Source organism: Castor canadensis, chromosome 17, assembly GCF_047511655.1.
Source record: "Castor canadensis chromosome 17, mCasCan1.hap1v2, whole genome shotgun sequence".
NCBI lineage: Eukaryota > Metazoa > Chordata > Mammalia > Rodentia > Castoridae > Castor > Castor canadensis.
The window spans coordinates 32,507,308-32,579,237 of NC_133402.1; positions in this window are offsets into that span (position 1 = coordinate 32,507,308).

The window sequence follows — 71,930 nt, forward strand, 5'->3', positions numbered from 1 at the left end:
AACTTGTCTCCCTATGAGAAATGAGTTACCTTTTGAAAGGAATACTGACTACCCCTGAGTTTTCTCATGGGTGAGGAACATCACCGTTGGGCCAAATAGCTGCATTCAACTGAAGGGAAGAAGAAGAGTTTAGGATGTATGAAAACCATTCATTCTAGGAGCAAGGGGGTCTGGAACGTTGTTCAAAAGTGAGAATTGAGTGAGCTTTACAAAGGAATACTACCTGTCTCTCAGGCTTTTACAGTGTGAAGAATAGTAGCTTTGTGCAAAATAGGCATGTTGCAATGTGAGGAAGAAGCACTGTTTCTCATGTAAGAGAACCATAAGTGTTACAAGCAAGAGGGTCAAGCAACTTGTGAAGCATGGTGAATTGAGTTACCTGTTTAAGGGAACACTGCGTAACTGTCAGTGTTTTCACGGGGAGAAACTTCAATGTTCTGCAAAATAGGCCTCTCAAGTGAAAGGAGGCATACTGTAGCTCTTGTAAGACAATGATTAATGTTAGAAGCAAGAGGGTCTAGCACCCTCTTAAGCATTGTGAATTGAGTTACCTGTTGAAGGGAATACTGCCTAACTCTCAGTGTTTTTATGGGTGAGGATCTTCAAGTTTGTGCAAAATTACCTCTTTCAAGTCAAGGGAACCAACCCTCCAACTCTTGGAAGAGAAGTAGGAATGTTAGAAACAGGAGGGTCAAGCACCTTGTTTCCCAAGGACAATTGATATACTTCTTTCAAGGAATAATGCCTACAACTCAGTGTGTTCATGGGTGAGGAATACCACCTTTGTGCAATATAACCCCCTAAAAGGGATTGGAAGAAGCACTGTCGAATTTGAGAGAGAATCATTAATGTTACAAAGAAAAGGGTCTACTACCTTGTTCAGCATTGTGAACAGAGTTAGCTGTGTAAAGGAATACTGAGTACCTCTCAGCGTTTTCATGGGTCAGGAACACAACTTTGCAAAATATCCCATACAAGCGAATGGAAAATTCCTGGTAGTCATGAATGTTAGAAGCAACAGGGCTTGGCAACTTGTTTAGCATTGTGAATTGACTTAGCTTTTTAAAGGAATACTGCCTGCTTGTCAGTTTTCATGTGCTAAGAAGATCACCTTTGTGCAAAATTGCCTCTGTGAAGTGAATGGAGAAACACTGTAGCTCTTGTAAGTAAACCATGAATGTTAGAAGGAAGAGGGTCAAACACTTTCTTCAGCATTGTGAATTGAGTTAGTTGTTTCATGGAATACTACCTACCTCTCAAGATTTTCAGGGATGAGGACTCCAGGTTTTTTCCAAATTGCCCCATTCCAGAGAATGGAAGATGCCCTGTAGGCCTTCTAAGAGAGACAGGACTGTTAACAGGAAGAGAGCCTAGCACTCTGAGGATTCTCAACTGAGTTAGCTGTCTAAGGACATACTGATTCCTCTCAGTGTTTTTATGTGTGAGTACCTTCAACTTTGTGCAAAATCACCTCTTTGAAGTGACTGGATCCAGCGGTGCTTATGTTGTAAGAAAAGGATGAATGTTACAAGCAGGAGGGTGAAGCAGATTGTCTTCGGATGAGACTTGAGTAACTTGTTTCAAGGAATACTGCCTACAACTTAGTGTTTCCAGGGATGAGGAGTATCGCCTTTGTGCAACATCACCCTTTGAAGAGAATGGAAGAATCTCTGAATCTCTTCTAAGAAAATGTTTGAGGGTAGAAGCAAGAGGGTCTAGCAACTTGTGTAACAGTGTGAGTAGAGTGAAGTTTTTAAAGGAAGACCACCTGCCACTCAGGGTTTGAAAGTGTGAGGAACTTCCTTTTGCTGCAAAATTGCCTGTTTCAATGAAGGGAAGGATTACTGGGTGTCTGGTAGGAGAACCACAAAGCTTACAGGAAAGGTGCTCTAGCACTTTGTTTAGCAGCTTCAATTGATTTAGCCTTCAAAAGGAACACTGCCTATCTGTCAGGGTTTGACAGTGTGAGCATTTCTGTCTTTGTGCCAATAGACCTTTCCACTGAATGGAACAGGCACTGTGTCTCTTGCAAGCAGATGTCAAGGTTTGCAGCAGGAGTTGCAAGCACATTGTTTCCCTGTGAGAGTTGAATTAGCATTTGAAAGGAATGCTTGCCAAATGAAAGCCTTTGAAAATGGAGAACCATTCACTCCTTGAAAAATACGCTCTTCAGGCCAAAGGGACACACACTAGTAGCTCAGGGCCTGATGCAGTGTGTGAGAGACAGGAATATTTTGCAACTTGTCTTCCTATGAGAAATAAGTTACCTGTTGAAAGGAATACTGACTACCTCTGAGTTTTTTCATGGGTGAGGAACATCACCGTTTGGCCAAATACCTGCATTCAACTGAATGGAAGAAGAACAGTTTAGGATGTATGAAAACCATTCATTCTAGGAGCAAGAGGGTCTGGAATGTTGTTCAAAAGTGAGAATTGAGTGAGCTTTACAAAGGAATACTACCTGTCTCTCAGGCTTTTACAGTGTGAAGAATAGTAGCTTTGTGCAAAATAGGCCTGTTGCAATGTAAGGAAGAAGCACTGTTTCTCCTGTAAGAGAACCATAAGTGTTACAAGCAAGAGGGTCAAGCACCTTGTGAAGCATGGTGAATTGAGTTACCTGTTTAAGGGAACACTGCGTAACTGTCAGTGTTTTCACGGGGAGAAACTTCAATGTTCTGTAAAATAGGCCATTCAAGTGAAAGGAGGCATACTGTAGCTCTTGTAAGACAATGATTAATGTTAGAAGCAAGAGGGTCTAGCACCCTCTTAAGCATTGTGAATTGAGTTACCTGTTGAAGGGAATACTGCCTAACTCTCAGTGTTTATATGGGTGAGGATCCTCAAGTTTGTGCAAAATTACCTCTTTCAAGTCAAGGGAACCAACCCTCCAACTCTTGGAAGAGAAGTAGGAATGTTAGAAACAGGAGGGTCAAGCACCGTGTTTCCCAAGGAGAATTGATATACTTCTTTCAAGGAATAATGCCTACAACTCAGTGTGTTCATGGGTGAGGAATACCACCTTTGTGCAATATAACCCGCTAAAAGGGATTGGAAGAAGCACTGTCGAACTTGAGAGAGAATCATTAATGTTAGAAAGAAAAGGGTCTACCACCTTGTTCAGCATTGTGAACTGAGTTCGCTGTGTAAAGGAATACTGAGTTCCTCTCAGCGTTTTCATGGGTCAGGAACACAACTTTGCAAAATATCCCATACAAGTGAATGGAAAATTCCTGGTAGCTCTTGTAAGAGAGTCATGAATGTTAGAAGCAACAGGGCTTGGCAACTTGTTTAGCATTGTGAATTGACTTAGCTTTTTAAATGAATACTGTCTGCTTGTCAGTTTTCATGTGCTAAGAAGATCACCTTTGTGCAAAATTAACTCTGTGAAGTGAAAGGAGAAACACTGTAGCTCTTGTAAGAAATCCATGAATGTTAGAAGGAAGAGGGTCAAACACTTCCTTCAGCATTGTGAATTGAGTTAGTTGTTTCATGGAATACTGCCTACCTCTCAAGATTTTCAGGGATGAGGACTCCAGGTTTTTTCCAAATTGCCCCATTCCAGAGAATGGAAGATGCCCTGTAGGCCTTCTAAGAGAGACAGGACTGTTAACAGGAAGAGAGCCTAGCACTCTGAGGATTCTCAACTGAGTTAGCTGTCTAAGGACATACTGATACCTCTCAGTGTTTTTATGTGTGAGTACCTTCAACTTTGTGCAAAATCACCTCTTTGAAGTGACTGGCTCCAGCGGTGCTTATGTTGTAAGAAAAGGCTGAATGTTACAAGCAGGAGGGTGAAGCAGATTGTCTTCGGATGAGACTTGAGTAACTTGTTTCAATTAATACTGCCTACCACTTAGTGTTTCCAGGGATGAGGAGTGTCACCTTTGTGCAACATCACCCTTTGAAGAGAATGGAAGAATCTCTGAATCTCTTCTAAGAAAATGTTTGAGGGTAGAAGCAAGAGGGTCTAGCAACTTGTGTAACAGTGTGAGTAGAGTGAAGTTTTTAAAGGAAGACCACCTGCCACTCAGGGTTTGAAAGTGTGAGGAACTTGCTTTTGGTGCAAAATTGCCTGTTTCAATGAAGGGAAGGATTACTGGGTGTCTGGTAGGAGAACCACAAAGCTTACAGGAAAGGTGCTCTAGCACTTTGTTTAGCAGCTTCAATTGATTTAGCATTCAAAAGGAACACTAAATATCTGTCAGGGTTTGACAGTGTGAGCATTTCCATCTTTGTGCCAATAGACCTTTCCACTGAATGGAACAGGCACTGTGTCTCTTGCAAGCAGATGTCAAGGTTTGCAGCAAGAGTTGCAAGCACATTGTTTCCCTGTGAGAGTTGAATTAGCATGTGAAAGGAATGCTGGCCAAATGAAAGCCTTTGACAATGGAGAATCATTCACTCCTTGAAAAATACCTGCTTCCAGCGAAATGGACATACACTTGTACCTCAGGGCCTGATGCAGTGTGTGAGAGGCAGGAATATTTTGCAACTTGTCTCCCTATGAGAAATGAGTTACCTTTTGAAAGGAATACTGACTACCCCTGACTTTTTTCATGGGTGAGGAACATCACCGTTGGGCCAAATAGCTGCATTCAACTGAATGGAAGAAGAACAGTTTAGGATGTATGAAAACCATTCATTCTAGGAGCAAGAGGGTCTGGAACGTTGTTCAAAAGTGAGAATTGAGTGAGCTTTACAAAGGAATACTACCTGTCTCTCAGGCTTTTACAGTGTGAAGAATAGTAGCTTTGTGCAAAATAGGCCTGTTGCAATGTAAGGAAGAAGCACTGTTTCTCCTGTAAGAGAACCATAACTGTTACAAGCAAGAGGGTCAAGCAACTTGTGAAGCATGGTGAATTGAGTTACCTGTTTAAGGGAACACTGCGTAACTGTCAGTGTTTTCACGGGGAGAAACTTCAATGTTCTGTAAAATAGGCCATTCAAGTGAAAGGAGGCATACTGTAGCTCTTGTAAGACAATGATTAATGTTAGAAGCAAGAGGGTCTAGCACCCTCTTAAGCATTGTGAATTGAGTTACCTGTTGAAGGGAATACTGCCTAACTCTCAGTGTTTTTATGGGTGAGGATCCTCAAGTTTGTGCAAAATTACCTCTTTCAAGTCAAGGGAACCAACCCTCCAACTCTTGGAAGAGAAGTAGGAATGTTAGAAACAGGAGGGTCAAGCACCGTGTTTCCCAAGGAGAATTGATATACTTCTTTCAAGGAATAATGCCTACAACTCAGTGTGTTCATGGGTGAGGAATACCACCTTTGTGCAATATAACCCGCTAAAAGGGATTGGAAGAAGCACTGTCGAACTTGAGAGAGAATCATTAATGTTAGAAAGAAAAGGGTCTACCACCTTGTTCAGCATTGTGAACTGAGTTAGCTGTGTAAAGGAATACTGAGTACCTCTCAGCGTTTTCATGGGTCAGGAACACAACTTTGGCAAAATATCCCATACAAGCGAATGGAAGAGTCCTGGTAGCTCTTGTAAGAGAGTCATGAATGTTAGAAGCAAGAGGGCTTGGCAACTTGTTTAGCATTGTGAATTGACTTAGCTTTTTAAAGGAATACTGCCTGCTTGTCCGAGTTTTCATGTGCTAAGAAGATCACCTTTGTGCAAAATTGCCTCTGTGAAGTGAATGGAGAAACACTGTGGCTCTTGTAAGAAAACCATGAATGTTAGAAGGAAGAGGGTCAAACACCTTCTTCAGCATTGTGAACTGAGTTAGTTGTTTCATGGAATACTACCTACCTCTCAAGATTTTCAGGGATGAGGACTCCAGGTTTTTTCCAAATTGCCCCATTCCAGAGAATGGAAGATGCCCTGTAGGCCTTCTAAGAGAGACAGGACTGTTAACAGGAAGAGAGCCTAGCACTCTGAGGATTCTCAACTGAGTTAGCTGTCTAAGGACATACTGATACCTCTCAGTGTTTTTATGTGTGAGTACCTTCAACTTTGTGCAAAATCACCTCTTTGAAGTGACTGGATCCAGCGGTGCTTATGTTGTAAGAAAAGGCTGAATGTTACAAGCAGGAGGGTGAAGCAGATTGTCTTCGGATGAGACTTGAGTAACTTGTTTCAAGGAATACTGCCTACCACTTAGTGTTTCCAGGGATGAGGAGTATCGCCTTTGTGCAACATCACCCTTTGAAGAGAATGGAAGAATCTCTGAATCTCTTCTAAGAAAATGTTTGAGGGTAGAAGCAAGAGGGTCTAGCAACTTTTGTAACAGTGTGAGTAGAGTGAAGTTTTTAAAGGAAGACCACCTGCCACTCAGGGTTTGAAAGTGTGAGGAACTTCCTTTTGCTGCAAAATTGCCTGTTTCAATGAAGGGAAGGATTCCTGGGTGTCTGGTAGGAGAACCACAAAGCTTACAGGAAAGGTGCTCTAGCACTTTGTTTAGCAGCTTCAATTGATTTAGCCTTCAAAAGGGACACTGCCTATCTGTCAGGGTTTGACAGTGTGAGCATTTCCGTCTTTGTGCCAATAGACCTTTCCACTGAATGGAACAGGCACTGTGTCTCTTGCAAGCAGATGTCAAGGTTTGCAGCAGGAGTTGCAAGCACATTGTTTCCCTGTGAGAGTTGAATTAGCATTTGAAAGGAATGCTTGCCAAATGAAAGCCTTTGAAAATGGAGAACCATTTACTCCTTGAAAAATACGCTCTTCAGGCGAAAGGGACACACACTAGTAGCTCAGGGCCTGATGCAGTGTGTGAGAGGCAGGAATATTTTGCAACTTGTCTTCCTATGAGAAATAAGTTACCTGTTGAAAGGAAAACTGACTACCTCTGAGTTTTTTCATGGGTGAGGAACATCACCGTTTGGCCAAATAGCTGCATTCAACTGAATGGAAGAAGAACAGTTTAGGATGTATGAAAACCATTCATTCTAGGAGCAAGAGGGTCTGGAATGTTGTTCAAAAGTGAGAATTGAGTGAGCTTTACAAAGGAATACTACCTGTCTCTCAGGCTTTTACAGTGTGAAGAATAGTAGCTTTGTGCAAAATAGGCCTGTTGCAATGTAAGGAAGAAGCACTGTTTCTCCTGTAAGAGAACCATAAGTGTTACAAGCAAGAGGGTCAAGCACCTTGTGAAGCATGGTGAATTGAGTTACCTGTTTAAGGGAACACTGCGTAACTGTCAGTGTTTTCACGGGGAGAAACTTCAATGTTCTGTAAAATAGGCCATTCAAGTGAAAGGAGGCATACTGTAGCTCTTGTAAGACAATGATTAATGTTAGAAGCAAGAGGGTCTAGCACCCTCTTAAGCATTGTGAACTGAGTTACCTGTTGAAGGGAATACTGCCTAACTCTCAGTGTTTTTATGGGTGAGGATCCTCAAGTTTGTGCAAAATTACCTCTTTCAAGTCAAGGGACCCAACCCTCCAACTCTTGGAAGAGAAGTAGGAATGTTAGAAACAGGAGGGTCAAGCACCGTGTTTCCCAAGGAGAATTGATATACTTCTTTCAAGGAATAATGCCTACAACTCAGTGTGTTCATGGGTGAGGAATACCACCTTTGTGCAATATAACCCGCTAAAAGGGATTGGAAGAAGCACTGTCGAACTTGAGAGAGAATCATTAATGTTAGAAAGAAAAGGGTCTACCACCTTGTTCAGCATTGTGAACTGAGTTAGCTGTGTAAAGGAATACTGAGTACCTCTCAGCGTTTTCATGGGTCAGGAACACAACTTTGCAAAATATCCCATACAAGCGAATGGAAAATTCCTCGTAGCTCTTGTAAGAGAGTCATGAACGTTAGAAGCAACAGGGCTTGGCAACTTGTTTAGCATTGTGAATTGACTTAGCTTTTTAAATGAATACTGTCTGCTTGTCAGTTTTCATGTGCTAAGAAGATCACCTTTGTGCAAAATTAACTCTGTGAAGTGAAAGGAGAAACACTGTAGCTCTTGTAAGAAATCCATGAATGTTAGAAGGAAGAGGGTCAAACACTTCCTTCAGCATTGTGAATTGAGTTAGTTGTTTCATGGAATACTGCCTACCTCTCAAGATTTTCAGGGATGAGGACTCCAGGTTTTTTCCAAATTGCCCCATTCCAGAGAATGGAAGATGCCCTGTAGGCCTTCTAAGAGAGACAGGACTGTTAACAGGAAGAGAGCCTAGCACTCTGAGGATTCTCAACTGAGTTAGCTGTCTAAGGACATACTGATACCTCTCAGTGTTTTTATGTGTGAGTACCTTCAACTTTGTGCAAAATCACCTCTTTGAAGTGACTGGATCTAGCGGTGCTTATGTTGTAAGAAAAGGCTGAATGTTACAAGCAGGAGGGTGAAGCAGATTGTCTTCGGATGAGACTTGAGTAACTTGTTTCAAGGAATACTGCCTACCACTTAGTGTTTCCAGGGATGAGGAGTATCACCTTTGTGCAACATCACCCTTTGAAAAGAATGGAAGAATCTCTGAGGCTCTTCTAAGAAAATGTTTGAGGTTAGAAGCAAGAGGGTCTAGCAACTTGTGTAACAGTGTGAGTAGAGTGAAGTTTTTAAAGGAAGACCACCTGCCACTCAGGGTTTGAAAGTGTGAGGAACTTGCTTTTGGTGCAAAATTGCCTGTTTCAATGAAGGGAAGGATTACTGGGTGTCTGGTAGGAGAACCACAAAGCTTACAGGAAAGGTGCTCTAGCACTTTGTTTAGCAGCTTCAATTGATTTAGCATTCAAAAGGAACACTAAATATCTGTCAGGGTTTGACAGTGTGAGCATTTCCATCTTTGTGCCAATAGACCTTTCCACTGAATGGAACAGGCACTGTGTCTCTTGCAAGCAGATGTCAAGGTTTGCAGCAAGAGTTGCAAGCACATTGTTTCCCTGTGAGAGTTGAATTAGCATGTGAAAGGAATGCTGGCCAAATGAAAGCCTTTGACAATGGAGAATCATTCACTCCTTGAAAAATACCTGCTTCCAGCGAAATGGACATACACTTGTACCTCAGGGCCTGATGCAGTGTGTGAGAGGCAGGAATATTTTGCAACTTGTCTCCCTATGAGAAATGAGTTACCTTTTGAAAGGAATACTGACTACCCCTGACTTTTTTCATGGGTGAGGAACATCACCGTTGGGCCAAATAGCTGCATTCAACTGAATGGAAGAAGAACAGTTTAGGATGTATGAAAACCATTCATTCTAGGAGCAAGAGGGTCTGGAACGTTGTTCAAAAGTGAGAATTGAGTGAGCTTTACAAAGGAATACTACCTGTCTCTCAGGCTTTTACAGTGTGAAGAATAGTAGCTTTGTGCAAAATAGGCCTGTTGCAATGTAAGGAAGAAGCACTGTTTCTCCTGTAAGAGAACCATAACTGTTACAAGCAAGAGGGTCAAGCAACTTGTGAAGCATGGTGAATTGAGTTACCTGTTTAAGGGAACACTGCGTAACTGTCAGTGTTTTCACGGGGAGAAACTTCAATGTTCTGTAAAATAGGCCATTCAAGTGAAAGGAGGCATACTGTAGCTCTTGTAAGACAATGATTAATGTTAGAAGCAAGAGGGTCTAGCACCCTCTTAAGCATTGTGAATTGAGTTACCTGTTGAAGGGAATACTGCCTAACTCTCAGTGTTTTTATGGGTGAGGATCCTCAAGTTTGTGCAAAATTACCTCTTTCAAGTCAAGGGAACCAACCCTCCAACTCTTGGAAGAGAAGTAGGAATGTTAGAAACAGGAGGGTCAAGCACCGTGTTTCCCAAGGAGAATTGATATACTTCTTTCAAGGAATAATGCCTACAACTCAGTGTGTTCATGGGTGAGGAATACCACCTTTGTGCAATATAACCCGCTAAAAGGGATTGGAAGAAGCACTGTCGAACTTGAGAGAGAATCATTAATGTTAGAAAGAAAAGGGTCTACCACCTTGTTCAGCATTGTGAACTGAGTTAGCTGTGTAAAGGAAAACTGAGTACCTCTCAGCGTTTTCATAGGTCAGGAACACAACTTTGGCAAAATATCCCATACAAGCGAATGGAAGAGTCCTGGTAGCTCTTGTAAGAGAGTCATGAATTTTAGAAGCAAGAGGGCTTGGCAACTTGTTTAGCATTGTGAATTGACTTAGCTTTTTAAAGGAATACTGCCTGCTTGTCCGAGTTTTCATGTGCTAAGAAGATCACCTTTGTGCAAAATTGCCTCTGTGAAGTGAATGGAGAAACACTGTGGCTCTTGTAAGAAAACCATGAATGTTAGAAGGAAGAGGGTCAAACACCTTCTTCAGCATTGTGAACTGAGTTAGTTGTTTCATGGAATACTACCTACCTCTCAAGATTTTCAGGGATGAGGACTCCAGGTTTTTTCCAAATTGCCCCATTCCAGAGAATGGAAGATGCCCTGTAGGCCTTCTAAGAGAGACAGGACTGTTAACAGGAAGAGAGCCTAGCACTCTGAGGATTCTCAACTGAGTTAGCTGTCTAAGGACATACTGATACCTCTCAGTGTTTTTATGTGTGAGTACCTTCAACTTTGTGCAAAATCACCTCTTTGAAGTGACTGGATCCAGCGGTGCTTATGTTGTAAGAAAAGGCTGAATGTTACAAGCAGGAGGGTGAAGCAGATTGTCTTCGGATGAGACTTGAGTAACTTGTTTCAAGGAATACTGCCTACCACTTAGTGTTTCCAGGGATGAGGAGTATCGCCTTTGTGCAACATCACCCTTTGAAGAGAATGGAAGAATCTCTGAATCTCTTCTAAGAAAATGTTTGAGGGTAGAAGCAAGAGGGTCTAGCAACTTTTGTAACAGTGTGAGTAGAGTGAAGTTTTTAAAGGAAGACCACCTGCCACTCAGGGTTTGAAAGTGTGAGGAACTTCCTTTTGCTGCAAAATTGCCTGTTTCAATGAAGGGAAGGATTCCTGGGTGTCTGGTAGGAGAACCACAAAGCTTACAGGAAAGGTGCTCTAGCACTTTGTTTAGCAGCTTCAATTGATTTAGCCTTCAAAAGGGACACTGCCTATCTGTCAGGGTTTGACAGTGTGAGCATTTCCGTCTTTGTGCCAATAGACCTTTCCACTGAATGGAACAGGCACTGTGTCTCTTGCAAGCAGATGTCAAGGTTTGCAGCAGGAGTTGCAAGCACATTGTTTCCCTGTGAGAGTTGAATTAGCATTTGAAAGGAATGCTTGCCAAATGAAAGCCTTTGAAAATGGAGAACAATTTACTCCTTGAAAAATACGCTCTTCAGGCGAAAGGGACACACACTAGTAGCTCAGGGCCTGATGCACTGTGTGAGAGGCAGGAATATTTTGCAACTTGTCTTCCTATGAGAAATAAGTTACCTGTTGAAAGGAAAACTGACTACCTCTGAGTTTTTTCATGGGTGAGGAACATCACCGTTTGGCCAAATAGCTGCATTCAACTGAATGGAAGAAGAACAGTTTAGGATGTATGAAAACCATTCATTCTAGGAGCAAGAGGGTCTGGAATGTTGTTCAAAAGTGAGAATTGAGTGAGCTTTACAAAGGAATACTACCTGTCTCTCAGGCTTTTACAGTGTGAAGAATAGTAGCTTTGTGCAAAATAGGCCTGTTGCAATGTAAGGAAGAAGCACTGTTTCTCCTGTAAGAGAACCATAAGTGTTACAAGCAAGAGGGTCAAGCACCTTGTGAAGCATGGTGAATTGAGTTACCTGTTTAAGGGAACACTGCGTAACTGTCAGTGTTTTCACGGGGAGAAACTTCAATGTTCTGTAAAATAGGCCATTCAAGTGAAAGGAGGCATACTGTAGCTCTTGTAAGACAATGATTAATGTTAGAAGCAAGAGGGTCTAGCACCCTCTTAAGCATTGTGAACTGAGTTACCTGTTGAAGGGAATACTGCCTAACTCTCAGTGTTTTTATGGGTGAGGATCCTCAAGTTTGTGCAAAATTACCTCTTTCAAGTCAAGGGACCCAACCCTCCAACTCTTGGAAGAGAAGTAGGAATGTTAGAAACAGGAGGGTCAAGCACCGTGTTTCCCAAGGAGAATTGATATACTTCTTTCAAGGAATAATGCCTACAACTCAGTGTGTTCATGGGTGAGGAATACCACCTTTGTGCAATATAACCCGCTAAAAGGGATTGGAAGAAGCACTGTCGAACTTGAGAGAGAATCATTAATGTTAGAAAGAAAAGGGTCTACCACCTTGTTCAGCATTGTGAACTGAGTTAGCTGTGTAAAGGAATACTGAGTACCTCTCAGCGTTTTCATGGGTCAGGAACACAACTTTGCAAAATATCCCATACAAGCGAATGGAAAATTCCTGGTAGCTCTTGTAAGAGAGTCATGAACGTTAGAAGCAACAGGGCTTGGCAACTTGTTTAGCATTGTGAATTGACTTAGCTTTTTAAATGAATACTGTCTGCTTGTCAGTTTTCATGTGCTAAGAAGATCACCTTTGTGCAAAATTAACTCTGTGAAGTGAAAGGAGAAACACTGTAGCTCTTGTAAGAAATCCATGAATGTTAGAAGGAAGAGGGTCAAACACTTCCTTCAGCATTGTGAATTGAGTTAGTTGTTTCATGGAATACTGCCTACCTCTCAAGATTTTCAGGGATGAGGACTCCAGGTTTTTTCCAAATTGCCCCATTCCAGAGAATGGAAGATGCCCTGTAGGCCTTCTAAGAGAGACAGGACTGTTAACAGGAAGAGAGCCTAGCACTCTGAGGATTCTCAACTGAGTTAGCTGTCTAAGGACATACTGATACCTCTCAGTGTTTTTATGTGTGAGTACCTTCAACTTTGTGCAAAATCACCTCTTTGAAGTGACTGGATCTAGCGGTGCTTATGTTGTAAGAAAAGGCTGAATGTTACAAGCAGGAGGGTGAAGCAGATTGTCTTCGGATGAGACTTGAGTAACTTGTTTCAAGGAATACTGCCTACCACTTAGTGTTTCCAGGGATGAGGAGTATCACCTTTGTGCAACATCACCCTTTGAAAAGAATGGAAGAATCTCTGAGGCTCTTCTAAGAAAATGTTTGAGGTTAGAAGCAAGAGGGTCTAGCAACTTGTGTAAAAGTGTGAGTAGAGTGAAGTTTTCAAAGGAAGACCACCTGCCACTCAGGGTTTGAAAGTGTGAGGAACTTGCTTTTGGTGCAAAATTGCCTGTTTCAATGAAGGGAAGGATTACTGGGTGTCTGGTAGGAGAACCACAAAGCTTACAGGAAAGTTGCTCTAGCACTTTGTTTAGCAGCTTCAATTGATTTAGCATTCAAAAGGAACACTAAATATCTGTCAGGGTTTGACAGTGTGAGCATTTCCATCTTTGTGCCAATAGACCTTTCCACTGAATGGAACAGGCACTGTGTCTCTTGCAAGCAGATGTCAAGGTTTGCAGCAGGAGTTGCAAGCACATTGTTTCCCTGTGAGAGTTGAATTAGCATGTGAAAGGAATGCTGGCCAAATGAAAGCCTTTGACAATGGAGAATCATTCACTCCTTGAAAAATACCCGCTTCCAGCGAAATGGACATACACTTGTACCTCAGGGCCTGATGCAGTGTGTGAGAGGCAGGAATATTTTGCAACTTGTCTCCCTATGAGAAATGAGTTACCTTTTGAAAGGAATACTGACTACCCCTGACTTTTTTCATGGGTGAGGAACATCACCGTTGGGCCAAATAGCTGCATTCAACTGAATGGAAGAAGAACAGTTTAGGATGTATGAAAACCATTCATTCTAGGAGCAAGAGGGTCTGGAACGTTGTTCAAAAGTGAGAATTGAGTGAGCTTTACAAAGGAATACTACCTGTCTCTCAGGCTTTTACAGTGTGAAGAATAGTAGCTTTGTGCAAAATAGGCCTGTTGCAATGTAAGGAAGAAGCACTGTTTCTCCTGTAAGAGAACCATAAGTGTTACAAGCAAGAGGGTCAAGCAACTTTTGAAGCATGGTGAATTGAGTTACCTGTTTAAGGGAACACTGCGTAACTGTCAGTGTTTTCACGGGGAGAAACTTCAATGTTCTGTAAAATAGGCCATTCAAGTGCAAGGAGGCATACTGTAGCTCTTGTAAGACAATGATTAATGTTAGAAGCAAGAGGGTCTAGCACCCTCTTTAGCATTGTGAATTGAGTTACCTATTGAAGGGAATACTGCCTAACTCTCAGTGTTTTTATGGGTGAGGATCCTCAAGTTTGTGCAAAGTTACCTCTTTCAAGTCAAGGGAACCAACCCTCCAACTCTTGGAAGAGAAGTAGGAATGTTAGAAACAGGAGGGTCAAGCACCTTGTTTCCCAAGGAGAATTGATATACTGCTTTCAAGTAATAATGCCTACAACTCAGTGTGTTCATGGGTGAGGAATACCACCTTTGTGCAATATAACCCCCTAAAAGGGATTGGAAGAAGCACTGTTGAATTTGAGAGAGAATCATTAATGTTAGAAAGAAAAGGGTCTACCACCTTGTTCAGCATTGTGAACTGAGTTAGCTGTGTAAAGGAATACTGAGTACCTCTCAGCGTTTTCATGGGTCAGGAACACAACTTTGGCAAAATATCCCATACAAGCGAAAGGAAGAGTCATGGTAGCTCTTGTAAGAGAGTCATGAATGTTAGAAGCAACAGGGCTTGGCAACTTGTTTAGCATTGTGAATTGACTTAGCTTTTTAAAGGAATACTGCCTGCTTGTCAGTTTTCATGTGCTAAGAAGATCACCTTTGTGCAAAATTAACTCTGTGAAGTGAATGGAGAAACACTGTAGCTCTTGTAAGTAAACCATGAATGTTAGAAGGAAGAGGGTCAAACACTTTCTTCAGCATTGTGAATTGAGTTAGTTGTTTCATGGAATACTACCTACCTCTCAAGATTTTCAGGGATGAGGACTCCAGGTTTTTTCCAAATTGCCCCATTCCAGAGAATGGAAGATGCCCTGTAGGCCTTCTAAGAGAGACAGGACTGTTAACAGGAAGAGAGCCTAGCACTCTGAGGATTCTCAACTGAGTTAGCTGTCTAAGGACATACTGATTCCTCTCAGTGTTTTTATGTGTGAGTACCTTCAACTTTGTGCAAAATCACCTCTTTGAAGTGACTGGATCCAGCGGTGCTTATGTTGTAAGAAAAGGATGAATGTTACAAGCAGGAGGGTGAAGCAGATTGTCTTCGGATGAGACTTGAGTAACTTGTTTCAAGGAATACTGCCTACCACTTAGTGTTTCCAGGGATGAGGAGTATCGCCTTTGTGCAACATCACCCTTTGAAGAGAATGGAAGAATCTCTGAATCTCTTCTAAGAAAATGTTTGAGGGTAGAAGCAAGAGGGTCTAGCAACTTGGGTAACAGTGTGAGTAGAGTGAAGTTTTTAAAGGAAGACCACCTGCCACTCAGGGTTTGAATGTGTGAGGAACTTCCTTTTGCTGCAAAATTGCCTGTTTCAATGAAGGGAAGGATTACTGGGTGTCTGGTAGGAGAACCACAAAGCTTACAGGAAAGGTGCTCTAGCACTTTGTTTAGCAGCTTCAATTGATTTAGCCTTCAAAAGGAACACTGCCTATCTGTCAGGGTTTGACAGTGTGAGCATTTCTGTCTTTGTGCCAATAGACCTTTCCACTGAATGGAACAGGCACTGTGTCTCTTGCAAGCAGATGTCAAGGTTTGCAGCAGGAGTTGCAAGCACATTGTTTCCCTGTGAGAGTTGAATTAGCATTTGAAAGGAATGCTTGCCAAATGAAAGCCTTTGAAAATGGAGAACCATTCACTCCTTGAAAAATACGCTCTTCAGGCCAAAGGGACACACACTAGTAGCTCAGGGCCTGATGCAGTGTGTGAGAGACAGGAATATTTTGCAACTTGTCTTCCTATGAGAAATAAGTTACCTGTTGAAAGGAATACTGACTACCTCTGAGTTTTTTCATGGGTGAGGAACATCACCGTTTGGCCAAATACCTGCATTCAACTGAATGGAAGAAGAACAGTTTAGGATGTATGAAAACCATTCATTCTAGGAGCAAGAGGGTCTGGAATGTTGTTCAAAAGTGAGAATTGAGTGAGCTTTACAAAGGAATACTACCTGTCTCTCAGGCTTTTACAGTGTGAAGAATAGTAGCTTTGTGCAAAATAGGCCTGTTGCAATGTAAGGAAGAAGCACTGTTTCTCCTGTAAGAGAACCATAAGTGTTACAAGCAAGAGGGTCAAGCACCTTGTGAAGCATGGTGAATTGAGTTACCTGTTTAAGGGAACACTGCGTAACTGTCAGTGTTTTCACGGGGAGAAACTTCAATGTTCTGTAAAATAGGCCATTCAAGTGAAAGGAGGCATACTGTAGCTCTTGTAAGACAATGATTAATGTTAGAAGCAAGAGGGTCTAGCACCCTCTTAAGCATTGTGAATTGAGTTACCTGTTGAAGGGAATACTGCCTAACTCTCAGTGTTTATATGGGTGAGGATCCTCAAGTTTGTGCAAAATTACCTCTTTCAAGTCAAGGGAACCAACCCTCCAACTCTTGGAAGAGAAGTAGGAATGTTAGAAACAGGAGGGTCAAGCACCGTGTTTCCCAAGGAGAATTGATATACTTCTTTCAAGGAATAATGCCTACAACTCAGTGTGTTCATGGGTGAGGAATACCACCTTTGTGCAATATAACCCGCTAAAAGGGATTGGAAGAAGCACTGTCGAACTTGAGAGAGAATCATTAATGTTAGAAAGAAAAGGGTCTACCACCTTGTTCAGCATTGTGAACTGAGTTCGCTGTGTAAAGGAATACTGAGTTCCTCTCAGCGTTTTCATGGGTCAGGAACACAACTTTGCAAAATATCCCATACAAGTGAATGGAAAATTCCTGGTAGCTCTTGTAAGAGAGTCATGAATGTTAGAAGCAACAGGGCTTGGCAACTTGTTTAGCATTGTGAATTGACTTAGCTTTTTAAATGAATACTGTCTGCTTGTCAGTTTTCATGTGCTAAGAAGATCACCTTTGTGCAAAATTAACTCTGTGAAGTGAAAGGAGAAACACTGTAGCTCTTGTAAGAAATCCATGAATGTTAGAAGGAAGAGGGTCAAACACTTCCTTCAGCATTGTGAATTGAGTTAGTTGTTTCATGGAATACTGCCTACCTCTCAAGATTTTCAGGGATGAGGACTCCAGGTTTTTTCCAAATTGCCCCATTCCAGAGAATGGAAGATGCCCTGTAGGCCTTCTAAGAGAGACAGGACTGTTAACAGGAAGAGAGCCTAGCACTCTGAGGATTCTCAACTGAGTTAGCTGTCTAAGGACATACTGATACCTCTCAGTGTTTTTATGTGTGAGTACCTTCAACTTTGTGCAAAATCACCTCTTTGAAGTGACTGGCTCCAGCGGTGCTTATGTTGTAAGAAAAGGCTGAATGTTACAAGCAGGAGGGTGAAGCAGATTGTCTTCGGATGAGACTTGAGTAACTTGTTTCAATTAATACTGCCTACCACTTAGTGTTTCCAGGGATGAGGAGTGTCACCTTTGTGCAACATCACCCTTTGAAGAGAATGGAAGAATCTCTGAATCTCTTCTAAGAAAATGTTTGAGGGTAGAAGCAAGAGGGTCTAGCAACTTGTGTAACAGTGTGAGTAGAGTGAAGTTTTTAAAGGAAGACCACCTGCCACTCAGGGTTTGAAAGTGTGAGGAACTTGCTTTTGGTGCAAAATTGCCTGTTTCAATGAAGGGAAGGATTACTGGGTGTCTGGTAGGAGAACCACAAAGCTTACAGGAAAGGTGCTCTAGCACTTTGTTTAGCAGCTTCAATTGATTTAGCATTCAAAAGGAACACTAAATATCTGTCAGGGTTTGACAGTGTGAGCATTTCCATCTTTGTGCCAATAGACCTTTCCACTGAATGGAACAGGCACTGTGTCTCTTGCAAGCAGATGTCAAGGTTTGCAGCAAGAGTTGCAAGCACATTGTTTCCCTGTGAGAGTTGAATTAGCATGTGAAAGGAATGCTGGCCAAATGAAAGCCTTTGACAATGGAGAATCATTCACTCCTTGAAAAATACCTGCTTCCAGCGAAATGGACATACACTTGTACCTCAGGGCCTGATGCAGTGTGTGAGAGGCAGGAATATTTTGCAACTTGTCTCCCTATGAGAAATGAGTTACCTTTTGAAAGGAATACTGACTACCCCTGACTTTTTTCATGGGTGAGGAACATCACCGTTGGGCCAAATAGCTGCATTCAACTGAATGGAAGAAGAACAGTTTAGGATGTATGAAAACCATTCATTCTAGGAGCAAGAGGGTCTGGAACGTTGTTCAAAAGTGAGAATTGAGTGAGCTTTACAAAGGAATACTACCTGTCTCTCAGGCTTTTACAGTGTGAAGAATAGTAGCTTTGTGCAAAATAGGCCTGTTGCAATGTAAGGAAGAAGCACTGTTTCTCCTGTAAGAGAACCATAACTGTTACAAGCAAGAGGGTCAAGCAACTTGTGAAGCATGGTGAATTGAGTTACCTGTTTAAGGGAACACTGCGTAACTGTCAGTGTTTTCACGGGGAGAAACTTCAATGTTCTGTAAAATAGGCCATTCAAGTGAAAGGAGGCATACTGTAGCTCTTGTAAGACAATGATTAATGTTAGAAGCAAGAGGGTCTAGCACCCTCTTAAGCATTGTGAATTGAGTTACCTGTTGAAGGGAATACTGCCTAACTCTCAGTGTTTTTATGGGTGAGGATCCTCAAGTTTGTGCAAAATTACCTCTTTCAAGTCAAGGGAACCAACCCTCCAACTCTTGGAAGAGAAGTAGGAATGTTAGAAACAGGAGGGTCAAGCACCGTGTTTCCCAAGGAGAATTGATATACTTCTTTCAAGGAATAATGCCTACAACTCAGTGTGTTCATGGGTGAGGAATACCACCTTTGTGCAATATAACCCGCTAAAAGGGATTGGAAGAAGCACTGTCGAACTTGAGAGAGAATCATTAATGTTAGAAAGAAAAGGGTCTACCACCTTGTTCAGCATTGTGAACTGAGTTAGCTGTGTAAAGGAATACTGAGTACCTCTCAGCGTTTTCATGGGTCAGGAACACAACTTTGGCAAAATATCCCATACAAGCGAATGGAAGAGTCCTGGTAGCTCTTGTAAGAGAGTCATGAATGTTAGAAGCAAGAGGGCTTGGCAACTTGTTTAGCATTGTGAATTGACTTAGCTTTTTAAAGGAATACTGCCTGCTTGTCCGAGTTTTCATGTGCTAAGAAGATCACCTTTGTGCAAAATTGCCTCTGTGAAGTGAATGGAGAAACACTGTGGCTCTTGTAAGAAAACCATGAATGTTAGAAGGAAGAGGGTCAAACACCTTCTTCAGCATTGTGAACTGAGTTAGTTGTTTCATGGAATACTACCTACCTCTCAAGATTTTCAGGGATGAGGACTCCAGGTTTTTTCCAAATTGCCCCATTCCAGAGAATGGAAGATGCCCTGTAGGCCTTCTAAGAGAGACAGGACTGTTAACAGGAAGAGAGCCTAGCACTCTGAGGATTCTCAACTGAGTTAGCTGTCTAAGGACATACTGATACCTCTCAGTGTTTTTATGTGTGAGTACCTTCAACTTTGTGCAAAATCACCTCTTTGAAGTGACTGGATCCAGCGGTGCTTATGTTGTAAGAAAAGGCTGAATGTTACAAGCAGGAGGGTGAAGCAGATTGTCTTCGGATGAGACTTGAGTAACTTGTTTCAAGGAATACTGCCTACCACTTAGTGTTTCCAGGGATGAGGAGTATCGCCTTTGTGCAACATCACCCTTTGAAGAGAATGGAAGAATCTCTGAATCTCTTCTAAGAAAATGTTTGAGGGTAGAAGCAAGAGGGTCTAGCAACTTTTGTAACAGTGTGAGTAGAGTGAAGTTTTTAAAGGAAGACCACCTGCCACTCAGGGTTTGAAAGTGTGAGGAACTTCCTTTTGCTGCAAAATTGCCTGTTTCAATGAAGGGAAGGATTCCTGGGTGTCTGGTAGGAGAACCACAAAGCTTACAGGAAAGGTGCTCTAGCACTTTGTTTAGCAGCTTCAATTGATTTAGCCTTCAAAAGGGACACTGCCTATCTGTCAGGGTTTGACAGTGTGAGCATTTCCGTCTTTGTGCCAATAGACCTTTCCACTGAATGGAACAGGCACTGTGTCTCTTGCAAGCAGATGTCAAGGTTTGCAGCAGGAGTTGCAAGCACATTGTTTCCCTGTGAGAGTTGAATTAGCATTTGAAAGGAATGCTTGCCAAATGAAAGCCTTTGAAAATGGAGAACCATTTACTCCTTGAAAAATACGCTCTTCAGGCGAAAGGGACACACACTAGTAGCTCAGGGCCTGATGCAGTGTGTGAGAGGCAGGAATATTTTGCAACTTGTCTTCCTATGAGAAATAAGTTACCTGTTGAAAGGAAAACTGACTACCTCTGAGTTTTTTCATGGGTGAGGAACATCACCGTTTGGCCAAATAGCTGCATTCAACTGAATGGAAGAAGAACAGTTTAGGATGTATGAAAACCATTCATTCTAGGAGCAAGAGGGTCTGGAATGTTGTTCAAAAGTGAGAATTGAGTGAGCTTTACAAAGGAATACTACCTGTCTCTCAGGCTTTTACAGTGTGAAGAATAGTAGCTTTGTGCAAAATAGGCCTGTTGCAATGTAAGGAAGAAGCACTGTTTCTCCTGTAAGAGAACCATAAGTGTTACAAGCAAGAGGGTCAAGCACCTTGTGAAGCATGGTGAATTGAGTTACCTGTTTAAGGGAACACTGCGTAACTGTCAGTGTTTTCACGGGGAGAAACTTCAATGTTCTGTAAAATAGGCCATTCAAGTGAAAGGAGGCATACTGTAGCTCTTGTAAGACAATGATTAATGTTAGAAGCAAGAGGGTCTAGCACCCTCTTAAGCATTGTGAACTGAGTTACCTGTTGAAGGGAATACTGCCTAACTCTCAGTGTTTTTATGGGTGAGGATCCTCAAGTTTGTGCAAAATTACCTCTTTCAAGTCAAGGGACCCAACCCTCCAACTCTTGGAAGAGAAGTAGGAATGTTAGAAACAGGAGGGTCAAGCACCGTGTTTCCCAAGGAGAATTGATATACTTCTTTCAAGGAATAATGCCTACAACTCAGTGTGTTCATGGGTGAGGAATACCACCTTTGTGCAATATAACCCGCTAAAAGGGATTGGAAGAAGCACTGTCGAACTTGAGAGAGAATCATTAATGTTAGAAAGAAAAGGGTCTACCACCTTGTTCAGCATTGTGAACTGAGTTAGCTGTGTAAAGGAATACTGAGTACCTCTCAGCGTTTTCATGGGTCAGGAACACAACTTTGCAAAATATCCCATACAAGCGAATGGAAAATTCCTCGTAGCTCTTGTAAGAGAGTCATGAACGTTAGAAGCAACAGGGCTTGGCAACTTGTTTAGCATTGTGAATTGACTTAGCTTTTTAAATGAATACTGTCTGCTTGTCAGTTTTCATGTGCTAAGAAGATCACCTTTGTGCAAAATTAACTCTGTGAAGTGAAAGGAGAAACACTGTAGCTCTTGTAAGAAATCCATGAATGTTAGAAGGAAGAGGGTCAAACACTTCCTTCAGCATTGTGAATTGAGTTAGTTGTTTCATGGAATACTGCCTACCTCTCAAGATTTTCAGGGATGAGGACTCCAGGTTTTTTCCAAATTGCCCCATTCCAGAGAATGGAAGATGCCCTGTAGGCCTTCTAAGAGAGACAGGACTGTTAACAGGAAGAGAGCCTAGCACTCTGAGGATTCTCAACTGAGTTAGCTGTCTAAGGACATACTGATACCTCTCAGTGTTTTTATGTGTGAGTACCTTCAACTTTGTGCAAAATCACCTCTTTGAAGTGACTGGATCTAGCGGTGCTTATGTTGTAAGAAAAGGCTGAATGTTACAAGCAGGAGGGTGAAGCAGATTGTCTTCGGATGAGACTTGAGTAACTTGTTTCAAGGAATACTGCCTACCACTTAGTGTTTCCAGGGATGAGGAGTATCACCTTTGTGCAACATCACCCTTTGAAAAGAATGGAAGAATCTCTGAGGCTCTTCTAAGAAAATGTTTGAGGTTAGAAGCAAGAGGGTCTAGCAACTTGTGTAACAGTGTGAGTAGAGTGAAGTTTTTAAAGGAAGACCACCTGCCACTCAGGGTTTGAAAGTGTGAGGAACTTGCTTTTGGTGCAAAATTGCCTGTTTCAATGAAGGGAAGGATTACTGGGTGTCTGGTAGGAGAACCACAAAGCTTACAGGAAAGGTGCTCTAGCACTTTGTTTAGCAGCTTCAATTGATTTAGCATTCAAAAGGAACACTAAATATCTGTCAGGGTTTGACAGTGTGAGCATTTCCATCTTTGTGCCAATAGACCTTTCCACTGAATGGAACAGGCACTGTGTCTCTTGCAAGCAGATGTCAAGGTTTGCAGCAAGAGTTGCAAGCACATTGTTTCCCTGTGAGAGTTGAATTAGCATGTGAAAGGAATGCTGGCCAAATGAAAGCCTTTGACAATGGAGAATCATTCACTCCTTGAAAAATACCTGCTTCCAGCGAAATGGACATACACTTGTACCTCAGGGCCTGATGCAGTGTGTGAGAGGCAGGAATATTTTGCAACTTGTCTCCCTATGAGAAATGAGTTACCTTTTGAAAGGAATACTGACTACCCCTGACTTTTTTCATGGGTGAGGAACATCACCGTTGGGCCAAATAGCTGCATTCAACTGAATGGAAGAAGAACAGTTTAGGATGTATGAAAACCATTCATTCTAGGAGCAAGAGGGTCTGGAACGTTGTTCAAAAGTGAGAATTGAGTGAGCTTTACAAAGGAATACTACCTGTCTCTCAGGCTTTTACAGTGTGAAGAATAGTAGCTTTGTGCAAAATAGGCCTGTTGCAATGTAAGGAAGAAGCACTGTTTCTCCTGTAAGAGAACCATAACTGTTACAAGCAAGAGGGTCAAGCAACTTGTGAAGCATGGTGAATTGAGTTACCTGTTTAAGGGAACACTGCGTAACTGTCAGTGTTTTCACGGGGAGAAACTTCAATGTTCTGTAAAATAGGCCATTCAAGTGAAAGGAGGCATACTGTAGCTCTTGTAAGACAATGATTAATGTTAGAAGCAAGAGGGTCTAGCACCCTCTTAAGCATTGTGAATTGAGTTACCTGTTGAAGGGAATACTGCCTAACTCTCAGTGTTTTTATGGGTGAGGATCCTCAAGTTTGTGCAAAATTACCTCTTTCAAGTCAAGGGAACCAACCCTCCAACTCTTGGAAGAGAAGTAGGAATGTTAGAAACAGGAGGGTCAAGCACCGTGTTTCCCAAGGAGAATTGATATACTTCTTTCAAGGAATAATGCCTACAACTCAGTGTGTTCATGGGTGAGGAATACCACCTTTGTGCAATATAACCCGCTAAAAGGGATTGGAAGAAGCACTGTCGAACTTGAGAGAGAATCATTAATGTTAGAAAGAAAAGGGTCTACCACCTTGTTCAGCATTGTGAACTGAGTTAGCTGTGTAAAGGAAAACTGAGTACCTCTCAGCGTTTTCATAGGTCAGGAACACAACTTTGGCAAAATATCCCATACAAGCGAATGGAAGAGTCCTGGTAGCTCTTGTAAGAGAGTCATGAATTTTAGAAGCAAGAGGGCTTGGCAACTTGTTTAGCATTGTGAATTGACTTAGCTTTTTAAAGGAATACTGCCTGCTTGTCCGAGTTTTCATGTGCTAAGAAGATCACCTTTGTGCAAAATTGCCTCTGTGAAGTGAATGGAGAAACACTGTGGCTCTTGTAAGAAAACCATGAATGTTAGAAGGAAGAGGGTCAAACACCTTCTTCAGCATTGTGAACTGAGTTAGTTGTTTCATGGAATACTACCTACCTCTCAAGATTTTCAGGGATGAGGACTCCAGGTTTTTTCCAAATTGCCCCATTCCAGAGAATGGAAGATGCCCTGTAGGCCTTCTAAGAGAGACAGGACTGTTAACAGGAAGAGAGCCTAGCACTCTGAGGATTCTCAACTGAGTTAGCTGTCTAAGGACATACTGATACCTCTCAGTGTTTTTATGTGTGAGTACCTTCAACTTTGTGCAAAATCACCTCTTTGAAGTGACTGGATCCAGCGGTGCTTATGTTGTAAGAAAAGGCTGAATGTTACAAGCAGGAGGGTGAAGCAGATTGTCTTCGGATGAGACTTGAGTAACTTGTTTCAAGGAATACTGCCTACCACTTAGTGTTTCCAGGGATGAGGAGTATCGCCTTTGTGCAACATCACCCTTTGAAGAGAATGGAAGAATCTCTGAATCTCTTCTAAGAAAATGTTTGAGGGTAGAAGCAAGAGGGTCTAGCAACTTTTGTAACAGTGTGAGTAGAGTGAAGTTTTTAAAGGAAGACCACCTGCCACTCAGGGTTTGAAAGTGTGAGGAACTTCCTTTTGCTGCAAAATTGCCTGTTTCAATGAAGGGAAGGATTCCTGGGTGTCTGGTAGGAGAACCACAAAGCTTACAGGAAAGGTGCTCTAGCACTTTGTTTAGCAGCTTCAATTGATTTAGCCTTCAAAAGGGACACTGCCTATCTGTCAGGGTTTGACAGTGTGAGCATTTCCGTCTTTGTGCCAATAGACCTTTCCACTGAATGGAACAGGCACTGTGTCTCTTGCAAGCAGATGTCAAGGTTTGCAGCAGGAGTTGCAAGCACATTGTTTCCCTGTGAGAGTTGAATTAGCATTTGAAAGGAATGCTTGCCAAATGAAAGCCTTTGAAAATGGAGAACAATTTACTCCTTGAAAAATACGCTCTTCAGGCGAAAGGGACACACACTAGTAGCTCAGGGCCTGATGCACTGTGTGAGAGGCAGGAATATTTTGCAACTTGTCTTCCTATGAGAAATAAGTTACCTGTTGAAAGGAAAACTGACTACCTCTGAGTTTTTTCATGGGTGAGGAACATCACCGTTTGGCCAAATAGCTGCATTCAACTGAATGGAAGAAGAACAGTTTAGGATGTATGAAAACCATTCATTCTAGGAGCAAGAGGGTCTGGAATGTTGTTCAAAAGTGAGAATTGAGTGAGCTTTACAAAGGAATACTACCTGTCTCTCAGGCTTTTACAGTGTGAAGAATAGTAGCTTTGTGCAAAATAGGCCTGTTGCAATGTAAGGAAGAAGCACTGTTTCTCCTGTAAGAGAACCATAAGTGTTACAAGCAAGAGGGTCAAGCACCTTGTGAAGCATGGTGAATTGAGTTACCTGTTTAAGGGAACACTGCGTAACTGTCAGTGTTTTCACGGGGAGAAACTTCAATGTTCTGTAAAATAGGCCATTCAAGTGAAAGGAGGCATACTGTAGCTCTTGTAAGACAATGATTAATGTTAGAAGCAAGAGGGTCTAGCACCCTCTTAAGCATTGTGAACTGAGTTACCTGTTGAAGGGAATACTGCCTAACTCTCAGTGTTTTTATGGGTGAGGATCCTCAAGTTTGTGCAAAATTACCTCTTTCAAGTCAAGGGACCCAACCCTCCAACTCTTGGAAGAGAAGTAGGAATGTTAGAAACAGGAGGGTCAAGCACCGTGTTTCCCAAGGAGAATTGATATACTTCTTTCAAGGAATAATGCCTACAACTCAGTGTGTTCATGGGTGAGGAATACCACCTTTGTGCAATATAACCCGCTAAAAGGGATTGGAAGAAGCACTGTCGAACTTGAGAGAGAATCATTAATGTTAGAAAGAAAAGGGTCTACCACCTTGTTCAGCATTGTGAACTGAGTTAGCTGTGTAAAGGAATACTGAGTACCTCTCAGCGTTTTCATGGGTCAGGAACACAACTTTGCAAAATATCCCATACAAGCGAATGGAAAATTCCTGGTAGCTCTTGTAAGAGAGTCATGAACGTTAGAAGCAACAGGGCTTGGCAACTTGTTTAGCATTGTGAATTGACTTAGCTTTTTAAATGAATACTGTCTGCTTGTCAGTTTTCATGTGCTAAGAAGATCACCTTTGTGCAAAATTAACTCTGTGAAGTGAAAGGAGAAACACTGTAGCTCTTGTAAGAAATCCATGAATGTTAGAAGGAAGAGGGTCAAACACTTCCTTCAGCATTGTGAATTGAGTTAGTTGTTTCATGGAATACTGCCTACCTCTCAAGATTTTCAGGGATGAGGACTCCAGGTTTTTTCCAAATTGCCCCATTCCAGAGAATGGAAGATGCCCTGTAGGCCTTCTAAGAGAGACAGGACTGTTAACAGGAAGAGAGCCTAGCACTCTGAGGATTCTCAACTGAGTTAGCTGTCTAAGGACATACTGATACCTCTCAGTGTTTTTATGTGTGAGTACCTTCAACTTTGTGCAAAATCACCTCTTTGAAGTGACTGGATCTAGCGGTGCTTATGTTGTAAGAAAAGGCTGAATGTTACAAGCAGGAGGGTGAAGCAGATTGTCTTCGGATGAGACTTGAGTAACTTGTTTCAAGGAATACTGCCTACCACTTAGTGTTTCCAGGGATGAGGAGTATCACCTTTGTGCAACATCACCCTTTGAAAAGAATGGAAGAATCTCTGAGGCTCTTCTAAGAAAATGTTTGAGGTTAGAAGCAAGAGGGTCTAGCAACTTGTGTAAAAGTGTGAGTAGAGTGAAGTTTTCAAAGGAAGACCACCTGCCACTCAGGGTTTGAAAGTGTGAGGAACTTGCTTTTGGTGCAAAATTGCCTGTTTCAATGAAGGGAAGGATTACTGGGTGTCTGGTAGGAGAACCACAAAGCTTACAGGAAAGTTGCTCTAGCACTTTGTTTAGCAGCTTCAATTGATTTAGCATTCAAAAGGAACACTAAATATCTGTCAGGGTTTGACAGTGTGAGCATTTCCATCTTTGTGCCAATAGACCTTTCCACTGAATGGAACAGGCACTGTGTCTCTTGCAAGCAGATGTCAAGGTTTGCAGCAGGAGTTGCAAGCACATTGTTTCCCTGTGAGAGTTGAATTAGCATGTGAAAGGAATGCTGGCCAAATGAAAGCCTTTGACAATGGAGAATCATTCACTCCTTGAAAAATACCCGCTTCCAGCGAAATGGACATACACTTGTACCTCAGGGCCTGATGCAGTGTGTGAGAGGCAGGAATATTTTGCAACTTGTCTCCCTATGAGAAATGAGTTACCTTTTGAAAGGAATACTGACTACCCCTGACTTTTTTCATGGGTGAGGAACATCACCGTTGGGCCAAATAGCTGCATTCAACTGAATGGAAGAAGAACAGTTTAGGATGTATGAAAACCATTCATTCTAGGAGCAAGAGGGTCTGGAACGTTGTTCAAAAGTGAGAATTGAGTGAGCTTTACAAAGGAATACTACCTGTCTCTCAGGCTTTTACAGTGTGAAGAATAGTAGCTTTGTGCAAAATAGGCCTGTTGCAATGTAAGGAAGAAGCACTGTTTCTCCTGTAAGAGAACCATAAGTGTTACAAGCAAGAGGGTCAAGCAACTTTTGAAGCATGGTGAATTGAGTTACCTGTTTAAGGGAACACTGCGTAACTGTCAGTGTTTTCACGGGGAGAAACTTCAATGTTCTGTAAAATAGGCCATTCAAGTGCAAGGAGGCATACTGTAGCTCTTGTAAGACAATGATTAATGTTAGAAGCAAGAGGGTCTAGCACCCTCTTTAGCATTGTGAATTGAGTTACCTATTGAAGGGAATACTGCCTAACTCTCAGTGTTTTTATGGGTGAGGATCCTCAAGTTTGTGCAAAGTTACCTCTTTCAAGTCAAGGGAACCAACCCTCCAACTCTTGGAAGAGAAGTAGGAATGTTAGAAACAGGAGGGTCAAGCACCTTGTTTCCCAAGGAGAATTGATATACTGCTTTCAAGTAATAATGCCTACAACTCAGTGTGTTCATGGGTGAGGAATACCACCTTTGTGCAATATAACCCCCTAAAAGGGATTGGAAGAAGCACTGTTGAATTTGAGAGAGAATCATTAATGTTAGAAAGAAAAGGGTCTACCACCTTGTTCAGCATTGTGAACTGAGTTAGCTGTGTAAAGGAATACTGAGTACCTCTCAGCGTTTTCATGGGTCAGGAACACAACTTTGGCAAAATATCCCATACAAGCGAAAGGAAGAGTCATGGTAGCTCTTGTAAGAGAGTCATGAATGTTAGAAGCAACAGGGCTTGGCAACTTGTTTAGCATTGTGAATTGACTTAGCTTTTTAAAGGAATACTGCCTGCTTGTCAGTTTTCATGTGCTAAGAAGATCACCTTTGTGCAAAATTAACTCTGTGAAGTGAATGGAGAAACACTGTAGCTCTTGTAAGTAAACCATGAATGTTAGAAGGAAGAGGGTCAAACACTTTCTTCAGCATTGTGAATTGAGTTAGTTGTTTCATGGAATACTACCTACCTCTCAAGATTTTCAGGGATGAGGACTCCAGGTTTTTTCCAAATTGCCCCATTCCAGAGAATGGAAGATGCCCTGTAGGCCTTCTAAGAGAGACAGGACTGTTAACAGGAAGAGAGCCTAGCACTCTGAGGATTCTCAACTGAGTTAGCTGTCTAAGGACATACTGATTCCTCTCAGTGTTTTTATGTGTGAGTACCTTCAACTTTGTGCAAAATCACCTCTTTGAAGTGACTGGATCCAGCGGTGCTTATGTTGTAAGAAAAGGATGAATGTTACAAGCAGGAGGGTGAAGCAGATTGTCTTCGGATGAGACTTGAGTAACTTGTTTCAAGGAATACTGCCTACCACTTAGTGTTTCCAGGGATGAGGAGTATCGCCTTTGTGCAACATCACCCTTTGAAGAGAATGGAAGAATCTCTGAATCTCTTCTAAGAAAATGTTTGAGGGTAGAAGCAAGAGGGTCTAGCAACTTGGGTAACAGTGTGAGTAGAGTGAAGTTTTTAAAGGAAGACCACCTGCCACTCAGGGTTTGAATGTGTGAGGAACTTCCTTTTGCTGCAAAATTGCCTGTTTCAATGAAGGGAAGGATTACTGGGTGTCTGGTAGGAGAACCACAAAGCTTACAGGAAAGGTGCTCTAGCACTTTGTTTAGCAGCTTCAATTGATTTAGCCTTCAAAAGGAACACTGCCTATCTGTCAGGGTTTGACAGTGTGAGCATTTCTGTCTTTGTGCCAATAGACCTTTCCACTGAATGGAACAGGCACTGTGTCTCTTGCAAGCAGATGTCAAGGTTTGCAGCAGGAGTTGCAAGCACATTGTTTCCCTGTGAGAGTTGAATTAGCATTTGAAAGGAATGCTTGCCAAATGAAAGCCTTTGACAATGGAGAACCATTCACTCCTTGAAAAATACGCTCTTCAGGCGAAAGGGACACACACTAGTAGCTCAGGGCCTGATGCAGTGTGTGAGAGACAGGAATATTTTGCAACTTGTCTTCCTATGAGAAATAAGTTACCTGTTGAAAGGAATACTGACTACCTCTGAGTTTTTTCATGGGTGAGGAACATCACCGTTTGGCCAAATAGCTGCATTCAACTGAATGGAAGAAGAACAGTTTAGGATGTATGAAAACCATTCATTCTAGGAGCAAGAGGGTCTGGAATGTTGTTCAAAAGTGAGAATTGAGTGAGCTTTACAAAGGAATACTACCTGTCTCTCAGGCTTTTACAGTGTGAAGAATAGTAGCTTTGTGCAAAATAGGCCTGTTGCAATGTAAGGAAGAAGCACTGTTTCTCCTGTAAGAGAACCATAAGTGTTACAAGCAAGAGGGTCAAGCACCTTGTGAAGCATGGTGAATTGAGTTACCTGTTTAAGGGAACACTGCGTAACTGTCAGTGTTTTCACGGGGAGAAACTTCAATGTTCTGTAAAATAGGCCATTCAAGTGAAAGGAGGCATACTGTAGCTCTTGTAAGACAATGATTAATGTTAGAAGCAAGAGGGTCTAGCACCCTCTTAAGCATTGTGAACTGAGTTACCTGTTGAAGGGAATACTGCCTAACTCTCAGTGTTTTTATGGGTGAGGATCCTCAAGTTTGTGCAAAATTACCTCTTTCAAGTCAAGGGAACCAACCCTCCAACTCTTGGAAGAGAAGTAGGAATGTTAGAAACAGGAGGGTCACGCACCGTGTTTCCCAAGGAGAATTGATATACTTCTTTCAAGGAATAATGCCTACAACTCAGTGTGTTCATGGGTGAGGAATACCACCTTTGTGCAATATAACCCGCTAAAAGGGATTGGAAGAAGCACTGTCGAACTTGAGAGAGAATCATTAATGTTAGAAAGAAAAGGGTCTACCACCTTGTTCAGCATTGTGAACTGAGTTAGCTGTGTAAAGGAATACTGAGTACCTCTCAGCGTTTTCATGGGTCAGGAACACAACTTTGCAAAATATCCCATACAAGCGAATGGAAAATTCCTGGTAGCTCTTGTAAGAGAGTCATGAATGTTAGAAGCAACAGGGCTTGGCAACTTGTTTAGCATTGTGAATTGACTTAGCTTTTTAAATGAATACTGTCTGCTTGTCAGTTTTCATGTGCTAAGAAGATCACCTTTGTGCAAAATTAACTCTGTGAAGTGAAAGGAGAAACACTGTAGCTCTTGTAAGAAATCCATGAATGTTAGAAGGAAGAGGGTCAAACACTTCCTTCAGCATTGTGAATTGAGTTAGTTGTTTCATGGAATACTGCCTACCTCTCAAGATTTTCAGGGATGAGGACTCCAGGTTTTTTCCAAATTGCCCCATTCCAGAGAATGGAAGATGCCCTGTAGGCCTTCTAAGAGAGACAGGACTGTTAACAGGAAGAGAGCCTAGCACTCTGAGGATTCTCAACTGAGTTAGCTGTCTAAGGACATACTGATACCTCTCAGTGTTTTTATGTGTGAGTACCTTCAACTTTGTGCAAAATCACCTCTTTGAAGTGACTGGATCCAGCGGTGCTTATGTTGTAAGAAAAGGCTGAATGTTACAAGCAGGAGGGTGAAGCAGATTGTCTTCGGATGAGACTTGAGTAACTTGTTTCAAGGAATACTGCCTACCACTTAGTGTTTCCAGGGATGAGGAGTATCACCTTTGTGCAACATCACCCTTTGAAAAGAATGGAAGAATCTCTGAGGCTCTTCTAAGAAAATGTTTGAGGGTAGAAGCAAGAGGGTCTAGCAACTTGTGTAAAAGTGTGAGTAGAGTGAAGTTTTCAAAGGAAGACCACCTGCCACTCAGGGTTTGAAAGTGTGAGGAACTTGCTTTTGGTGCAAAATTGCCTGTTTCAATGAAGGGAAGGATTACTGGGTGTCTGGTAGGAGAACCACAAAGCTTACAGGAAAGTTGCTCTAGCACTTTGTTTAGCAGCTTCAATTGATTTAGCATTCAAAAGGAACACTAAATATCTGTCAGGGTTTGACAGTGTGAGCATTTCCATCTTTGTGCCAATAGACCTTTCCACTGAATGGAACAGGCACTGTGTCTCTTGCAAGCAGATGTCAAGGTTTGCAGCAGGAGTTGCAAGCACATTGTTTCCCTGTGAGAGTTGAATTAGCATGTGAAAGGAATGCTGGCCAAATGAAAGCCTTTGACAATGGAGAATCATTCACTCCTTGAAAAATACCCGCTTCCAGCGAAATGGACATACACTTGTACCTCAGGGCCTGATGCAGTGTGTGAGAGGCAGGAATATTTTGCAACTTGTCTCCCTATGAGAAATGAGTTACCTTTTGAAAGGAATACTGACTACCCCTGACTTTTTTCATGGGTGAGGAACATCACCGTTGGGCCAAATAGCTGCATTCAACTGAATGGAAGAAGAACAGTTTAGGATGTATGAAAACCATTCATTCTAGGAGCAAGAGGGTCTGGAACGTTGTTCAAAAGTGAGAATTGAGTGAGCTTTACAAAGGAATACTACCTGTCTCTCAGGCTTTTACAGTGTGAAGAATAGTAGCTTTGTGCAAAATAGGCCTGTTGCAATGTAAGGAAGAAGCACTGTTTCTCCTGTAAGAGAACCATAAGTGTTACAAGCAAGAGGGTCAAGCAACTTTTGAAGCATGGTGAATTGAGTTACCTGTTTAAGGGAACACTGCGTAACTGTCAGTGTTTTCACGGGGAGAAACTTCAATGTTCTGTAAAATAGGCCATTCAAGTGCAAGGAGGCATACTGTAGCTCTTGTAAGACAATGATTAATGTTAGAAGCAAGAGGGTCTAGCACCCTCTTTAGCATTGTGAATTGAGTTACCTGTTGAAGGGAATACTGCCTAACTCTCAGTGTTTTTATGGGTGAGGATCCTCAAGTTTGTGCAAAGTTACCTCTTTCAAGTCAAGGGAACCAACCCCCCAACTCTTGGAAGAGAAGTAGGAATGTTAGAAACAGGAGGGTCAAGCACCTTGTTTCCCAAGGAGAATTGATATACTGCTTTCAAGTAATAATGCCTACAACTCAGTGTGTTCATGGGTGAGGAATACCACCTTTGTGCAATATAACCCCCTAAAAGGGATTGGAAGAAGCACTGTTGAATTTGAGAGAGAATCATTAATGTTAGAAAGAAAAGGGTCTACCACCTTGTTCAGCATTGTGAACTGAGTTAGCTGTGTAAAGGAATACTGAGTACCTCTCAGCGTTTTCATGGGTCAGGAACACAACTTTGGCAAAATATCCCATACAAGCGAATGGAAGAGTCCTGGTAGCTCTTGTAAGAGAGTCATGAATGTTAGAAGCAACAGGGCTTGGCAACTTGTTTAGCATTGTGTATTGACTTAGCTTTTTAAAGGAATACTGCCTGCTTGTCAGTTTTCATGTGCTAAGAAGATCACCTTTGTGCAAAATTAACTCTGTGAAGTGAATGGAGAAACACTGTAGCTCTTGTAAGTAAACCATGAATGTTAGAAGGAAGAGGGTCAAACACTTTCTTCAGCATTGTGAATTGAGTTAGTTGTTTCATGGAACACTACCTACCTCTCAAGATTTTCAGGGATGAGGACTCCAGGTTTTTTCCAAATTGCCCCATTCCAGAGAATGGAAGATGCCCTGTAGGCCTTCTAAGAGAGACAGGACTGTTAACAGGAAGAGAGCCTAGCACTCTGAGGATTCTCAACTGAGTTAGCTGTCTAAGGACATACTGATTCCTCTCAGTGTTTTTATGTGTGAGTACCTTCAACTTTGTGCAAAATCACCTCTTTGAAGTGACTGGATCCAGCGGTGCTTATGTTGTAAGAAAAGGATGAATGTTACAAGCAGGAGGGTGAAGCAGATTGTCTTCGGATGAGACTTGAGTAACTTGTTTCAAGGAATACTGCCTACCACTTAGTGTTTCCAGGGATGAGGAGTATCGCCTTTGTGCAACATCACCCTTTGAAGAGAATGGAAGAATCTCTGAATCTCTTCTAAGAAAATGTTTGAGGGTAGAAGCAAGAGGGTCTAGCAACTTGGGTAACAGTGTGAGTAGAGTGAAGTTTTTAAAGGAAGACCACCTGCCACTCAGGGTTTGAAAGTGTGAGGAACTTCCTTTTGCTGCAAAATTGCCTGTTTCAATGAAGGGAAGGATTACTGGGTGTCTGGTAGGAGAACCACAAAGCTTACAGGAAAGGTGCTCTAGCACTTTGTTTAGCAGCTTCAATTGATTTAGCCTTCAAAAGGAACACTGCCTATCTGTCAGGGTTTGACAGTGTGAGCATTTCTGTCTTTGTGCCAATAGACCTTTCCACTGAATGGAACAGGCACTGTGTCTCTTGCAAGCAGATGTCAAGGTTTGCAGCAGGAGTTGCAAGCACATTGTTTCCCTGTGAGAGTTGAATTAGCATTTGAAAGGAATGCTTGCCAAATGAAAGCCTTTGACAATGGAGAACCATTCACTCCTTGAAAAATACGCTCTTCAGGCGAAAGGGACACACACTAGTAGCTCAGGGCCTGATGCAGTGTGTGAGAGACAGGAATATTTTGCAACTTGTCTTCCTATGAGAAATAAGTTACCTGTTGAAAGGAATACTGACTACCTCTGAGTTTTTTCATGGGTGAGGAACATCACCGGTTGACCAAATACCTGCATTGAACTGAATGGAAGAAGAACAGTTTAGGATGTATGAAAACCATTCATTCTAGGAGCAAGAGGGTCTGGAATGTTGTTCAAAAGTGAGAATTGAGTGAGCTTTACAAAGGAATACTACCTGTCTCTCAGGCTTTTACAGTGTGAAGAATAGTAGCTTTGTGCAAAATAGGCCTGTTGCAATGTAAGGAAGAAGCACTGTTTCTCCTGTAAGAGAACCATAAGTGTTACAAGCAAGAGGGTCAAGCACCTTGTGAAGCATGGTGAATTGAGTTACCTGTTTAAGGGAACACTGCGTAACTGTCAGTGTTTTCACGGGGAGAAACTTCAATGTTCTGTAAAATAGGCCATTCAAGTGAAAGGAGGCATACTGTAGCTCTTTTAAGACAATGATTAATGTTAGAAGCAAGAGGGTCTAGCACCCTCTTAAGCATTGTGAACTGAGTTACCTGTTGAAGGGAATACTGCCTAACTCTCAGTGTTTTTATGGGTGAGGATCCTCAAGTTTGTGCAAAATTACCTCTTTCAAGTCAAGGGAACCAACCCTCCAACTCTTGGAAGAGAAGTAGGAATGTTAGAAACAGGAGGGTCAAGCACCGTGTTTCCCAAGGAGAATTGATATACTTCTTTCAAGGAATAAGGCCTACAACTCAGTGTGTTCATGGGTGAGGAATACCACCTTTGTGCAATATAACCCGCTAAAAGGGATTGGAAGAAGCACTGTCGAACTTGAGAGAGAATCATTAATGTTAGAAAGAAAAGGGTCTACCACCTTGTTCAGCATTGTGAACTGAGTTAGCTGTGTAAAGGAATACTGAGTACCTCTCAGCGTTTTCATGGGTCAGGAACACAACTTTGCAAAATATCCCATACAAGCGAATGGAAAATTCCTGGTAGCTCTTGTAAGAGAGTCATGAATGTTAGAAGCAACAGGGCTTGGCAACTTGTTTAGCATTGTGAATTGACTTAGCTTTTTAAATGAATACTGTCTGCTTGTCAGTTTTCATGTGCTAAGAAGATCACCTTTGTGCAAAATTAACTCTGTGAAGTGAAAGGAGAAACACTGTAGCTCTTGTAAGAAATCCATGAATGTTAGAAGGAAGAGGGTCAAACACTTCCTTCAGCATTGTGAATTGAGTTAGTTGTTTCATGGAATACTGCCTACCTCTCAAGATTTTCAGGGATGAGGACTCCAGGTTTTTTCCAAATTGCCCCATTCCAGAGAATGGAAGATGCCCTGTAGGCCTTCTAAGAGAGACAGGACTGTTAACAGGAAGAGAGCCTAGCACTCTGAGGATTCTCAACTGAGTTAGCTGTCTAAGGACATACTGATACCTCTCAGTGTTTTTATGTGTGAGTACCTTCAACTTTGTGCAAAATCACCTCTTTGAAGTGACTGGATCCAGCGGTGCTTATGTTGTAAGAAAAGGCTGAATGTTACAAGCAGGAGGGTGAAGCAGATTGTCTTCGGATGAGACTTGAGTAACTTGTTTCAAGGAATACTGCCTACCACTTAGTGTTTCCAGGGATGAGGAGTATCACCTTTGTGCAACATCACCCTTTGAAAAGAATGGAAGAATCTCTGAGGCTCTTCTAAGAAAATGTTTGAGGGTAGAAGCAAGAGGGTCTAGCAACTTGTGTAAAAGTGTGAGTAGAGTGAAGTTTTCAAAGGAAGACCACCTGCCACTCAGGGTTTGAAAGTGTGAGGAACTTGCTTTTGGTGCAAAATTGCCTGTTTCAATGAAGGGAAGGATTACTGGGTGTCTGGTAGGAGAACCACAAAGCTTACAGGAAAGTTGCTCTAGCACTTTGTTTAGCAGCTTCAATTGATTTAGCATTCAAAAGGAACACTAAATATCTGTCAGGGTTTGACAGTGTGAGCATTTCCATCTTTGTGCCAATAGACCTTTCCACTGAATGGAACAGGCACTGTGTCTCTTGCAAGCAGATGTCAAGGTTTGCAGCAGGAGTTGCAAGCACATTGTTTCCCTGTGAGAGTTGAATTAGCATGTGAAAGGAATGCTGGCCAAATGAAAGCCTTTGACAATGGAGAATCATTCACTCCTTGAAAAATACCCGCTTCCAGCGAAATGGACATACACTTGTACCTCAGGGCCTGATGCAGTGTGTGAGAGGCAGGAATATTTTGCAACTTGTCTCCCTATGAGAAATGAGTTACCTTTTGAAAGGAATACTGACTACCCCTGACTTTTTTCATGGGTGAGGAACATCACCGTTGGGCCAAATAGCTGCATTCAACTGAATGGAAGAAGAACAGTTTAGGATGTATGAAAACCATTCATTCTAGGAGCAAGAGGGTCTGGAACGTTGTTCAAAAGTGAGAATTGAGTGAGCTTTACAAAGGAATACTACCTGTCTCTCAGGCTTTTACAGTGTGAAGAATAGTAGCTTTGTGCAAAATAGGCCTGTTGCAATGTAAGGAAGAAGCACTGTTTCTCCTGTAAGAGAACCATAAGTGTTACAAGCAAGAGGGTCAAGCAACTTTTGAAGCATGGTGAATTGAGTTACCTGTTTAAGGGAACACTGCGTAACTGTCAGTGTTTTCACGGGGAGAAACTTCAATGTTCTGTAAAATAGGCCATTCAAGTGCAAGGAGGCATACTGTAGCTCTTGTAAGACAATGATTAATGTTAGAAGCAAGAGGGTCTAGCACCCTCTTTAGCATTGTGAATTGAGTTACCTGTTGAAGGGAATACTGCCTAACTCTCAGTGTTTTTATGGGTGAGGATCCTCAAGTTTGTGCAAAGTTACCTCTTTCAAGTCAAGGGAACCAACCCCCCAACTCTTGGAAGAGAAGTAGGAATGTTAGAAACAGGAGGGTCAAGCACCTTGTTTCCCAAGGAGAATTGATATACTGCTTTCAAGTAATAATGCCTACAACTCAGTGTGTTCATGGGTGAGGAATACCACCTTTGTGCAATATAACCCCCTAAAAGGGATTGGAAGAAGCACTGTTGAATTTGAGAGAGAATCATTAATGTTAGAAAGAAAAGGGTCTACCACCTTGTTCAGCATTGTGAACTGAGTTAGCTGTGTAAAGGAATACTGAGTACCTCTCAGCGTTTTCATGGGTCAGGAACACAACTTTGGCAAAATATCCCATACAAGCGAATGGAAGAGTCCTGGTAGCTCTTGTAAGAGAGTCATGAATGTTAGAAGCAACAGGGCTTGGCAACTTGTTTAGCATTGTGAATTGACTTAGCTTTTTAAAGGAATACTGCCTGCTTGTCAGTTTTCATGTGCTAAGAAGATCACCTTTGTGCAAAATTAACTCTGTGAAGTGAATGGAGAAACACTGTAGCTCTTGTAAGTAAACCATGAATGTTAGAAGGAAGAGGGTCAAACACTTTCTTCAGCATTGTGAATTGAGTTAGTTGTTTCATGGAACACTACCTACCTCTCAAGATTTTCAGGGATGAGGACTCCAGGTTTTTTCCAAATTGCCCCATTCCAGAGAATGGAAGATGCCCTGTAGGCCTTCTAAGAGAGACAGGACTGTTAACAGGAAGAGAGCCTAGCACTCTGAGGATTCTCAACTGAGTTAGCTGTCTAAGGACATACTGATTCCTCTCAGTGTTTTTATGTGTGAGTACCTTCAACTTTGTGCAAAATCACCTCTTTGAAGTGACTGGATCCAGCGGTGCTTATGTTGTAAGAAAAGGATGAATGTTACAAGCAGGAGGGTGAAGCAGATTGTCTTCGGATGAGACTTGAGTAACTTGTTTCAAGGAATACTGCCTACCACTTAGTGTTTCCAGGGATGAGGAGTATCGCCTTTGTGCAACATCACCCTTTGAAGAGAATGGAAGAATCTCTGAATCTCTTCTAAGAAAATGTTTGAGGGTAGAAGCAAGAGGGTCTAGCAACTTGGGTAACAGTGTGAGTAGAGTGAAGTTTTTAAAGGAAGACCACCTGCCACTCAGGGTTTGAAAGTGTGAGGAACTTCCTTTTGCTGCAAAATTGCCTGTTTCAATGAAGGGAAGGATTACTGGGTGTCTGGTAGGAGAACCACAAAGCTTACAGGAAAGGTGCTCTAGCACTTTGTTTAGCAGCTTCAATTGATTTAGCCTTCAAAAGGAACACTGCCTATCTGTCAGGGTTTGACAGTGTGAGCATTTCTGTCTTTGTGCCAATAGACCTTTCCACTGAATGGAACAGGCACTGTGTCTCTTGCAAGCAGATGTCAAGGTTTGCAGCAGGAGTTGCAAGCACATTGTTTCCCTGTGAGAGTTGAATTAGCATTTGAAAGGAATGCTTGCCAAATGAAAGCCTTTGACAATGGAGAACCATTCACTCCTTGAAAAATACGCTCTTCAGGCCAAAGGGACACACACTAGTAGCTCAGGGCCTGATGCAGTGTGTGAGAGACAGGAATATTTTGCAACTTGTCTTCCTATGAGAAATAAGTTACCTGTTGAAAGGAATACTGACTACCTCTGAGTTTTTTCATGGGTGAGGAACATCACCGGTTGACCAAATACCTGCATTGAACTGAATGGAAGAAGAACAGTTTAGGATGTATGAAAACCATTCATTCTAGGAGCAAGAGGGTCTGGAATGTTGTTCAAAAGTGAGAATTGAGTGAGCTTTACAAAGGAATACTACCTGTCTCTCAGGCTTTTACAGTGTGAAGAATAGTAGCTTTGTGCAAAATAGGCCTGTTGCAATGTAAGGAAGAAGCACTGTTTCTCCTGTAAGAGAACCATAAGTGTTACAAGCAAGAGGGTCAAGCACCTTGTGAAGCATGGTGAATTGAGTTACCTGTTTAAGGGAACACTGCGTAACTGTCAGTGTTTTCACGGGGAGAAACTTCAATGTTCTGTAAAATAGGCCATTCAAGTGAAAGGAGGCATACTGTAGCTCTTGTAAGACAATGATTAATGTTAGAAGCAAGAGGGTCTAGCACCCTCTTAAGCATTGTGAACTGAGTTACCTGTTGAAGGGAATACTGCCTAACTCTCAGTGTTTTTATGGGTGAGGATCCTCAAGTTTGTGCAAAATTACCTCTTTCAAGTCAAGGGAACCAACCCTCCAACTCTTGGAAGAGAAGTAGGAATGTTAGAAACAGGAGGGTCAAGCACCGTGTTTCCCAAGGAGAATTGATATACTTCTTTCAAGGAATAAGGCCTACAACTCAGTGTGTTCATGGGTGAGGAATACCACCTTTGTGCAATATAACCCGCTAAAAGGGATTGGAAGAAGCACTGTCGAACTTGAGAGAGAATCATTAATGTTAGAAAGAAAAGGGTCTACCACCTTGTTCAGCATTGTGAACTGAGTTAGCTGTGTAAAGGAATACTGAGTACCTCTCAGCGTTTTCATGGGTCAGGAACACAACTTTGCAAAATATCCCATACAAGCGAATGGAAAATTCCTGGTAGCTCTTGTAAGAGAGTCATGAATGTTAGAAGCAACAGGGCTTGGCAACTTGTTTAGCATTGTGAATTGACTTAGCTTTTTAAATGAATACTGTCTGCTTGTCAGTTTTCATGTGCTAAGAAGATCACCTTTGTGCAAAATTAACTCTGTGAAGTGAAAGGAGAAACACTGTAGCTCTTGTAAGAAATCCATGAATGTTAGAAGGAAGAGGGTCAAACACTTCCTTCAGCATTGTGAATTGAGTTAGTTGTTTCATGGAATACTGCCTACCTCTCAAGATTTTCAGGGATGAGGACTCCAGGTTTTTTCCAAATTGCCCCATTCCAGAGAATGGAAGATGCCCTGTAGGCCTTCTAAGAGAGACAGGACTGTTAACAGGAAGAGAGCCTAGCACTCTGAGGATTCTCAACTGAGTTAGCTGTCTAAGGACATACTGATACCTCTCAGTGTTTTTATGTGTGAGTACCTTCAACTTTGTGCAAAATCACCTCTTTGAAGTGACTGGATCCAGCGGTGCTTATGTTGTAAGAAAAGGCTGAATGTTACAAGCAGGAGGGTGAAGCAGATTGTCTTCGGATGAGACTTGAGTAACTTGTTTCAAGGAATACTGCCTACCACTTAGTGTTTCCAGGGATGAGGAGTATCACCTTTGTGCAACATCACCCTTTGAAAAGAATGGAAGAATCTCTGAGGCTCTTCTAAGAAAATGTTTGAGGGTAGAAGCAAGAGGGTCTAGCAACTTGTGTAAAAGTGTGAGTTGAGTGAAGTTTTCAAAGGAAGACCACCTGCCACTCAGGGTTTGAAAGTGTGAGGAACTTGCTTTTGGTGCAAAATTGCCTGTTTCAATGAAGGGAAGGATTACTGGGTGTCTGGTAGGAGAACCACAAAGCTTACAGGAAAGTTGCTCTAGCACTTTGTTTAGCAGCTTCAATTGATTTAGCATTCAAAAGGAACACTAAATATCTGTCAGGGTTTGACAGTGTGAGCATTTCCATCTTTGTGCCAATAGACCTTTCCACTGAATGGAATAGGCACTGTGTCTCTTGCAAGCAGATGTCAAGGTTTGCAGCAGGAGTTGCAAGCACATTGTTTCCCTGTGAGAGTTGAATTAGCATGTGAAAGGAATGCTGGCCAAATGAAAGCCTTTGACAATGGAGAATCATTCACTCCTTGAAAAATACCCGCTTCCAGCGAAATGGACATACACTTGTACCTCAGGGCCTGATGCAGTGTGTGAGAGGCAGGAATATTTTGCAACTTGTCTCCCTATGAGAAATGAGTTACCTTTTGAAAGGAATACTGACTACCCCTGACTTTTTTCATGGGTGAGGAACATCACCGTTGGGCCAAATAGCTGCATTCAACTGAATGGAAGAAGAACAGTTTAGGATGTATGAAAACCATTCATTCTAGGAGCAAGAGGGTCTGGAACGTTGTTCAAAAGTGAGAATTGAGTGAGCTTTACAAAGGAATACTACCTGTCTCTCAGGCTTTTACAGTGTGAAGAATAGTAGCTTTGTGCAAAATAGGCCTGTTGCAATGTAAGGAAGAAGCACTGTTTCTCCTGTAAGAGAACCATAAGTGTTACAAGCAAGAGGGTCAAGCAACTTTTGAAGCATGGTGAATTGAGTTACCTGTTTAAGGGAACACTGCGTAACTGTCAGTGTTTTCACGGGGAGAAACTTCAATGTTCTGTAAAATAGGCCATTCAAGTGCAAGGAGGCATACTGTAGCTCTTGTAAGACAATGATTAATGTTAGAAGCAAGAGGGTCTAGCACCCTCTTTAGCATTGTGAATTGAGTTACCTGTTGAAGGGAATACTGCCTAACTCTCAGTGTTTTTATGGGTGAGGATCCTCAAGTTTGTGCAAAGTTACCTCTTTCAAGTCAAGGGAACCAACCCCCCAACTCTTGGAAGAGAAGTAGGAATGTTAGAAACAGGAGGGTCAAGCACCTTGTTTCCCAAGGAGAATTGATATACTGCTTTCAAGTAATAATGCCTACAACTCAGTGTGTTCATGGGTGAGGAATACCACCTTTGTGCAATATAACCCCCTAAAAGGGATTGGAAGAAGCACTGTTGAATTTGAGAGAGAATCATTAATGTTAGAAAGAAAAGGGTCTACCACCTTGTTCAGCATTGTGAACTGAGTTAGCTGTGTAAAGGAATACTGAGTACCTCTCAGCGTTTTCATGGGTCAGGAACACAACTTTGGCAAAATATCCCATACAAGCGAATGGAAGAGTCCTGGTAGCTCTTGTAAGAGAGTCATGAATGTTAGAAGCAACAGGGCTTGGCAACTTGTTTAGCATTGTGAATTGACTTAGCTTTTTAAAGGAATACTGCCTGCTTGTCAGTTTTCATGTGCTAAGAAGATCACCTTTGTGCAAAATTAACTCTGTGAAGTGAATGGAGAAACACTGTAGCTCTTGTAAGTAAACCATGAATGTTAGAAGGAAGAGGGTCAAACACTTTCTTCAGCATTGTGAATTGAGTTAGTTGTTTCATGGAACACTACCTACCTCTCAAGATTTTCAGGGATGAGGACTCCAGGTTTTTTCCAAATTGCCCCATTCCAGAGAATGGAAGATGCCCTGTAGGCCTTCTAAGAGAGACAGGACTGTTAACAGGAAGAGAGCCTAGCACTCTGAGGATTCTCAACTGAGTTAGCTGTCTAAGGACATACTGATTCCTCTCAGTGTTTTTATGTGTGAGTACCTTCAACTTTGTGCAAAATCACCTCTTTGAAGTGACTGGATCCAGCGGTGCTTATGTTGTAAGAAAAGGATGAATGTTACAAGCAGGAGGGTGAAGCAGATTGTCTTCGGATGAGACTTGAGTAACTTGTTTCAAGGAATACTGCCTACCACTTAGTGTTTCCAGGGATGAGGAGTATCGCCTTTGTGCAACATCACCCTTTGAAGAGAATGGAAGAATCTCTGAATCTCTTCTAAGAAAATGTTTGAGGGTAGAAGCAAGAGGGTCTAGCAACTTGGGTAACAGTGTGAGTAGAGTGAAGTTTTTAAAGGAAGACCACCTGCCACTCAGGGTTTGAAAGTGTGAGGAACTTCCTTTTGCTGCAAAATTGCCTGTTTCAATGAAGGGAAGGATTACTGGGTGTCTGGTAGGAGAACCACAAAGCTTACAGGAAAGGTGCTCTAGCACTTTGTTTAGCAGCTTCAATTGATTTAGCCTTCAAAAGGAACACTGCCTATCTGTCAGGGTTTGACAGTGTGAGCATTTCTGTCTTTGTGCCAATAGACCTTTCCACTGAATGGAACAGGCACTGTGTCTCTTGCAAGCAGATGTCAAGGTTTGCAGCAGGAGTTGCAAGCACATTGTTTCCCTGTGAGAGTTGAATTAGCATTTGAAAGGAATGCTTGCCAAATGAAAGCCTTTGACAATGGAGAACCATTCACTCCTTGAAAAATACGCTCTTCAGGCCAAAGGGACACACACTAGTAGCTCAGGGCCTGATGCAGTGTGTGAGAGACAGGAATATTTTGCAACTTGTCTTCCTATGAGAAATAAGTTACCTGTTGAAAGGAATACTGACTACCTCTGAGTTTTTTCATGGGTGAGGAACATCACCGGTTGACCAAATACCTGCATTGAACTGAATGGAAGAAGAACAGTTTAGGATGTATGAAAACCATTCATTCTAGGAGCAAGAGGGTCTGGAATGTTGTTCAAAAGTGAGAATTGAGTGAGCTTTACAAAGGAATACTACCTGTCTCTCAGGCTTTTACAGTGTGAAGAATAGTAGCTTTGTGCAAAATAGGCCTGTTGCAATGTAAGGAAGAAGCACTGTTTCTCCTGTAAGAGAACCATAAGTGTTACAAGCAAGAGGGTCAAGCACCTTGTGAAGCATGGTGAATTGAGTTACCTGTTTAAGGGAACACTGCGTAACTGTCAGTGTTTTCACGGGGAGAAACTTCAATGTTCTGTAAAATAGGCCATTCAAGTGAAAGGAGGCATACTGTAGCTCTTGTAAGACAATGATTAATGTTAGAAGCAAGAGGGTCTAGCACCCTCTTAAGCATTGTGAACTGAGTTACCTGTTGAAGGGAATACTGCCTAACTCTCAGTGTTTTTATGGGTGAGGATCCTCAAGTTTGTGCAAAATTACCTCTTTCAAGTCAAGGGAACCAACCCTCCAACTCTTGGAAGAGAAGTAGGAATGTTAGAAACAGGAGGGTCAAGCACCGTGTTTCCCAAGGAGAATTGATATACTTCTTTCAAGGAATAAGGCCTACAACTCAGTGTGTTCATGGGTGAGGAATACCACCTTTGTGCAATATAACCCGCTAAAAGGGATTGGAAGAAGCACTGTCGAACTTGAGAGAGAATCATTAATGTTAGAAAGAAAAGGGTCTACCACCTTGTTCAGCATTGTGAACTGAGTTAGCTGTGTAAAGGAATACTGAGTACCTCTCAGCGTTTTCATGGGTCAGGAACACAACTTTGCAAAATATCCCATACAAGCGAATGGAAAATTCCTGGTAGCTCTTGTAAGAGAGTCATGAATGTTAGAAGCAACAGGGCTTGGCAACTTGTTTAGCATTGTGAATTGACTTAGCTTTTTAAATGAATACTGTCTGCTTGTCAGTTTTCATGTGCTAAGAAGATCACCTTTGTGCAAAATTAACTCTGTGAAGTGAAAGGAGAAACACTGTAGCTCTTGTAAGAAATCCATGAATGTTAGAAGGAAGAGGGTCAAACACTTCCTTCAGCATTGTGAATTGAGTTAGTTGTTTCATGGAATACTGCCTACCTCTCAAGATTTTCAGGGATGAGGACTCCAGGTTTTTTCCAAATTGCCCCATTCCAGAGAATGGAAGATGCCCTGTAGGCCTTCTAAGAGAGACAGGACTGTTAACAGGAAGAGAGCCTAGCACTCTGAGGATTCTCAACTGAGTTAGCTGTCTAAGGACATACTGATACCTCTCAGTGTTTTTATGTGTGAGTACCTTCAACTTTGTGCAAAATCACCTCTTTGAAGTGACTGGATCCAGCGGTGCTTATGTTGTAAGAAAAGGCTGAATGTTACAAGCAGGAGGGTGAAGCAGATTGTCTTCGGATGAGACTTGAGTAACTTGTTTCAAGGAATACTGCCTACCACTTAGTGTTTCCAGGGATGAGGAGTATCACCTTTGTGCAACATCACCCTTTGAAAAGAATGGAAGAATCTCTGAGGCTCTTCTAAGAAAATGTTTGAGGTTAGAAGCAAGAGGGTCTAGCAACTTGTGTAAAAGTGTGAGTAGAGTGAAGTTTTCAAAGGAAGACCACCTGCCACTCAGGGTTTGAAAGTGTGAGGAACTTGCTTTTGGTGCAAAATTGCCTGTTTCAATGAAGGGAAGGATTACTGGGTGTCTGGTAGGAGAACCACAAAGCTTACAGGAAAGTTGCTCTAGCACTTTGTTTAGCAGCTTCAATTGATTTAGCATTCAAAAGGAACACTAAATATCTGTCAGGGTTTGACAGTGTGAGCATTTCCATCTTTGTGCCAATAGACCTTTCCACTGAATGGAACAGGCACTGTGTCTCTTGCAAGCAGATGTCAAGGTTTGCAGCAGGAGTTGCAAGCACATTGTTTCCCTGTGAGAGTTGAATTAGCATGTGAAAGGAATGCTGGCCAAATGAAAGCCTTTGACAATGGAGAATCATTCACTCCTTGAAAAATACCCGCTTCCAGCGAAATGGACATACACTTGTACCTCAGGGCCTGATGCAGTGTGTGAGAGGCAGGAATATTTTGCAACTTGTCTCCCTATGAGAAATGAGTTACCTTTTGAAAGGAATACTGACTACCCCTGACTTTTTTCATGGGTGAGGAACATCACCGTTGGGCCAAATAGCTGCATTCAACTGAATGGAAGAAGAACAGTTTAGGATGTATGAAAACCATTCATTCTAGGAGCCAGAGGGTCTGGAACGTTGTTCAAAAGTGAGAATTGAGTGAGCTTTACAAAGGAATACTACCTGTCTCTCAGGCTTTTACAGTGTGAAGAATAGTAGCTTTGTGCAAAATAGGCCTGTTGCAATGTAAGGAAGAAGCACTGTTTCTCCTGTAAGAGAACCATAAGTGTTACAAGCAAGAGGGTCAAGCAACTTGTGAAGCATGGTGAATTGAGTTACCTGTTTAAGGGAACACTGCGTAACTGTCAGTGTTTTCACGGGGAGAAACTTCAATGTTCTGTAAAATAGGCCATTCAAGTGCAAGGAGGCATACTGTAGCTCTTGTAAGACAATGATTAATGTTAGAAGCAAGAGGGTCTAGCACCCTCTTTAGCATTGTGAATTGAGTTACCTGTTGAAGGGAATACTGCCTAACTCTCAGTGTTTTTATGGGTGAGGATCCTCAAGTTTGTGCAAAGTTACCTCTTTCAAGTCAAGGGAACCAACCCTCCAACTCTTGGAAGAGAAGTAGGAATGTTAGAAACAGGAGGGTCAAGCACCTTGTTTCCCAAGGAGAATTGATATACTGCTTTCAAGTAATAATGCCTACAACTCAGTGTGTTCATGGGTGAGGAATACCACCTTTGTGCAATATAACCCCCTAAAAGGGATTGGAAGAAGCACTGTTGAATTTGAGAGAGAATCATTAATGTTAGAAAGAAAAGGGTCTACCACCTTGTTCAGCATTGTGAACTGAGTTAGCTGTGTAAAGGAATACTGAGTACCTCTCAGCGTTTTCATGGGTCAGGAACACAACTTTGGCAAAATATCCCATACAAGCGAATGGAAGAGTCCTGGTAGCTCTTGTAAGAGAGTCATGAATGTTAGAAGCAACAGGGCTTGGCAACTTGTTTAGCATTGTGAATTGACTTAGCTTTTTAAAGGAATACTGCCTTCTTGTCAGTTTTCATGTGCTAAGAAGATCACCTTTGTGCAAAATTAACTCTGTGAAGTGAATGGAGAAACACTGTAGCTCTTGTAAGTAAACCATGAATGTTAGAAGGAAGAGGGTCAAACACTTTCTTCAGCATTGTGAATTGAGTTAGTTGTTTCATGGAACACTACCTACCTCTCAAGATTTTCAGGGATGAGGACTCCAGGTTTTTTCCAAATTGCCCCATTCCAGAGAATGGAAGATGCCCTGTAGGCCTTCTAAGAGAGACAGGACTGTTAACAGGAAGAGAGCCTAGCACTCTGAGGATTCTCAACTGAGTTAGCTGTCTAAGGACATACTGATTCCTCTCAGTGTTTTTATGTGTGAGTACCTTCAACTTTGTGCAAAATCACCTCTTTGAAGTGACTGGATCCAGCGGTGCTTATGTTGTAAGAAAAGGATGAATGTTACAAGCAGGAGGGTGAAGCAGATTGTCTTCGGATGAGACTTGAGTAACTTGTTTCAAGGAATACTGCCTACCACTTAGTGTTTCCAGGGATGAGGAGTATCGCCTTTGTGCAACATCACCCTTTGAAGAGAATGGAAGAATCTCTGAATCTCTTCTAAGAAAATGTTTGAGGGTAGAAGCAAGAGGGTCTAGCAACTTGGGTAACAGTGTGAGTAGAGTGAAGTTTTTAAAGGAAGACCACCTGCCACTCAGGGTTTGAAAGTGTGAGGAACTTCCTTTTGCTGCAAAATTGCCTGTTTCAATGAAGGGAAGGATTACTGGGTGTCTGGTAGGAGAACCACAAAGCTTACAGGAAAGGTGCTCTAGCACTTTGTTTAGCAGCTTCAATTGATTTAGCCTTCAAAAGGAACACTGCCTATCTGTCAGGGTTTGACAGTGTGAGCATTTCTGTCTTTGTGCCAATAGACCTTTCCACTGAATGGAACAGGCACTGTGTCTCTTGCAAGCAGATGTCAAGGTTTGCAGCAGGAGTTGCAAGCACATTGTTTCCCGGTGAGAGTTGAATTAGCATTTGAAAGGAATGCTTGCCAAATGAAAGCCTTTGACAATGGAGAACCATTCACTCCTTGAAAAATACGCTCTTCAGGCCAAAGGGACACACACTAGTAGCTCAGGGCCTGATGCAGTGTGTGAGAGACAGGAATATTTTGCAACTTGTCTTCCTATGAGAAATAAGTTACCTGTTGAAAGGAATACTGACTACCTCTGAGTTTTTTCATGGGTGAGGAACATCACCGGTTGACCAAATACCTGCATTGAACTGAATGGAAGAAGAACAGTTTAGGATGTATGAAAACCATTCATTCTAGGAGCAAGAGGGTCTGGAATGTTGTTCAAAAGTGAGAATTGAGTGAGCTTTACAAAGGAATACTACCTGTCTCTCAGGCTTTTACAGTGTGAAGAATAGTAGCTTTGTGCAAAATAGGCCTGTTGCAATGTAAGGAAGAAGCACTGTTTCTCCTGTAAGAGAACCATAAGTGTTACAAGCAAGAGGGTCAAGCACCTTGTGAAGCATGGTGAATTGAGTTACCTGTTTAAGGGAACACTGCGTAACTGTCAGTGTTTTCACGGGGAGAAACTTCAATGTTCTGTAAAATAGGCCATTCAAGTGAAAGGAGGCATACTGTAGCTCTTGTAAGACAATGATTAATGTTAGAAGCAAGAGGGTCTAGCACCCTCTTAAGCATTGTGAACTGAGTTACCTGTTGAAGGGAATACTGCCTAACTCTCAGTGTTTTTATGGGTGAGGATCCTCAAGTTTGTGCAAAATTACCTCTTTCAAGTCAAGGGAACCAACCCTCCAACTCTTGGAAGAGAAGTAGGAATGTTAGAAACAGGAGGGTCAAGCACCGTGTTTCCCAAGGAGAATTGATATACTTCTTTCAAGGAATAAGGCCTACAACTCAGTGTGTTCATGGGTGAGGAATACCACCTTTGTGCAATATAACCCGCTAAAAGGGATTGGAAGAAGCACTGTCGAACTTGAGAGAGAATCATTAATGTTAGAAAGAAAAGGGTCTACCACCTTGTTCAGCATTGTGAACTGAGTTAGCTGTGTGAAGGAATACTGAGTACCTCTCAGCGTTTTCATGGGTCAGGAACACAACTTTGCAAAATATCCCATACAAGCGAATGGAAAATTCCTGGTAGCTCTTGTAAGAGAGTCATGAATGTTAGAAGCAACAGGGCTTGGCAACTTGTTTAGCATTGTGAATTGACTTAGCTTTTTAAATGAATACTGTCTGCTTGTCAGTTTTCATGTGCTAAGAAGATCACCTTTGTGCAAAATTAACTCTGTGAAGTGAAAGGAGAAACACTGTAGCTCTTGTAAGAAATCCATGAATGTTAGAAGGAAGAGGGTCAAACACTTCCTTCAGCATTGTGAATTGAGTTAGTTGTTTCATGGAATACTGCCTACCTCTCAAGATTTTCAGGGATGAGGACTCCAGGTTTTTTCCAAATTGCCCCATTCCAGAGAATGGAAGATGCCCTGTAGGCCTTCTAAGAGAGACAGGACTGTTAACAGGAAGAGAGCCTAGCACTCTGAGGATTCTCAACTGAGTTAGCTGTCTAAGGACATACTGATACCTCTCAGTGTTTTTATGTGTGAGTACCTTCAACTTTGTGCAAAATCACCACTTTGAAGTGACTGGATCCAGCGGTGCTTATGTTGTAAGAAAAGGCTGAATGTTACAAGCAGGAGGGTGAAGCAGATTGTCTTCGGATGAGACTTGAGTAACTTGTTTCAAGGAATACTGCCTACCACTTAGTGTTTCCAGGGATGAGGAGTATCACCTTTGTGCAACATCACCCTTTGAAAAGAATGGAAGAATCTCTGAGGCTCTTCTAAGAAAATGTTTGAGGTTAGAAGCAAGAGGGTCTAGCAACTTGTGTAAAAGTGTGAGTAGAGTGAAGTTTTCAAAGGAAGACCACCTGCCACTCAGGGTTTGAAAGTGTGAGGAACTTGCTTTTGGTGCAAAATTGCCTGTTTCAATGAAGGGAAGGATTACTGGGTGTCTGGTAGGAGAACCACAAAGCTTACAGGAAAGTTGCTCTAGCACTTTGTTTAGCAGCTTCAATTGATTTAGCATTCAAAAGGAACACTAAATATCTGTCAGGGTTTGACAGTGTGAGCATTTCCATCTTTGTGCCAATAGACCTTTCCACTGAATGGAACAGGCACTGTGTCTCTTGCAAGCAGATGTCAAGGTTTGCAGCAGGAGTTGCAAGCACATTGTTTCCCTGTGAGAGTTGAATTAGCATGTGAAAGGAATGCTGGCCAAATGAAAGCCTTTGACAATGGAGAATCATTCACTCCTTGAAAAATACCCGCTTCCAGCGAAATGGACATACACTTGTACCTCAGGGCCTGATGCAGTGTGTGAGAGGCAGGAATATTTTGCAACTTGTCTCCCTATGAGAAATGAGTTACCTTTTGAAAGGAATACTGACTACCCCTGACTTTTTTCATGGGTGAGGAACATCACCGTTGGGCCAAATAGCTGCATTCAACTGAATGGAAGAAGAACAGTTTAGGATGTATGAAAACCATTCATTCTAGGAGCCAGAGGGTCTGGAACGTTGTTCAAAAGTGAGAATTGAGTGAGTTTTACAAAGGAATACTACCTGTCTCTCAGGCTTTTACAGTGTGAAGAATAGTAGCTTTGTGCAAAATAGGCCTGTTGCAATGTAAGGAAGAAGCACTGTTTCTCCTGTAAGAGAACCATAAGTGTTACAAGCAAGAGGGTCAAGCAACTTTTGAAGCATGGTGAATTGAGTTACCTGTTTAAGGGAACACTGCGTAACTGTCAGTGTTTTCACGGGGAGAAACTTCAATGTTCTGTAAAATAGGCCATTCAAGTGCAAGGAGGCATACTGTAGCTCTTGTAAGACAATGATTAATGTTAGAAGCAAGAGGGTCTAGCACCCTCTTTAGCATTGTGAATTGAGTTACCTGTTGAAGGGAATACTGCCTAACTCTCAGTGTTTTTATGGGTGAGGATCCTCAAGTTTGTGCAAAGTTACCTCTTTCAAGTCAAGGGAACCAACCCTCCAACTCTTGGAAGAGAAGTAGGAATGTTAGAAACAGGAGGGTCAAGCACCTTGTTTCCCAAGGAGAATTGATATACTGCTTTCAAGTAATAATGCCTACAACTCAGTGTGTTCATGGGTGAGGAATACCACCTTTGTGCAATATAACCCCCTAAAAGGGATTGGAAGAAGCACTGTTGAATTTGAGAGAGAATCATTAATGTTAGAAAGAAAAGGGTCTACCACCTTGTTCAGCATTGTGAACTGAGTTAGCTGTGTAAAGGAATACTGAGTACCTCTCAGCGTTTTCATGGGTCAGGAACACAACTTTGGCAAAATATCCCATACAAGCGAATGGAAGAGTCCTGGTAGCTCTTGTAAGAGAGTCATGAATGTTAGAAGCAACAGGGCTTGGCAACTTGTTTAGCATTGTGAATTGACTTAGCTTTTTAAAGGAATACTGCCTGCTTGTCAGTTTTCATGTGCTAAGAAGATCACCTTTGTGCAAAATTAACTCTGTGAAGTGAATGGAGAAACACTGTAGCTCTTGTAAGTAAACCATGAATGTTAGAAGGAAGAGGGTCAAACACTTTCTTCAGCATTGTGAATTGAGTTAGTTGTTTCATGGAATACTACCTACCTCTCAAGATTTTCAGGGATGAGGACTCCAGGTTTTTTCCAAATTGCCCCATTCCAGAGAATGGAAGATGCCCTGTAGGCCTTCTAAGAGAGACAGGACTGTTAACAGGAAGAGAGCCTAGGACTCTGAGGATTCTCAACTGAGTTAGCTGTCTAAGGACATACTGATTCCTCTCAGTGTTTTTATGTGTGAGTACCTTCAACTTTGTGCAAAATCACCTCTTTGAAGTGACTGGATCCAGCGGTGCTTATGTTGTAAGAAAAGGATGAATGTTACAAGCAGGAGGGTGAAGCAGATTGTCTTCGGATGAGACTTGAGTAACTTGTTTCAAGGAATACTGCCTACCACTTAGTGTTTCCAGGGATGAGGAGTATCGCCTTTGTGCAACATCACCCTTTGCAGAGAATGGAAGAATCTCTGAATCTCTTCTAAGAAAATGTTTGAGGGTAGAAGCAAGAGGGTCTAGCAACTTGGGTAACAGTGTGAGTAGAGTGAAGTTTTTAAAGGAAGACCACCTGCCACTCAGGGTTTGAAAGTGTGAGGAACTTCCTTTTGCTGCAAAATTGCCTGTTTCAATGAAGGGAAGGATTACTGGTTGTCTGGTAGGAGAACCACAAAGCTTACAGGAAAGGTGCTCTAGCACTTTGTTTAGCAGCTTCAATTGATTTAGCCTTCAAAAGGAACACTGCCTATCTGTCAGGGTTTGACAGTGTGAGCATTTCTGTCTTTGTGCCAATAGACCTTTCCACTGAATGGAACAGGCACTGTGTCTCTTGCAAGCAGATGTCAAGGTTTGCAGCAGGAGTTTCAAGCACATTGTTTCCCTGTGAGAGTTGAATTAGCATTTGAAAGGAATGCTTGCCAAATGAAAGCCTTTGACAATGGAGAACCATTCACTCCTTGAAAAATACGCTCTTCAGGCGAAAGGGACACACACTAGTAGCTCAGGGCCTGATGCAGTGTGTGAGAGACAGGAATATTTTGCAACTTGTCTTCCTATGAGAAATAAGTTACCTGTTGAAAGGAATACTGACTACCTCTGAGTTTTTTCATGGGTGAGGAACATCACCGTTTGGCCAAATAGCTGCATTCAACTGAATGGAAGAAGAACAGTTTAGGATGTATGAAAACCATTCATTCTAGGAGCAAGAGGGTCTGGAATGTTGTTCAAAAGTGAGAATTGAGTGAGCTTTACAAAGGAATACTACCTGTCTCTCAGGCTTTTACAGTGTGAAGAATAGTAGCTTTGTGCAAAATAGGCCTGTTGCAATGTAAGGAAGAAGCACTGTTTCTCCTGTAAGAGAACCATAAGTGTTACAAGCAAGAGGGTCAAGCACCTTGTGAAGCATGGTGAATTGAGTTACCTGTTTAAGGGAACACTGCGTAACTGTCAGTGTTTTCACGGGGAGAAACTTCAATGTTCTGTAAAATAGGCCATTCAAGTGAAAGGAGGCATACTGTAGCTCTTGTAAGACAATGATTAATGTTAGAAGCAAGAGGGTCTAGCACCCTCTTAAGCATTGTGAATTGAGTTACCTGTTGAAGGGAATACTGCCTAACTCTCAGTGTTTTTATGGGTGAGGATCCTCAAGTTTGTGCAAAGTTACCTCTTTCAAGTCAAGGGAACCAACCCTCCAACTCTTGGAAGAGAAGTAGGAATGTTAGAAACAGGAGGGTCAAGCACCTTGTTTCCCAAGGAGAATTGATATACTTCTTTCAAGGAATAATGCCTACAACTCAGTGTGTTCATGGGTGAGGAATACCACCTTTGTGCAATATAACCCCCTAAAAGGGATTGGAAGAAGCACTGTTGAATTTGAGAGAGAATCATTAATGTTAGAAAGAAAAGGGTCTACCACCTTGTTCAGCATTGTGAACTGAGTTAGCTGTGTAAAGGAATACTGAGTACCTCTCAGCGTTTTCATGGGTCAGGAACACAACTTTGGCAAAATATCCCATACAAGCGAATGGAAGAGTCCTGGTAGCTCTTGTAAGAGAGTCATGAATGTTAGAAGCAACAGGGCTTGGCAACTTGTTTAGCATTGTGAATTGACTTAGCTTTTTAAAGGAATACTGCCTGCTTGTCCGAGTTTTCATGTGCTAAGAAGATCACCTTTGTGCAAAATTGCCTCTGTGAAGTGAATGGAGAAACACTGTGGCTCTTGTAAGAAAACCATGAATGTTAGAAGGAAGAGGGTCAAACACCTTCTTCAGCATTGTGAATTGAGTTAGTTGTTTCATGGAATACTACCTACCTCTCAAGATTTTCAGGGATGAGGACTCCAGGTTTTTTCCAAATTGCCCCATTCCAGAGAATGGAAGATGCCCTGTAGGCCTTCTAAGAGAGACAGGACTGTTAACAGGAAGAGAGCCTAGGACTCTGAGGATTCTCAACTGAGTTAGCTGTCTAAGGACATACTGATACCTCTCAGTGTTTTTATGTGTGAGTACCTTCAACTTTGTGCAAAATCACCTCTTTGAAGTGACTGGATCCAGCGGTGCTTATCTTGTAAGAAAAGGCTGAATGTTACAAGCAGGAGGGTGAAGCAGATTGTCTTCGGATGAGACTTGAGTAACTTGTTTCAAGGAATACTGCCTACCACTTAGTGTTTCCAGGGATGAGGAGTATCACCTTTGTGCAACATCACCCTTTGAAGAGAATGGAAGAATCTCTGAATCTCTTCTAAGAAAATGTTTGAGGGTAGAAGCAAGAGGGTCTAGCAACTTGTGTAACAGTGTGAGTAGAGTGAAGTTTTTAAAGGAAGACCACCTGCCACTCAGGGTTTGAAAGTGTGAGGAACTTGCTTTTGGTGCAAAATTGCCTGTTTCAATGAAGGGAAGGATTACTGGGTGTCTGGTAGGAGAACCACAAAGCTTACAAGAAAGGTGCTCTAGCACTTTGTTTAGCAGCTTCAATTGATTTAGCATTCAAAAGGAACACTGCCTATCTGTCAGGGTTTGACAGTGTGAGCATTTCCATCTTTGTGCCAATAGACCTTTCCACTGAATGGAACAGGCACTGTGTCTCTTGCAAGCAGATGTCAAGGTTTGCAGCAGGAGTTGCAAGCACATTGTTTCCCTGTGAGAGTTGAATTAGCATGTGAAAGGAATGCTGGCCAAATGAAAGCCTTTGACAATGGAGAATCATTCACTCCTTGAAAAATACCTGCTTCCAGCGAAATGGACATACACTTGTACCTCAGGGCCTGATGCAGTGTGTGAGAGGCAGGAATATTTTGCAACTTGTCTCCCTATGAGAAATGAGTTACCTTTTGAAAGGAATACTGACTACCCCTGACTTTTTTCATGGGTGAGGAACATCACCGTTGGGCCAAATAGCTGCATTCAACTGAATGGAAGAAGAACAGTTTAGGATGTATGAAAACCATTCATTCTAGGAGCAAGAGGGTCTGGAACGTTGTTCAAAAGTGAGAATTGAGTGAGCTTTACAAAGGAATACTACCTGTCTCTCAGGCTTTTACAGTGTGAAGAATAGTAGCTTTGTGCAAAATAGGCCTGTTGCAATGTAAGGAAGAAGCACTGTTTCTCCTGTAAGAGAACCATAAGTGTTACAAGCAAGAGGGTCAAGCAACTTGTGAAGCATGGTGAATTGAGTTACCTGTTTAAGGGAACACTGCGTAACTGTCAGTGTTTTCACGGGGAGAAACTTCAATGTTCTGTAAAATAGGCCATTCAAGTGAAAGGACGCATACTGTAGCTCTTGTAAGACAATGATTAATGTTAGAAGCAAGAGGGTCTAGCACCCTCTTAAGCATTGTGAATTGAGTTACCTGTTGAAGGGAATACTGCCTAACTCTCAGTGTTTTTATGGGTGAGGATCCTCAAGTTTGTGCAAAGTTACCTCTTTCAAGTCAAGGGAACCAACCCTCCAACTCTTGGAAGAGAAGTAGGAATGTTAGAAACAGGAGGGTCAAGCACCTTGTTTCCCAAGGAGAATTGATATACTTCTTTCAAGTAATAATGCCTACAACTCAGTGTGTTCATGGGTGAGGAATACCACCTTTGTGCAATATAACCCCCTAAAAGGGATTGGAAGAAGCACTGTTGAATTTGAGAGAGAATCATTAATGTTAGAAAGAAAAGGGTCTACCACCTTGTTCAGCATTGTGAACTGAGTTAGCTGTGTAAAGGAATACTGAGTACCTCTCAGCGTTTTCATGGGTCAGGAACACAACTTTGGCAAAATATCCCATACAAGCGAATGGAAGAGTCCTGGTAGCTCTTGTAAGAGAGTCATGAATTTTAGAAGCAAGAGGGCTTGGCAACTTGTTTAGCATTGTGAATTGACTTAGCTTTTTAAAGGAATACTGCCTGCTTGTCCGAGTTTTCATGTGCTAAGAAGATCACCTTTGTGCAAAATTGCCTCTGTGAAGTGAATGGAGAAACACTGTGGCTCTTGTAAGAAAACCATGAATGTTAGAAGGAAGAGGGTCAAACACCTTCTTCAGCATTGTGAACTGAGTTAGTTGTTTCATGGAATACTACCTACCTCTCAAGATTTTCAGGGATGAGGACTCCAGGTTTTTTCCAAATTGCCCCATTCCAGAGAATGGAAGATGCCCTGTAGGCCTTCTAAGAGAGACAGGACTGTTAACAGGAAGAGAGCCTAGCACTCTGAGGATTCTCAACTGAGTTAGCTGTCTAAGGACATACTGATACCTCTCAGTGTTTTTATGTGTGAGTACCTTCAACTTTGTGCAAAATCACCTCTTTGAAGTGACTGGATCCAGCGATGCTTATGTTGTAAGAAAAGGATGAATGTTACAAGCAGGAGGGTGAAGCAGATTGTCTTCGGATGAGACTTGAGTAACTTGTTTCAAGGAATACTGCCTACCACTTAGTGTTTCCAGGGATGAGGAGTATCACCTTTGTGCAACATCACCCTTTGAAGAGAATGGAAGAATCTCTGAATCTCTTCTAAGAAAATGTTTGAGGGTAGAAGCAAGAGGGTCTAGCAACTTGTATAACAGTGTGAGTAGAGTGAAATTTTTAAAGGAAGACCACCTGCCACTCAGGGTTTGAAAGTGTGAGGAACTTCCTTTTGCTGCAAAATTGCCTGTTTCAATGAAGGGAAGGATTACTGGGTGTCTGGTAGGAGAACCACAAAGCTTACAGGAAAGGTGCTCTAGCACTTTGTTTAGCAGCTTCAATTGACTTAGCCTTCAAAAGGGACACTGCCTATCTGTCAGGGTTTGACAGTGTGAGCATTTCCGTCTTTGTGCCAATAGACCTTTCCACTGAATGGAACAGGCACTGTGTCTCTTGCAAGCAGATGTCAAGGTTTGCAGCAGGAGTTGCAAGCACATTGTTTCCCTGTGAGAGTTGAATTAGCATGTGAAAGGAATGCTGGCCAAATGAAAGCCTTTGACAATGGAGAATCATTCACTCCTTGAAAAATACCTGCTTCCGGCGAAATGGACACACACTTGTACCTCAGGGCCTGATGCAGTGTGTGAGAGGCAGGAATATTTTGCAACTTGTCTCCCTATGAGAAATGAGTTACCTTTTGAAAGGAATACTGACTACCCCTGACTTTTTTCATGGGTGAGGAACATCACCGTTGGGCCAAATAGCTGCATTCAACTGAATGGAAGAAGAACAGTTTAGGATGTATGAAAACCATTCATTCTAGGAGCAAGGGGGTCTGGAATGTTGTTCAAAAGTGAGAATTGAGTGAGCTTTACAAAGGAATACTACCTGTCTCTCAGGCTTTTACAGTGTGAAGAATAGTAGCTTTGTGCAAAATAGGCATGTTGCAATGTGAGGAAGAAGCACTGTTTCTCATGTAAGAGAACCATAAGTGTTACAAGCAAGAGGGTCAAGCAACTTGTGAAGCATGTTGAATTGAGTTACCTGTTTAAGGGAACACTGCGTAACTGTCAGTGTTTTCACGGGGAGAAACTTCAATGTTCTGCAAAATAGGCCTCTCAAGTGAAAGGAGGCATACTGTAGCTCTTGTAAGACAATGATTAATGTTAGAAGCAAGAGGGTCTAGCACCCTCTTAAGCATTGTGAATTGAGTTAACTGTTGAAGGGAATACTGCCTAACTCTCAGTGTTTTTATGGGTGAGGATCTTCAAGTTTGTGCAAAATTACCTCTTTCAAGTCAAGGGAACCAACCCTCCAACTCTTGGAAGAGAAGTAGGAATGTTAGAAACAGGAGGGTCAAGCACCTTGTTTCCCAAGGACAATTGATATACTTCTTTCAAGGAATAATGCCTACAACTCAGTGTGTTCATGGGTGAGGAATACCACCTTTGTGCAATATAACCCCCTAAAAGGGATTGGAAGAAGCACTGTCGAATTTGAGAGAGAATCATTAATGTTAGAAAGAAAAGTGTCTACTACCTTGTTCAGCATTGTGAACAGAGTTAGCTGTGTAAAGGAATACTGAGTACCTCTCAGCGTTTTCATGGGTCAGGAACACAACTTTGCAAAATATCCCATACAAGCGAATGGAAAATTCCTGGTAGCTCTTGTAAGAGAGTCATGAATGTTAGAAGCAACAGGGCTTGGCAACTTGTTTAGCATTGTGAATTGACTTAGCTTTTTAAAGGAATACTGCCTGCTTGTCAGTTTTCATGTGCTAAGAAGATCACCTTTGTGCAAAATTGCCTCTGTGAAGTGAATGGAGAAACACTGTAGCTCTTGTAAGAAAACCATGAATGTTAGAAGGAAGAGGGTCAAACACTTTCTTCAGCATTGTGAATTGAGTTAGTTGTTTCATGGAATACTACCTACCTGTCAAGATTTTCAGGGATGAGGACTCCAGGTTTTTTCCAAATTGCCCCATTCCAGAGAATGGAAGATGCCCTGTAGGCCTTCTAAGAGAGACAGGACTGTTAACAGGAAGAGAGCCTAGCACTCTGAGGATTCTCAACTGAGTTAGCTGTCTAAGGACATACTGATTCCTCTCAGTGTTTTTATGTGTGAGTACCTTCAACTTTGTGCAAAATCACCTCTTTGAAGTGACTGGATCCAGCGGTGCTTATGTTGTAAGAAAAAGATGAATGTTACAAGCAGGAGGGTGAAGCAGATTGTCTTCGGATGAGACTTGAGTAACTTGTTTCAAGGAATACTGCCTACCACTTAGTGTTTCCAGGGATGAGGAGTATCGCCTTTGTGCAACATCACCCTTTGAAGAGAATGGAAGAATCTCTGAATCTCTTCTAAGAAAATGTTTTAGGGTAGAAGCAAGAGGGTCTAGCAACTTGTGTAACAGTGTGAGTAGAGTGAAGTTTTTAAAGGAAGACCACCTGCCACTCAGGGTTTGAATGTGTGAGGAACTTCCTTTTGCTGCAAAATTGCCTGTTTCAATGAAGGGAAGGATTACTGGGTGTCTGGTAGGAGAACCACAAAGCTTACAGGAAAGGTGCTCTAGCACTTTGTTTAGCAGCTTCAATTGATTTAGCCTTCAAAAGGAACACTGCCTATCTGTCAGGGTTTGACAGTGTGAGCATTTCTGTCTTTGTGCCAATAGACCTTTCCACTGAATGGAACAGGCACTGTGTCTCTTGCAAGCAGATGTCAAGGTTTGCAGCAGGAGTTGCAAGCACATTGTTTCCCTGTGAGAGTTGAATTAGCATTTGAAAGGAATGCTTGCCAAATGAAAGTCTTTGAAAATGGAGAACCATTCACTCCTTGAAAAATACGCTCTTCAGGAGAAAGGGACACACACTAGTAGCTCAGGGCCTGATGCAGTGTGTGAGAGACAGGAATATTTTGCAACTTGTCTTCCTATGAGAAATAAGTTACCTGTTGAAAGGAATACTGACTACCTCTGAGTTTTTTCATGGGTGAGGAACATCACCGTTTGGCCAAATAGCTGCATTCAACTGAATGGAAGAAGAACAGTTTAGGATGTATGAAAACCATTCATTCTAGGAGCAAGAGGGTCTGGAATGTTGTTGAAAAGTGAGAATTGAGTGAGCTTTACAAAGGAATACTACCTGTCTCTCAGGCTTTTACAGTGTGAAGAATAGTAGCTTTGTGCAAAATAGGCCTGTTGCAATGTAAGGAAGAAGCACTGTTTCTCCTGTAAGAGAACCATAAGTGTTACAAGCAAGAGGGTCAAGCACCTTGTGAAGCATGGTGAATTGAGTTACCTGTTTAAGGGAACACTGCGTAACTGTCAGTGTTTTCACGGGGAGAAACTTCAATGTTCTGTAAAATAGGCCATTCAACTGAAAGGAGGCATACTGTAGCTCTTGTAAGACAATGATTAATGTTAGAAGCAAGAGGGTCTAGCACCCTCTTAAGCATTGTGAACTGAGTTACCTGTTGAAGGGACTACTGCCTAACTCTCAGTGTTTTTATGGGTGAGGATCCTCAAGTTTGTGCAAAGTTACCTCTTTCAAGTCAAGGGAACCAACCCTCCAACTCTTGGAAGAGAAGTAGGAATGTTAGAAACAGGAGGGTCAAGCACCGTGTTTCCCAAGGAGAATTGATATACTTCTTTCAAGGAATAATGTCTACAACTCAGTGTGTTCATGGGTGAGGAATACCACCTTTGTGCAATATAACCCGCTAAAAGGGATTGGAAGAAGCACTGTCGAACTTGAGAGAGAATCATTAATGTTAGAAAGAAAAGGGTCTACCACCTTGTTCAGCATTGTGAACTGAGTTAGCTGTGTAAAGGAATACTGAGTACCTCTCAGCGTTTTCATGGGTCAGGAACACAACTTTGCAAAATATCCCATACAAGCGAATGGAAAATTCCTGGTAGCTCTTGTAAGAGAGTCATGAATGTTAGAAGCAACAGGGCTTGGCAACTTGTTTAGCATTGTGAATTGACTTAGCTTTTTAAATGAATACTGTCTGCTTGTCAGTTTTCATGTGCTAAGAAGATCACCTTTGTGCAAAATTTACTCTGTGAAGTGAAAGGAGAAACACTGTAGCTCTTGTAAGAAATCCATGAATGTTAGAAGGAAGAGGGTCAAACACTTCCTTCAGCATTGTGAATTGAGTTAGTTGTTTCATGGAATGCTGCCTACCTCTCAAGATTTTCAGGGATGAGGACTCCAGGTTTTTTCCAAATTGCCCCATTCCAGAGAATGGAAGATGCCCTGTAGGCCTTCTAAGAGAGACAGGACTGTTAACAGGAAGAGAGCCTAGCACTCTGAGGATTCTCAACTGAGTTAGCTGTCTAAGGACATACTGATACCTCTCAGTGTTTTTATGTGTGAGTACCTTCAACTTTGTGCAAAATCACCTCTTTGAAGTGACTGGATCCAGCGGTGCTTATGTTGTAAGAAAAGGCTGAATGTTACAAGCAGGAGGGTGAAGCAGATTGTCTTCGGATGAGACTTGAGTAACTTGTTTCAAGGAATACTGCCTACCACTTAGTGTTTCCAGGGATGAGGAGTATCACCTTTGTGCAACATCACCCTTTGAAGAGAATGGAAGAATCTCTGAATCTCTTCTAAGAAAATGTTTGAGGGTAGAAGCAAGAGGGTCTAGCAACTTGTGTAACAGTGTGAGTAGAGTGAAGTTTTTAAAGGAAGACCACCTGCCACTCAGGGTTTGAAAGTGTGAGGAACTTCCTTTTGCTGCAAAATTGCCTGTTTCAATGAAGGGAAGGATTACTGGGTGTCTGGTAGGAGAACCACAAAGCTTACAGGAAAGTTGCTCTAGCACTTTGTTTAGCAGCTTCAATTGATTTAGCATTCAAAAGGAACACTAAATATCTGTCAGGGATTGACAGTGTGAGCATTTCCATCTTTGTGCCAATAGACCTTTCCACTGAATGGAACAGGCACTGTGTCTCTTGCAAGCAGATGTCAAGGTTTGCAGCAGGAGTTGCAAGCACATTGTTTCCCTGTGAGAGTTGAATTAGCATGTGAAAGGAATGCTGGCCAAATGAAAGCCTTTGACAATGGAGAATCATTCACTCCTTGAAAAATACCCGCTTCCAGCGAAATGGACATACACTTGTACCTCAGGGCCTGATGCAGTGTGTGAGAGGCAGGAATATTTTGCAACTTGTCTCCCTATGAGAAATGAGTTACCTTTTGAAAGGAATACTGACTACCCCTGACTTTTTTCATGGGTGAGGAACATCACCGTTGGGCCAAATAGCTGCATTCAACTGAATGGAAGAAGAACAGTTTAGGATGTATGAAAACCATTCATTCTAGGAGCAAGAGGGTCTGGAACGTTGTTCAAAAGTGAGAATTGAGTGAGCTTTACAAAGGAATACTACCTGTCTCTCAGGCTTTTACAGTGTGAAGAATAGTAGCTTTGTGCAAAATAGGCCTGTTGCAATGTAAGGAAGAAGCACTGTTTCTCCTGTAAGAGAACCATAAGTGTTACAAGCAAGAGGGTCAAGCAACTTGTGAAGCATGGTGAATTGAGTTACCTGTTTAAGGGAACACTGCGTAACTGTCAGTGTTTTCACGGGGAGAAACTTCAATGTTCTGTAAAATAGGCCTCTCAAGTGAAAGGAGGCATACTGTAGCTCTTGTAAGACAATGATTAATGTTAGAAGCAAGAGGGTCTAGCACCCTCTTAAGCATTGTGAATTGAGTTACCTGTTGAAGGGAATACTGCCTAACTCTCAGTGTTTTTATGGGTGAGGATCCTCAAGTTTGTGCAAAGTTACCTCTTTCAAGTCAAGGGAACCAACCCTCCAACTCTTGGAAGAGAAGTAGGAATGTTAGAAACAGGAGGGTCAAGCACCTTGTTTCCCAAGGAGAATTGATATACTTCTTTCAAGTAATAATGCCTACAACTCAGTGTGTTCATGGGTGAGGAATACCACCTTTGTGCAATATAACCCCCTAAAAGGGATTGGAAGAAGCACTGTTGAATTTGAGAGAGAATCATTAATGTTAGAAAGAAAAGGGTCTACCACCTTGTTCAGCATTGTGAACTGAGTTAGCTGTGTAAAGGAAAACTGAGTACCTCTCAGCGTTTTCATGGGTCAGGAACACAACTTTGGCAAAATATCCCATACAAGCGAATGGAAGAGTCCTGGTAGCTCTTGTAAGAGAGTCATGAATTTTAGAAGCAAGAGGGCTTGGCAACTTGTTTAGCATTGTGAATTGACTTAGCTTTTTAAAGGAATACTGCCTGCTTGTCCGAGTTTTCATGTGCTAAGAAGATCACCTTTGGGCAAAATTGCCTCTGTGAAGTGAATGGAGAAACACTGTGGCTCTTGTAAGAAAACCATGAATGTTAGAAGGAAGAGGGTCAAACACCTTCTTCAGCATTGTGAACTGAGTTAGTTGTTTCATGGAATACTACCTACCTCTCAAGATTTTCAGGGATGAGGACTCCAGGTTTTTTCCAAATTGCCCCATTCCAGAGAATGGAAGATGCCCTGTAGGCCTTCTAAGAGAGACAGGACTGTTAACAGGAAGAGAGCCTAGCACTCTGAGGATTCTCAACTGAGTTAGCTGTCTAAGGACATACTGATACCTCTCAGTGTTTTTATGTGTGAGTACCTTCAACTTTGTGCAAAATCACCTCTTTGAAGTGACTGGATCCAGCGGTGCTTATGTTGTAAGAAAAGGCTGAATGTTACAAGCAGGAGGGTGAAGCAGATTGTCTTCGGATGAGACTTGAGTAACTTGTTTCAAGGAATACTGCCTACCACTTAGTGTTTCCAGGGATGAGGAGTATCACCTTTGTGCAACATCACCCTTTGAAGAGAATGGAAGAATCTCTGAATCTCTTCTAAGAAAATGTTTGAGGGTAGAAGCAAGAGGGTCTAGCAACTTTTGTAACAGTGTGAGTAGAGTGAAGTTTTTAAAGGAAGACCACCTGCCACTCAGGGTTTGAAAGTGGGAGGAACTTCCTTTTGCTGCAAAATTGCCTGTTTCAATGAAGGGAAGGATTCCTGGGTGTCTGGTAGGAGAACCACAAAGCTTACAGGAAAGGTGCTCTAGCACTTTGTTTAGCAGCTTCAATTGACTTAGCCTTCAAAAGGGACACTGCCTATCTGTCAGGGTTTGACAGTGTGAGCATTTCCGTCTTTGTGCCAATAGACCTTTCCACTGAATGGAACAGGCACTGTGTCTCTTGCAAGCAGATGTCAAGGTTTGCAGCAGGAGTTGCAAGCACATTGTTTCCCTGTGAGAGTTGAATTAGCATGTGAAAGGAATGCTGGCCAAATGAAAGCCTTTGACAATGGAGAATCATTCACTCCTTGAAAAATACCTGCTTCCGGCGAAATGGACACACACTTGTACCTCAGGGCCTGATGCAGTGTGTGAGAGGCAGGAATATTTTGCAACTTGTCTCCCTATGAGAAATGAGTTACCTTTTGAAAGGAATACTGACTACCCCTGACTTTTTTCATGGGTGAGGAACATCACCGTTGGGCCAAATAGCTGCATTCAACTGAATGGAAGAAGAACAGTTTAGGATGTATGAAAACCATTCATTCTAGGAGCAAGGGGGTCTGGAATGTTGTTCAAAAGTGAGAATTGAGTGAGCTTTACAAAGGAATACTACCTGTCTCTCAGGCTTTTACAGTGTGAAGAATAGTAGCTTTGTGCAAAATAGGCATGTTGCAATGTGAGGAAGAAGCACTGTTTCTCATGTAAGAGAACCATAAGTGTTACAAGCAAGAGGGTCAAGCAACTTGTGAAGCATGTTGAATTGAGTTACCTGTTTAAGGGAACACTGCGTAACTGTCAGTGTTTTCACGGGGAGAAACTTCAATGTTCTGCAAAATAGGCCTCTCAAGTGAAAGGAGGCATACTGTAGCTCTTGTAAGACAATGATTAATGTTAGAAGCAAGAGGGTCTAGCACCCTCTTAAGCATTGTGAATTGAGTTAACTGTTGAAGGGAATACTGCCTAACTCTCAGTGTTTTTATGGGTGAGGATCTTCAAGTTTGTGCAAAATTACCTCTTTCAAGTCAAGGGAACCAACCCTCCAACTCTTGGAAGAGAAGTAGGAATGTTAGAAACAGGAGGGTCAAGCACCTTGTTTCCCAAGGACAATTGATATACTTCTTTCAAGGAATAATGCCTACAACTCAGTGTGTTCATGGGTGAGGAATACCACCTTTGTGCAATATAACCCCCTAAAAGGGATTGGAAGAAGCACTGTCGAATTTGAGAGAGAATCATTAATGTTAGAAAGAAAAGTGTCTACTACCTTGTTCAGCATTGTGAACAGAGTTAGCTGTGTAAAGGAATACTGAGTACCTCTCAGCGTTTTCATGGGTCAGGAACACAACTTTGCAAAATATCCCATACAAGCGAATGGAAAATTCCTGGTAGCTCTTGTAAGAGAGTCATGAATGTTAGAAGCAACAGGGCTTGGCAACTTGTTTAGCATTGTGAATTGACTTAGCTTTTTAAAGGAATACTGCCTGCTTGTCAGTTTTCATGTGCTAAGAAGATCACCTTTGTGCAAAATTGCCTCTGTGAAGTGAATGGAGAAACACTGTAGCTCTTGTAAGAAAACCATGAATGTTAGAAGGAAGAGGGTCAAACACTTTCTTCAGCATTGTGAATTGAGTTAGTTGTTTCATGGAATACTACCTACCTGTCAAGATTTTCAGGGATGAGGACTCCAGGTTTTTTCCAAATTGCCCCATTCCAGAGAATGGAAGATGCCCTGTAGGCCTTCTAAGAGAGACAGGACTGTTAACAGGAAGAGAGCCTAGCACTCTGAGGATTCTCAACTGAGTTAGCTGTCTAAGGACATACTGATTCCTCTCAGTGTTTTTATGTGTGAGTACCTTCAACTTTGTGCAAAATCACCTCTTTGAAGTGACTGGATCCAGCGGTGCTTATGTTGTAAGAAAAAGATGAATGTTACAAGCAGGAGGGTGAAGCAGATTGTCTTCGGATGAGACTTGAGTAACTTGTTTCAAGGAATACTGCCTACCACTTAGTGTTTCCAGGGATGAGGAGTATCGCCTTTGTGCAACATCACCCTTTGAAGAGAATGGAAGAATCTCTGAATCTCTTCTAAGAAAATGTTTTAGGGTAGAAGCAAGAGGGTCTAGCAACTTGTGTAACAGTGTGAGTAGAGTGAAGTTTTTAAAGGAAGACCACCTGCCACTCAGGGTTTGAATGTGTGAGGAACTTCCTTTTGCTGCAAAATTGCCTGTTTCAATGAAGGGAAGGATTACTGGGTGTCTGGTAGGAGAACCACAAAGCTTACAGGAAAGGTGCTCTAGCACTTTGTTTAGCAGCTTCAATTGATTTAGCCTTCAAAAGGAACACTGCCTATCTGTCAGGGTTTGACAGTGTGAGCATTTCTGTCTTTGTGCCAATAGACCTTTCCACTGAATGGAACAGGCACTGTGTCTCTTGCAAGCAGATGTCAAGGTTTGCAGCAGGAGTTGCAAGCACATTGTTTCCCTGTGAGAGTTGAATTAGCATTTGAAAGGAATGCTTGCCAAATGAAAGTCTTTGAAAATGGAGAACCATTCACTCCTTGAAAAATACGCTCTTCAGGAGAAAGGGACACACACTAGTAGCTCAGGGCCTGATGCAGTGTGTGAGAGACAGGAATATTTTGCAACTTGTCTTCCTATGAGAAATAAGTTACCTGTTGAAAGGAATACTGACTACCTCTGAGTTTTTTCATGGGTGAGGAACATCACCGTTTGGCCAAATAGCTGCATTCAACTGAATGGAAGAAGAACAGTTTAGGATGTATGAAAACCATTCATTCTAGGAGCAAGAGGGTCTGGAATGTTGTTGAAAAGTGAGAATTGAGTGAGCTTTACAAAGGAATACTACCTGTCTCTCAGGCTTTTACAGTGTGAAGAATAGTAGCTTTGTGCAAAATAGGCCTGTTGCAATGTAAGGAAGAAGCACTGTTTCTCCTGTAAGAGAACCATAAGTGTTACAAGCAAGAGGGTCAAGCACCTTGTGAAGCATGGTGAATTGAGTTACCTGTTTAAGGGAACACTGCGTAACTGTCAGTGTTTTCACGGGGAGAAACTTCAATGTTCTGTAAAATAGGCCATTCAACTGAAAGGAGGCATACTGTAGCTCTTGTAAGACAATGATTAATGTTAGAAGCAAGAGGGTCTAGCACCCTCTTAAGCATTGTGAACTGAGTTACCTGTTGAAGGGACTACTGCCTAACTCTCAGTGTTTTTATGGGTGAGGATCCTCAAGTTTGTGCAAAGTTACCTCTTTCAAGTCAAGGGAACCAACCCTCCAACTCTTGGAAGAGAAGTAGGAATGTTAGAAACAGGAGGGTCAAGCACCGTGTTTCCCAAGGAGAATTGATATACTTCTTTCAAGGAATAATGTCTACAACTCAGTGTGTTCATGGGTGAGGAATACCACCTTTGTGCAATATAACCCGCTAAAAGGGATTGGAAGAAGCACTGTCGAACTTGAGAGAGAATCATTAATGTTAGAAAGAAAAGGGTCTACCACCTTGTTCAGCATTGTGAACTGAGTTAGCTGTGTAAAGGAATACTGAGTACCTCTCAGCGTTTTCATGGGTCAGGAACACAACTTTGCAAAATATCCCATACAAGCGAATGGAAAATTCCTGGTAGCTCTTGTAAGAGAGTCATGAATGTTAGAAGCAACAGGGCTTGGCAACTTGTTTAGCATTGTGAATTGACTTAGCTTTTTAAATGAATACTGTCTGCTTGTCAGTTTTCATGTGCTAAGAAGATCACCTTTGTGCAAAATTTACTCTGTGAAGTGAAAGGAGAAACACTGTAGCTCTTGTAAGAAATCCATGAATGTTAGAAGGAAGAGGGTCAAACACTTCCTTCAGCATTGTGAATTGAGTTAGTTGTTTCATGGAATGCTGCCTACCTCTCAAGATTTTCAGGGATGAGGACTCCAGGTTTTTTCCAAATTGCCCCATTCCAGAGAATGGAAGATGCCCTGTAGGCCTTCTAAGAGAGACAGGACTGTTAACAGGAAGAGAGCCTAGCACTCTGAGGATTCTCAACTGAGTTAGCTGTCTAAGGACATACTGATACCTCTCAGTGTTTTTATGTGTGAGTACCTTCAACTTTGTGCAAAATCACCTCTTTGAAGTGACTGGATCCAGCGGTGCTTATGTTGTAAGAAAAGGCTGAATGTTACAAGCAGGAGGGTGAAGCAGATTGTCTTCGGATGAGACTTGAGTAACTTGTTTCAAGGAATACTGCCTACCACTTAGTGTTTCCAGGGATGAGGAGTATCACCTTTGTGCAACATCACCCTTTGAAGAGAATGGAAGAATCTCTGAATCTCTTCTAAGAAAATGTTTGAGGGTAGAAGCAAGAGGGTCTAGCAACTTGTGTAACAGTGTGAGTAGAGTGAAGTTTTTAAAGGAAGACCACCTGCCACTCAGGGTTTGAAAGTGTGAGGAACTTCCTTTTGCTGCAAAATTGCCTGTTTCAATGAAGGGAAGGATTACTGGGTGTCTGGTAGGAGAACCACAAAGCTTACAGGAAAGTTGCTCTAGCACTTTGTTTAGCAGCTTCAATTGATTTAGCATTCAAAAGGAACACTAAATATCTGTCAGGGATTGACAGTGTGAGCATTTCCATCTTTGTGCCAATAGACCTTTCCACTGAATGGAACAGGCACTGTGTCTCTTGCAAGCAGATGTCAAGGTTTGCAGCAGGAGTTGCAAGCACATTGTTTCCCTGTGAGAGTTGAATTAGCATGTGAAAGGAATGCTGGCCAAATGAAAGCCTTTGACAATGGAGAATCATTCACTCCTTGAAAAATACCCGCTTCCAGCGAAATGGACATACACTTGTACCTCAGGGCCTGATGCAGTGTGTGAGAGGCAGGAATATTTTGCAACTTGTCTCCCTATGAGAAATGAGTTACCTTTTGAAAGGAATACTGACTACCCCTGACTTTTTTCATGGGTGAGGAACATCACCGTTGGGCCAAATAGCTGCATTCAACTGAATGGAAGAAGAACAGTTTAGGATGTATGAAAACCATTCATTCTAGGAGCAAGAGGGTCTGGAACGTTGTTCAAAAGTGAGAATTGAGTGAGCTTTACAAAGGAATACTACCTGTCTCTCAGGCTTTTACAGTGTGAAGAATAGTAGCTTTGTGCAAAATAGGCCTGTTGCAATGTAAGGAAGAAGCACTGTTTCTCCTGTAAGAGAACCATAAGTGTTACAAGCAAGAGGGTCAAGCAACTTGTGAAGCATGGTGAATTGAGTTACCTGTTTAAGGGAACACTGCGTAACTGTCAGTGTTTTCACGGGGAGAAACTTCAATGTTCTGTAAAATAGGCCTCTCAAGTGAAAGGAGGCATACTGTAGCTCTTGTAAGACAATGATTAATGTTAGAAGCAAGAGGGTCTAGCACCCTCTTAAGCATTGTGAATTGAGTTACCTGTTGAAGGGAATACTGCCTAACTCTCAGTGTTTTTATGGGTGAGGATCCTCAAGTTTGTGCAAAGTTACCTCTTTCAAGTCAAGGGAACCAACCCTCCAACTCTTGGAAGAGAAGTAGGAATGTTAGAAACAGGAGGGTCAAGCACCTTGTTTCCCAAGGAGAATTGATATACTTCTTTCAAGTAATAATGCCTACAACTCAGTGTGTTCATGGGTGAGGAATACCACCTTTGTGCAATATAACCCCCTAAAAGGGATTGGAAGAAGCACTGTTGAATTTGAGAGAGAATCATTAATGTTAGAAAGAAAAGGGTCTACCACCTTGTTCAGCATTGTGAACTGAGTTAGCTGTGTAAAGGAAAACTGAGTACCTCTCAGCGTTTTCATGGGTCAGGAACACAACTTTGGCAAAATATCCCATACAAGCGAATGGAAGAGTCCTGGTAGCTCTTGTAAGAGAGTCATGAATTTTAGAAGCAAGAGGGCTTGGCAACTTGTTTAGCATTGTGAATTGACTTAGCTTTTTAAAGGAATACTGCCTGCTTGTCCGAGTTTTCATGTGCTAAGAAGATCACCTTTGGGCAAAATTGCCTCTGTGAAGTGAATGGAGAAACACTGTGGCTCTTGTAAGAAAACCATGAATGTTAGAAGGAAGAGGGTCAAACACCTTCTTCAGCATTGTGAACTGAGTTAGTTGTTTCATGGAATACTACCTACCTCTCAAGATTTTCAGGGATGAGGACTCCAGGTTTTTTCCAAATTGCCCCATTCCAGAGAATGGAAGATGCCCTGTAGGCCTTCTAAGAGAGACAGGACTGTTAACAGGAAGAGAGCCTAGCACTCTGAGGATTCTCAACTGAGTTAGCTGTCTAAGGACATACTGATACCTCTCAGTGTTTTTATGTGTGAGTACCTTCAACTTTGTGCAAAATCACCTCTTTGAAGTGACTGGATCCAGCGGTGCTTATGTTGTAAGAAAAGGCTGAATGTTACAAGCAGGAGGGTGAAGCAGATTGTCTTCGGATGAGACTTGAGTAACTTGTTTCAAGGAATACTGCCTACCACTTAGTGTTTCCAGGGATGAGGAGTATCACCTTTGTGCAACATCACCCTTTGAAGAGAATGGAAGAATCTCTGAATCTCTTCTAAGAAAATGTTTGAGGGTAGAAGCAAGAGGGTCTAGCAACTTTTGTAACAGTGTGAGTAGAGTGAAGTTTTTAAAGGAAGACCACCTGCCACTCAGGGTTTGAAAGTGGGAGGAACTTCCTTTTGCTGCAAAATTGCCTGTTTCAATGAAGGGAAGGATTCCTGGGTGTCTGGTAGGAGAACCACAAAGCTTACAGGAAAGGTGCTCTAGCACTTTGTTTAGCAGCTTCAATTGATTTAGCCTTCAAAAGGGACACTGCCTATCTGTCAGGGTTTGACAGTGTGAGCATTTCCGTCTTTGTGCCAATAGACCTTTCCACTGAATGGAACAGGCACTGTGTCTCTTGCAAGCAGATGTCAAGGTTTGCAGCAGGAGTTGCAAGCACATTGTTTCCCTGTGAGAGTTGAATTAGCATTTGAAAGGAATGCTTGCCAAATGAAAGCCTTTGAAAATGGAGAACCATTTACTCCTTGAAAAATACGCTCTTCAGGCGAAAGGGACACACACTAGTAGCTCAGGGCCTGATGCAGTGTGTGAGAGGCAGGAATATTTTGCAACTTGTCTTCCTATGAGAAATAAGTTACCTGTTGAAAGGAAAACTGACTACCTCTGAGTTTTTTCATGGGTGAGGAACATCACCGTTTGGCCAAATAGCTGCATTCAACTGAATGGAAGAAGAACAGTTTAGGATGTATGAAAACCATTCATTCTAGGAGCAAGAGGGTCTGGAATGTTGTTCAAAAGTGAGAATTGAGTGAGCTTTACAAAGGAATACTACCTGTCTCTCAGGCTTTTACAGTGTGAAGAATAGTAGCTTTGTGCAAAATAGGCCTGTTGCAATGTAAGGAAGAAGCACTGTTTCTCCTGTAAGAGAACCATAAGTGTTACAAGCAAGAGGGTCAAGCAACTTGTGAAGCATGGTGAATTGAGTTACCTATTTAAGGGAACACTGCGTAACTGTCAGTGTTTTCACGGGGAGAAACTTCAATGTTCTGTAAAATAGGCCTCTCAAGTGAAAGGAGGCATACTGTAGCTCTTGTAAGACAATGATTAATGTTAGAAGCAAGAGGGTCTAGCACCCTCTTAAGCATTGTGAATTGAGTTACCTGTTGAAGGGAATACTGCCTAACTCTCAGTGTTTTTATGGGTGAGGATCCTCAAGTTTGTGCAAAATTACCTCTTTCAACTCAAGGGAACCAACCCTCCAACTCTTGGAAGAGAAGTAGGAATGTTAGAAACAGGAGGGTCAAGCACCGTGTTTCCCAAGGAGAATTGATATACTTCTTTCAAGGAATAATGCCTACAACTCAGTGTGTTCATGGGTGAGGAATACCACCTTTGTGCAATATAACCCGCTAAAAGGGATTGGAAGAAGCACTGTCGAACTTGAGAGAGAATCATTAATGTTAGAAAGAAAAGGGTCTACCACCTTGTTCAGCATTGTGAACTGAGTTAGCTGTGTAAAGGAATACTGAGTACCTCTCAGCGTTTTCATGGGTCAGGAACACAACTTTGCAAAATATCCCATACAAGCGAATGGAAAATTCCTGGTAGCTCTTGTAAGAGAGTCATGAATGTTAGAAGCAACAGGGCTTGGCAACTTGTTTAGCATTGTGAATTGACTTAGCTTTTTAAATGAATACTGTCTGCTTGTCAGTTTTCATGTGCTAAGAAGATCACCTTTGTGCAAAATTAACTCTGTGAAGTGAAAGGAGAAACACTGTAGCTCTTGTAAGAAATCCATGAATGTTAGAAGGAAGAGGGTCAAACACTTCCTTCAGCATTGTGAATTGAGTTAGTTGTTTCATGGAATACTACCTACCTCTCAAGATTTTCAGGGATGAGGACTCCAGGTTTTTTCCAAATTGCCCCATTCCAGAGAATGGAAGATGCCCTGTAGGCCTTCTAAGAGAGACAGGACTGTTAACAGGAAGAGAGCCTAGCACTCTGAGGATTCTCAACTGAGTTAGCTGTCTAAGGACATACTGATACCTCTCAGTGTTTTTATGTGTGAGTACCTTCAACTTTGTGCAAAATCACCTCTTTGAAGTGACTGGATCCAGCGGTGCTTATGTTGTAAGAAAAGGCTGAATGTTACAAGCAGGAGGGTGAAGCAGATTGTCTTCGGATGAGACTTGAGTAACTTGTTTCAAGGAATACTGCCTACCACTTAGTGTTTCCAGGGATGAGGAGTATCACCTTTGTGCAACATCACCCTTTGAAAAGAATGGAAGAATCTCTGAGGCTCTTCTAAGAAAATGTTTGAGGTTAGAAGCAAGAGGGTCTAGCAACTTGTGTAAAAGTGTGAGTAGAGTGAAGTTTTCAAAGGAAGACCACCTGCCACTCAGGGTTTGAAAGTGTGAGGAACTTGCTTTTGGTGCAAAATTGCCTGTTTCAATGAAGGGAAGGATTACTGGGTGTCTGGTAGGAGAACCACAAAGCTTACAGGAAAGTTGCTCTAGCACTTTGTTTAGCAGCTTCAATTGATTTAGCATTCAAAAGGAACACTGCCTATCTGTCAGGGTTTGACAGTGTGAGCATTTCCATCTTTGTGCCAATAGACCTTTCCACTGAATGGAACAGGCACTGTGTCTCTTGCAAGCAGATGTCAAGGTTTGCAGCAGGAGTTGCAAGCACATTGTTTCCCTGTGAGAGT